At 49.2% G+C, this 70513-nt stretch overlaps 4 protein-coding genes and 2 long non-coding RNA genes across 7 annotated transcripts; 2 read left to right on the forward strand and 4 right to left on the reverse strand.

The window, feature by feature from the left end:
• Positions 1-7056: 7056 nt before the first annotated feature.
• On the reverse strand, positions 7057-9488 carry LOC120688647. The gene is made up of 3 exons (XM_039971044.1): positions 9443-9488; positions 7211-8107; positions 7057-7103 (listed from the first exon to the last, which is right to left on the reverse strand). Exons 1-3 carry the CDS (start codon positions 9486-9488, stop codon positions 7057-7059), a joined length of 990 nt encoding a protein of 329 aa, XP_039826978.1.
• A 614-nt stretch (positions 9489-10102) lies between these two features.
• On the forward strand, positions 10103-17850 carry LOC120689982 (transmembrane protein 147-like). The gene is made up of 7 exons (XM_039972487.1): positions 10103-10284; positions 11047-11116; positions 14186-14245; positions 14337-14451; positions 14835-14950; positions 15058-15182; positions 17448-17850. The coding sequence occupies exons 1-7, from the start codon at positions 10208-10210 to the stop codon at positions 17566-17568; spliced, it is 684 nt and encodes a 227-aa protein (XP_039828421.1). The 5' UTR covers positions 10103-10207; the 3' UTR covers positions 17569-17850.
• Positions 17851-18033: 183 nt separating this feature from the next.
• Positions 18034-18854, reverse strand: LOC120689983. The gene is made up of 2 exons (XM_039972488.1): positions 18696-18854; positions 18034-18607 (listed from the first exon to the last, which is right to left on the reverse strand). The coding sequence occupies exon 2, from the start codon at positions 18582-18584 to the stop codon at positions 18234-18236; it is 351 nt and encodes a 116-aa protein (XP_039828422.1). The 5' UTR covers positions 18585-18607; positions 18696-18854; the 3' UTR covers positions 18034-18233.
• Positions 18855-19986: 1132 nt separating this feature from the next.
• LOC120689984 lies at positions 19987-23113 on the forward strand. Of its 2 annotated transcripts, XR_005681534.1 has the most exons (3): positions 19998-21657; positions 21902-22707; positions 22825-23113. It is a non-coding gene; the product is annotated as an uncharacterized LOC120689984 (long non-coding RNA). The 2 variants fall into 2 exon arrangements; XR_005681533.1 differs by having other exon boundaries at positions 19987-21657; positions 21902-23065.
• Positions 23114-45164: 22051 nt separating this feature from the next.
• On the reverse strand, positions 45165-47431 carry LOC120689985. Its single transcript, XR_005681535.1, has 2 exons — positions 46931-47431; positions 45165-45407 (listed from the first exon to the last, which is right to left on the reverse strand). It is a non-coding gene; the product is annotated as an uncharacterized LOC120689985 (long non-coding RNA).
• Positions 47432-57771: 10340 nt separating this feature from the next.
• LOC120689986 lies at positions 57772-61279 on the reverse strand. Its single transcript, XM_039972489.1, has one exon. It carries the CDS (start codon positions 60973-60975, stop codon positions 58180-58182), a length of 2796 nt encoding a protein of 931 aa, XP_039828423.1. The 5' UTR covers positions 60976-61279; the 3' UTR covers positions 57772-58179.
• Between the last annotated feature and the right edge of the window lie 9234 nt (positions 61280-70513).

The raw sequence follows: 70513 nt of genomic DNA on the forward strand, positions 1-70513 counted from the left end.
CACTTACCTAATTATCCTTGATCGCACTTGAGCATCTGGGGCAAGTGGAATGCAGTATCGAGATTCGAGCGGAATGTTAGGGCCTAGAGAATGAAGTCACATGGGCATAGTCCTCTTGGATCGATTAAGGACCGAGTGGACGACGTCGGTTTTGAGCACCTTTCCGTGCTACCACATATCCAATATAATGGTATGGATGAGCCAATTACCTTCTTTGACTTGATCATTGATGTGCAATCCTAGATATGTGGCTAAGGGCTATGCAGAGAGGCTTAGAGGTGTCCCCGGGTGGACCTATGTGTAGGAAAGTTTAGAGATGTCCCCAGTGGAAACTAAGTCTCTACGCGTAAGCTAGGCGTGAAAATTTCAATGATCGAGTCTTGTTGGGAACGATTGACGCGAGTATCCCCTTATCCAACTTTAGCGGGTTGGGTGAGTCGCATGGTCCTTGCGTCGTGTGGGTAAAGTAGTACACCCTTGCAAGGTTATAATCAATTCGAATTGCCGCGCTATCGGTTATGAGCAAGCTCATTATCCCATGAACTCCTTGTAGAAATTCGGTTATGGTGGAAATGGTTCACGGCACCTCTGTGTCACTTTATATGTTGTACTCGTAACTAACTAAAATTTAATGGGCGTTTGGGCAATATTAATTAATTGTGATAGGTGATAGTGTAGAGAGCTAATGCTGATGCAATAATTACTTAACCTTAAAGTTTTTACTTGAGCCATTGCATGATCCTTATTTATTCAATCGCGTAAGTCTTGTGAGTACCTTTTGTACTCAGGTTGCTTTCTAAACCTAGTTGTAGGTGAGTCGGAAGTGGTGTTCGGCCACTTCTACCCCGCCGATCCAAATGCGGGGGAGGAGTAGGTCGTTGTGGCTGTGATGATGTCCTTGGGCAAGGCATCATTATCTTAGTATGTCTTTATCGTAATCGAGCTTCGTGAGAGCATGTAAATGCAATAAACTTTACGTTTCTGTTTAATATGACTTTCGTGAGCCCAACGTTTGTAATGAAAGTTAGTTGAACCCTCTTATATCGAACTTGTAATATTTAGTGTGTAAAATTGCTCTTTGTGGATCAGCGGCAATGTACGTGCTTGTATAACGGTACGTGTGCTTAATCCTGGGCATGTGGCAAACACGTACCGGGACTACCGGGTCTGCTCTCGTTCTAGATGAATTGTGTTGATTAAGTGCCTCTAAGGTGTGGATTAGCACGTGACGTGTTGAGAGACAGACACGTGCTAGCCCTCATCTTAAAGGATTAATCAATAGTTTCACCTAAACCGAGTGCAAATTGTTGGGCGGTTCTCACATGTGCTCTCATGTTGTCTCGAGAAATACGTTCGCACGTATGCTGCCACGTACTGCTATACCATACAGACCCTACGTGGCTACGTACGGGGACCTAGCTCATGCGTGCGAATGGGCATGCCCGGGGCAAACGGCATTATTCCGAGCAGTCAAAAGTCGGTACTGAAAAGCGCCACAGCCGACCGCGCGCGGGGCCGAGGCGCCTGACTCACTGGTGGCACCTCTTACATAAAGAGTAGTAAAACCTATGCACGCACGATGCATGTTCGTGGGACTCTAGTGCCATGCAATGCAAGTGTGCTGAGTTGGGTACTTGCAGTGCAAAAGTGCCCTTGGTATTGGTTCAAAAAAAAAGTGCCCTTGGTAGTGGGAGCACCAGAATCAGAGAGTGCCGCTCGTGTGCGACTCCACCGATCAATTCGATCGACACTCTGCCTCTGCGTACGCCCAGCCCACGAGAAACCTGCGTATATCTCAGGTTGCGAGCACCCTTCCAATGCAATGCAAGACTCCCAACGAAGTATCAACAACTTTTCTGCGTATTCGAGAAAAAAAACGAAGTATCAACACACGCCTTTCACTGCGTTATGTTGCGTTCGCCTCCCAGGTCCCAATTATTCGCGCCGCCTTCACGTACTCGATGGCGCGCGTGGACCTCGCCTAGGATTATAGGGGGTCTCGTCCCCCGGCCGTGTGGTCTCCGCCTTGCCTTGCATCGCCCTGCGAACTGTGAAGACCCCCCCTTCCTCCCTTTCTTTCTTCCAAAGCCGCAGTGGCCGCAGTGGTCGGTGCCGGGCAGTGGGCGCGTCGCGTACTGTACTGGCCGGTCGAGCGCGACGTGGTGGTGGTGGCCTGGCCTCCAAAAGCTGCCGCGCCGAGCCAGCCACGGCCGCGGTGGGAGCGCATGATTGACCGGCCCGGCGGCCCAGCTCGTCCGTCCGTCCGGCCGCGGTTCTCGGCGGAGCCAGCCACGGCCGTTTCGGTGGGAGGTCGCTGCCTTTCTCCCTGCGATCATTGCGAGCTCCGCTTAGCTTACGTTTTGCCGTCGGGGCCGGGCGGGGTGATTGAGGACGGACCACGGCCCGGAAATCCATGATGATTTCTCCGCTGCTGGTGGCTCCGTGGCTGGGGCTGGTACCCCGACGGGGTTCGAGGGGGCTGCATGCGCTAGCCGTACTCCGGCCCGGGCGGTGTCAGCTGATTGAAGCCAGGCAGCCGAGCAGAAGCAGCAGCGGGTTACGTGACAAGGCCACGGAGTTTTGTTGGGTTGGGGTCGGGGTTACGCGACGACAGCAGGCGCGCGTCCAAGGAGTAGCGGCCGAGCGCAGGACAGGACTACAGGAGCTGCGCGTCAGGTGTTTCACCGAGCCGCAGAGGACGCGCACGTCACGAACCGCGTTTCCTTGCAGACTGAGACACTGAGTCACTGAGCCCAAGCCAACCCAGGCTTTTGCTTCCCCGGGCCGATTTCCCAGTTCCGGTTTGGCCTACGGCCGGGAAGCATTTTCGGTCAGGGAAGCCACATGTTTCTAGAACTAATTACAGATTATGAAGATAGGTTTGTGTGTAACTGAATCGTCTGCAGTCCACTGCACAACGATATACTTGCATCTAGACTATCAGCTAATGTCCGTAAAAGCTTTGCAAAGTTATTCTATATAATTTTCTAACATATAATTAGCGCTTCTCCAACGAGCTCGATCGAAAATAAAAAGCGTGCCCAGTAGTTTTGCAAATTTAAACCTTCTCGAGAGTGTTAGGTTGTTTTCTTCTCTGTTTCTAGACTAGGATCACATCTAGTGTACGAATCGAGTACTGGGGTACAAGTTCTAGGTGTAATATCAAGTGATTCATTCTAGACCTAGTACAAGAGATAGACAGAGAAAGAGAGATAGGTGGATGAGAGACACAGACCATCCGCGGGAGTGGATGCAGAGGAGCCGTTGCCGGTGGGCGCCATCGCGTCAATGGAGCCGAGGATGGAGGCGAGGAAGTCCGGCTCTTCGAGGCGCTGATCCGGCGGCGGCAGTGGACGACGCAAGTCCCGACGTCCTTCAGGCCTCCACCGGCACTGGCCGATGACGGGGTTGGAGGCGGAGGACGTCGTGGTCGCGGTGGCGAAGCTTCCCGTCGGCCTCGCGCTAACCCTAGATCGGTAGGGACTGTGGGAGAGGGTTGTGACGGCGGTGAACTTAGGATTTTGTGCCCCGGGCCCTCTCCCTATTCTTTATAGCGCGGGCGACGGGGGCCCACCAGCCATGTTTGGCTGAATGCCCCCGATCAGGGCGCAAATCAAGGGATTGGCCAGATCTTTGGATCTGGCCGTTGGAGATCAATTCCAACATTCTCCCCCTTGATCTCTTAATGTTCTTATTCTTGTTCTGTATCTGAGTTTATCCATCCCATCGCAGATCAGTGTATAGGGCGTGCCTCGTCATGACAATTATTACTGTCAGATTAACAGCCACAATCACCTTTCCGGTCTGAAACAGATTCTTATTCTATGGCCCTCTTTGTCCAGGAATCATAGGCTTTCCCTTAAACCCATGCCGGCTAAGTGTTCTCTGAACACATTGGGTGGTAGGCCTTTTGTAAGCGGATCCGCTAACATCTTGTTCGTTCTGATATGTTCTAGACAAATAGTTTGATCCTGGACTTGCTCCTTAACAACATAAAACTTGATGTCGATGTGTTTGGCAGCACCACTCGACTTGTTGTTATGAGCATAGAATACTGCTGGCTCGTTGTCGCAGTATAATTTCAGTGGTTTTTCTATGCTGTCGACCACTTTCAATCCGGGTACGAATTTCTTTAGCCATGTGACCTGCCCCGAGGCCTCATAACATGCCACAAATTCAGCATACATCGTGGAGGATGCTGTAACTGTCTGTTTGGAGCTTTTCCACGATATTGCTCCTTTTGCAAGAGTGAAGATGTATCCAGATGTGGACTTTCTATCATCTGCATCTCCTGCAAAATCTGAATCTGAATACCCTTCTATTTCTAAAGTTTCTGATTTTCTATATGTTAGCATGAGGCCAGTTGTGCCCCTCACATAGCGCAAAGCTTTCTTTACCATTTTCCAGTGCTCTATGCCTGGATTACTCTGGTATCTGCCAAGTACCCCGGTAACGAAACTTAAGTCAGGGCGTGTGCATACTTGTGCATACTGTAAGCTTCCGACAGCCGAAGCATAAGGCACTGCCTTCATTTGCTCGAGCTCATACTGGTTCTTGGGACACTGATGTTTCCCGAAACTGTCGCCCTTGACTATTGGAGCAGGTGTGGGCTTGCTCGCATGCATACCATATTTCTTTAATATCTTTTCTAAGTATGCTTTCTGTGATAATCCTAAAACCCCTCTTCTTCTATCTCGGTGAATCTCAATTCCTAAGACGAACGAAGCTTCACCAAGATCTTTCATATCAAATTTTGAGGACAAGAATTTCTTTGTCTCCAGTAGTAGATTAACATCACTGCTAGCTAGCAAAATGTCATCCACATACAAGATGAGGAAAATAAATTTTCCGTTCTTGAATTTCGCATAAATACAATTGTCCTCTTCATTTTCTTTAAATCCAAACTTTCTAATTGTTTCATCAAATTTCAAGTACCACTGCCTCGAGGCTTGCTTCAAGCCATAAATCGATTTTCTCAAGCGGCATCCTAAATTTTCTTTGCCTTCCATGACAAAACCTTTGGGCTGTGCCATGTAGACATCTTCATACAGATCCCCATTTAGAAATGCCGTTTTCACATCCATCTGATGCAATTCTAAATCATAATGTGCCACTAAGGCCATTATTATTCTGAAAGAGTCTTTACATGAGACCGGAGAGAATGTCTCATTGTAATCTATTCCTTCTCTTTGCGTGAAACCTTTTGCCACGAGCCGCGCTTTATATCTTTCTATGTTCCCTTTGGAGTCACATTTCGTTTTGTAGACCCACTTGCAGCCTACTGTTTTGGCTCCTTTGGGAATTTCTTCTAAGTCCCAAACTTTATTGGTATTCATGGATCTCATTTCATCTTCCATGGCTGCAAACCATTTGGATGAATTGGCGCTTTTCATGGCTTCTTCAAAAGAGGTGGGATCACCCTCATTCTGTATTTCTTCACTATGATAGACTTCATAATCTTTAGAAATAGCTGGTTTTCTAGTTCTTTGGGACCTTCTCGGGGCCACTGCGATTGGTATTTCTTGCACAGGAGGCTGTTGTTGCTCCCCCTCATTCATGGCAACGGGTTCTATTTGGTCCTGAGGAACAGGGTCCTCATTTCCATTTAATGCCAAGCTAGGAAAATCAACAACAGGTGGTGGCACCACAGTTTCTTGCACTGCAACGTCAGGTAGACTGACAGCAGGTGTTGGCACTGCAGTTTCCTGCTCTATCGGTGCCACGACCACAGGTAACGAGAAATAAGGCTCTTGAATCATCGGAGTGGGAACGTATACCCGCTTCTCCTCAAGGTCGATTTTTCTGGCTACTATGCTCCCCCTGATCATATGATCTTCTAAGAAGGCAGCGTGTCTTGTTTCTACAAACTTCGTGTGTCTGTCGGGACAATAAAAGCGATATCCCTTAGACTTTTCTGGATAGCCAATAAAATGGCAACTAACTGTCTTGGGATCTAGCTTCCCAATGTTCGGATTAAACACTTTGGCCTCAGCTGGACAGCCCCATACGCGAAAATGATTAAGCGAGGGTTCTCTTCCTGTCCATAGTTCATACGGTGTTTTCGGCACCGATTTACTTGGCACCCGATTAAGAATGTAAATGGCGGTTTTTAACGCCTCCATCCACAAATTAATCGGTAACGTGGAGTAGCTCATCATACTTCTGACCATATCCATCAGGGTACGGTTTCTTCTTTCTGCCACTCCGTTCTGCTGAGGCTCGCCCGGTGTAGAATACTGGGCAACTATCCCATTTTCCATAAGGAACCTTGCAAAAGGTCCTGGAACTTGGCCATAGGGGGTGTGTCGACCGTAGTACTCTCCCCCACGGTCGGATCTGACTATCTTAATCTTTAAATCATGTTGGTTTTCTACTTCTGCTTTAAATATCTTGAATTTATCCAATGCTTCTGATCGTTCTTTGATTGGATAAATGTAGCCATAACGCGAGTAATCGTCTGTAAATGTTATGAAAGAAACATAATCATCTACAGTAGTGACAGGGAATGGTCCACATATATCTGTGTGAATTATTTCTAGAATTCCCGCACTTCGTTTGGCACCTTTCTTTATGTTCTTAACGAATTTTCCTTTAATGCAATCAATACATTGTTCTAAATCTGAAAATTCTAACGGTGGAAGAATTGATGCTGTCACTAAGCGCTCTATTCTCCCCCTCGAAATATGGCCTAAACGACAGTGCCATAATTTCGACGAAATTGCATCAATTCGTTTGCGTTTCTTAGTAACATTCTCATATGAGGAGGCATTTTTATTCTCAGAACATACTGCATTCACATTCTCAGATAATGAAAGCAAATATAATTTGTCTTGTCGGAAGGCAAGACCAACACATTCTGAATTAACTTGTATCTTACACTTGCCATCACAAAAATGACAAGCAATAGCGTCATCATCTAATTTAGACACACTTATTAAGTTTCGTTGCAAAGACGGTACATAAAGAACATCTCTCAAACAAAGTACAAAGCCACTATGTAATTCTAAATGAAATTCTGCAATGGCTTCGACTTCAGCTTCTACACCGTTTGCAACTTTAATTCTTCTTGCGCCTCTTGGCAGGGTCCTCCTCATACTTGATCCCTGTAAAGAATTAGCAACATGAGTAGTTGCACCAGAATCAATCCACCAAGTGGATTTGTCATAACTTAAATACAGAGATTCATCTACAAAAGTAATGGTGTCCTCACCATTTCTTAACAACTCTTTCAGAAATTCTGGGCAGTCCCTTTTGTAGTGCCCTCTCTTTTTGCACTTCAGGCACTGGTCTTGTTCAACTGGAAAATTTTCCCAGTCTTTCTGTGGAGGTGGTCTGGAAGAGCCACTCTCATGCTGATTCTTGGCTGGTGGGAAAGGTCTCTTGTTATGCTGGAAGTTCTTATTCTGAAAGTTCTTTTTCTTGTGCTGAACTTGAAAAGCAAGTTCACCACCATTGGAGTTCTTAAGGCGATCTTCTTCTTGAACACACATGCCAATCAGCTTGTCAATTCCCCAATCTTCTGGAAAAGCGTTATAGTTGACATGAAATGCCTCAAACGCCTTTGGTAGGGACTTGAAGACCAGCTGAACAATGAACTTTTCTGGCAAAGGCATGTCCATTGTCTTAAGCTTGTTGGCCATGTGGCTCATTTCTAAGATATGTTCTCTGATGCCACCGCCAGTGTATTTCTTGGTGATAAGCTGCTCAGCAAGAATGGCAGCATAAGCCTTGGAAGAACCAGTAAACTGACTCTTCACCTTTGCTAAATATTCTGAAGCGGTGTGACAATCTGGGATTGCCATCTTGATGGCATCTGAAGTGGAACCCTTCATGACCATAAGACACTTGCGGTTGGAATCATTCCAACGTGTCTTTTCAGCATCATATCTGGTCATAGCAGAGTCATAATTCTTCTCTCGGATAGCCCAAGCAGCTGCTTCTTCCTTCTGTGCCCTTACGGGTTTTTCTGGTTCTTGTGGAGCTGGCGTTGTGATGGCCAAATCTATATTGGCCATCGCCAGAGCTATCTCCAATTTCTGGTACCATTTCCCATAGTTGTTGCCATCCAGTTCAGGAATGGCATTCACATAAGTCATAGCATTGGAGCCTGAAATTTGAATTCAAAATTTGTGAGGACAACAATAAATGCATGTATCAATTTAACGTTGGTCAAAATTAAAACATGCAATAATCTGTACATTAAATCTAAATCACCGTTGGGCAGAAAAAGATATAATGTATACAAAATTCTGAACAAAATTATAATATTGCAATATCAACTTTGGTCAGAAATTACAACATTATAATATACTGAAAAATTCTGAGAAATTAATTCTATAAGCCTCTATATCAATTATCTCGTTGGTTCAAATTAACATAGAGACAAAATAAATTCTTTGCAGCGGAAACATGTAAAATTCTAAATATTCAGAAGCATAATTCTTGTAAATTTCTGATCTTAAAATAATACACGTTGGTGCATTTATTTACAGAGATCAAAATCTAAGCAAATTCATTCAAATTCATATTCAAAATGCTTCTGAAATAAAAGAAAAAACGAATTCTGGAACTGTTTATGCGGCCCGAGACGGAAAAACGGCCCACGGCCCATTTCAGCGCGGCCGCTCCCCCCGCCTGGGCCCGCGGCCCAGCAGCCGACGGCCGGGCCGCCGAAACGGCCCGCGCGGCGCGCCCTCTTGGGCTGCTTCTGGCCTGGTTGGCCGGCGGCCGCCCCCAGACCGTCGGATCAAATCCGACGGCCGGGCGCCAATCCCGGTCGAGCAAAACCAGCGGAGCGTCGCCCCAAACCCTAACCGGCCATTTCTTCTCCCCTTCCCCGTTTCTCTCGCCCGCGACTGAGGAGCAGCGGCCGCCATGGCCGGTCGGAGAGGAAACGGCGGCGCCGCCGCCGGCCCCCTCGCCGGCGAGCGCGCTCACCCGAGCGGGAGCGCGCCGCCGTCGAGCGGCCTGACGGCGGTGCTCGAGCCCGCGCACCCGATCCGCGACGGACCCAAGCGAGCAGCGGCCCGGGGTGGTTCTGTGCCGGCGGTGGCCGGAGCTCTGGTGCGCGGCGGTGGCCGGCGCGCGCAACAGGTAAGCCCGCCGCCTTTTTCTTCTTGGTTTCTTGGATTCTAGGGTTAGGGTTAGGGTTTCGGTGGGTGTTCTTTGTCGATCCGAGATCGATTTTTATTTCTGTCACCTCCTTCTACTTTCTGAGTGTAGATCTGAGTAAAAAGAACCCCAAAAACCACGATCTACAACTAGATCGGCGACTGATACCAATGTTAGGTTGTTTTCTTCTCTGTTTCTAGACTAGGATCACATCTAGTGTACGAATCGAGTACTGGGGTACAAGTTCTAGGTGTAATATCAAGTGATTCATTCTAGACCTAGTACAAGAGATAGACAGAGAAAGAGAGATAGGTGGATGAGAGACACAGACCATCCGCGGGAGTGGATGCAGAGGAGCCGTTGCCGGTGGGCGCCATCGCGTCAATGGAGCCGAGGATGGAGGCGAGGAAGTCCGGCTCTTCGAGGCGCTGATCCGGCGGCGGCAGTGGACGACGCAAGTCCCGACGTCCTTCAGGCCTCCACCGGCACTGGCCGATGACGGGGTTGGAGGCGGAGGACGTCGTGGTCGCGGTGGCGAAGCTTCCCGTCGGCCTCGCGCTAACCCTAGATCGGTAGGGACTGTGGGAGAGGGTTGTGACGGCGGTGAACTTAGGATTTTGTGCCCCGGGCCCTTTCCCTATTCTTTATAGCGCGGGCGACGGGGGCCCACCAGCCATGTTTGGCTGAATGCCCCCGATCAGGGCGCAAATCAAGGGATTGGCCAGATCTTTGGATCTGGCCGTTGGAGATCAATTCCAACAGAGAGGTCATGGCATCTTATGTACGAGTATGATTCAGTCATGTGCCATGCCAGTTGCCAACTGACCAGCTCAGCTTCATAGCCAAGCTGTGGTCCCGTATCTGGTGCCTTCTCTTACAAAAAAAGGCCGAGTGCTTCGCAAGTTTTAGGCCCATCAGCCCATCACAATTGCAATGAAGCCCACGTACGTAGCATTCATTCCCCGGCGCCATACTTCTTAGCTCGACTATGTCCACGCGGGCCCAATTACCCCCACTGCTCGTCGTCTCTCACCAATCTCGGGCGCCTCGGCCTCGCCGCTGCACAGACGCCGGAGACGACGGCGGCGGCGACGAGATGACGGTGTTCCACTTCCTCAACTGCGCCTTCCTCACCTTCGGCCCCCATGTCGTCTACTACTCCGCCACCCCCCTGTAAATCCCTTCCCCACTTCCTTGCTCTCCTCCTCTGTCTGACCGTCTCTGTGAGATCCGTTTCCTAAACACGCGAGATCTGCGTGTGTTGAGCGATCCGGGCGCTTTACTGCGTGATCTGCACCGAGGAGCACGAACGCATGATGGCGCATGTTCTCGCTGTGATTCGGCTTGTGTGATGTGGTTTTAGTCGGTGCAATTGCAGTGAATTTTGCTCAGTTGAGTTAGGTTGACATGAGAGTAGTTCCGAGTGTGCTGGCGAACTTATTAGACTCGTTGGGATTCACCGAGTCACGAGTGGATTGTGGTGTTCGATTCGAAGCTTTGTTAGCTGGTCATTTTTACTACCTGTACCTGTCAAGTAAGCTAACTTCATGCCTACAATATTTTTTATGGGTTGGGAGTTTTAGCAATATGAATGATGCTACTGGCTGTATGGAATGAGTATGAATATTGTGATTGTGAAGAACTTAATTCTATGGGGAAGTAAATACTAACTGGATCTATATTTCATTGCTCATCTAATGCGACAGTCACATCCAGTTCAGCTAAACCCGCGTATTCGTCAACTTTCACCCACTTGAGCATGAGAGCATCTACCCATGATCAATGGAACATTTAAAAAAGTTAGATGAATTCTTCGCCAAGTTTCGTCTGAATTTATACCCTAGTTGGCCTAGCTTATCTGAACATAGATGCAAACAGCGTTCTGTATCCATAGGTTCCTTGGACTGCACTTTCTTATGCATTCATTCATTGCAGGTCAGAGTATGATACAATCGGAACTTCTGTAAAAGCGGCTGCTGTTTATCTTGGAACTGCACTTGTAAAGGTCAGCAAACAGTCCAGGATTCTTATGTCTTGTGAAATTTAAAATGACAAGGGGTTACATTTATTACACAATCATAATTAGGCGCAATCATGGGAAAACATATCTCTTTATCTGGGCACCAAATAACATGAAGCATTCTAGAAGGAAATAAAAACTAGATGTGGATTGTGGATTATGGAGTTTTCAAGAACCTTCAACACTTTCAACTTCAAAATAAATATGTTAGATGAAACACAGCTAAGAAAAAAAGTAAGTTTACTGTGGACACTGGATAGTAACACCAACCCATTTTTCCTTTAATTTATCTTTGTGATGTATTCACATTCTAATTACTCTTAAGTCTTAATACAGAGTGGCAAAACTTGAAATTTCGTATGTATGTTATATATTTGAGGGGCTTTACCTAGTTTTCTTATATTTCTTTTGGTGTTAGTTTTATCTATGGACAATTGTTTTGTCATTAGTTCACCTACTAGTCGTGCTTTGAAATATATCTCCCAATGAGAAAATTGGAGTGCACCATGATTCTTAAGCCAAACCATTTACCATTCATGGATCTGTTCCCCATTTGATTTTTTTCTCTAGTTGAATGTTCTATGAACTCCGGGAGAAACGTGCCAAGATTGCGAGAACAAAGTGGTGGAAGCTTAGAGGGGAAGCGGCACAAGCGTTTAAGGAAAGGATGCTAGGCGAGGGGCCTTGGGAAGAAGGAGAAGACGCAGATGACATGTGGCTAAAGATGGCAACATGTGTTCAGAAGGTGGCCTCAGAGGTGTTTGGCGTGAGTAGGGGAGGCAAACAGGAGGGGAAAGACACCTGGTGGTGGAACGACGAGGTGCAAAGGGCTATTAAGGAGAAGAAGGAGTGTTTCAAGCGCCTCCATCTTGACAAGAGTGCAGCCAACATCGAGGGCTATAAATTAGCGAAGAGGGTTGCAAAGCGAGCTGTGAGTGTAGCAAAGGGTAAGGCGTATGATGTCCTGTATCAGCGGCTAGGCACGAAAGAAGGGGAGAAGGACATTTATAGGATGGCTAGGATCCGCGAGCGGAAGACAAGGGACATCAACCAAATCAAATGCATTAAGGATGGGACAGATCGACTGCTAGTGAAGGATGATGAGATCATGGATAGATGGAGAGAGTACTTCGACAAGTTGTTTAATGGGAAGAGTGAGGGCCCTACCCTTGAGTTAGATGACTCTTTTGACGATACCAACAGACGTTTTGTGAGGAGAATTCAGGAGGTAGAGATCGGGGAGACTTTGAAGAGGATGAAAGGTGGTAAAGCGATGGGCCCTGATGGTATCTCTATTGAGGTGTGGAGATGCCTAAGAGATAGAGCAATAGTATGGTTAACTAAGCTTTTTAATCTCATTTTTCGGTCAAACAAGATGCCGGAAGAATGGAGGAGAAGTATATTAGTACCTATCTTAAAAAACAAGGGCGATGTTCAAAGTTGTACTAACTACTGTGGGATTAAGCTGATGAGCCATACGATGAAGCTTTGGGAGAGGGTTATCGAGCATCGCCTAAGAAGAGTGACAAGTGTGACCCAAAACCAATTTGGGTTCATGCCTAGAAGGTCAACCATGGAGGCGATTTTCTTAATACGACAATTGATGGAGAGATATAGGGAGCAGAAGAAGGACTTGCACATGGTCTTCATTGACCTTGAGAAGGCATATGACAAAGTACCGAGAAATGTCATGTGGTGGGCCTTGGAGAAGCACAAAGTCCCAACTAAGTACATTACCCTCATTAAGGATATGTACAAGGATGCGACGACGTTTGTCCGGACATGTGATGGCAACACCACTGACTTTCCTATTAACATAGGCCTACACCAGGGGTCAGCATTGAGCCTTTATTTATTTGCTTTAGTGATGGATGAGGTCACAAGGGATATACAAGGTGAGATCCCTTGGTGTATGCTCTTTGCTGATGATGTGGTGCTAATTGACGAGAGTAGGGCAGGGGTTAATAGGAAGTTAGAGCTGCGGAGGCGCACGTTAGAGTCGAAAGGGTTCAGACTTAGTAGGACCAAGACCGAGTACATGATGTGCGATTTCAGCGCGATTAGGCATGAGGGGGGAGACGTTAGTCTAGATGGGCAAGTGGTGGTCCAGAAGGATACTTTTCGGTATTAGGATCAGTGCTACAAAAGGATGACGATATTGATGAAGATGTTAGACATAGAATTTCAGCTGGCTGGTTGAAATGGGTCCGGAACGAAGTTATTCGGGATAGGGTCGGGGTGGCACCAATTGAGGAGAAACTTACCCAGCATCGGTTGAGATGGTTTGGACATGTCCAACGAAGGCCTCCTGAGGCGCCGGTGCGTAATGGGGTTCTTGAGAGGTCGATAATGTAAAGATGGGTAGAGGTAGACCTAAACTGACGTGGGATGAGTCGGTTAAGAGAGACCTTAAGGATTGAAATATTTCTAAAGAGAGAGCTTTGGATAGGAGCGCTTGGAGACTAGCTATCAATGTGCCTGAACCTTGTACTTATTTCTTTCGGGTTTCATCTCTAACCTACCCCAACTTGCTTGGGAAAAAAGGCTACGTTGTTGTTGTTGAATGTTCTATGTCTTGTTCTTTTGGCCTCTTAGTATCTACTTTTCTGATTCATATTTTCTCTGACACTCTTTTCAGTAGTTTTCCTTAGTAATAAGTTTAACGCAATTCTGCAACATATATCCTTTTGGCTTTTAGGGACAAGCTTTTGCCTTGAGGGTTAACATGATGCATAACAGACATTTTTTCTGCGACTGCTTTTGAAGAAGTCATTGAGTATTTCTTGAGTTCAATTCTATGTAGTTTATTCTGTGTGGTATAAGTTGGTTTTGCTCCCTGTCACACAGTTTTCTTGTACTATTATTCCATAGAGAAAAGCGGGCAAGTTCAAACTTCTAATGTTGTGATGTTTCCAAGTTAATTGCTTGAAGTTTTTGTTCATAACTTGCAGTGGATGATTGCTACACTATTCTATTTCTATGCCTACTATCATAATCTATTCAGTGATTGAAGGTAGTTAATTGGTTGCTAATGTTGCTGTATCCTATTGGCAGCTTGTCTGCTTAGCAACATTGCTCAAAGTACCTGAGAATGATAGCTTTGATCCCTATCAGGTATATTTGCTGCACTTCCTTGGCACACAAAATATACTTTGGTACCGTGTTCTTAATGCCCTCTAATATATCCTGTTATTTCTTTTTGCAGGAGCTAATGAAAGTTTTTATCGGGTTCATAGATGTAGCTGGACTATATTTTGCTTTAACACAGTTGACTCACATAAACATCTCTCAGAATCATAAGTTCCAGGCTGTTGGTCTTGGTAAGTACAGAGTTCTCGCTGAAATTTGAATTGTATCAAATTTCCGAATTGTGATCATGGGGACATTTATTCTTTCATCTAGTTTTTGCATCTCCATTCTGTGACTTTCCTATTTTCCCTTGCATATTATGTGCTAAAAAAATCTGCTTATCCTTTTCTACATGTGCTATCTTGAGTTGTGAAGTTAGTTTTCCATGAGATGGCCTTGGTTTGGATACAAAGCTCACTTAGACATATTGGTTGCTGACAGTGGTTAGCAGAAATTTTACATCATCTCCTTTCGTTTGGTGCTCTGCGTAATTGTGGAAAAATGCAAGGTTTTAGCCTTTTCCTAGCTACGATAATTTTGCTGTCACTAATCATCGATGTTTTGGGGTTTTCAGGTTGGGCTTTTGCTGATTCAGTTCTGCACCGACTGGCACCTCTCTGGATTGGGGCAAGAGGGCTTGAATTTACATGGGAGTACATATTTCAAGGAATCGAAGCAAATGCTAATCTTGTATGCTAGATTCCTTGTTTTGAAGAGAATTACTTCCTAGTGCTACGACTCATGATGTTTATTTAACATAGTTTGTGACTAGACTGCTGATTTGTGTTTTCCTACAGGTGATGACCCTCTCCCTTGCTGCATTAGGATCATTGATGTGGCTTAGGAAGAACAAGCCTAGGACATTGGTTCCAATAATTTATGCTTGTGCTTTGCTCTTGGCAACAATGCCATCTATCACCAGGTAAAGCATCCCTATCATGCTCCACTTTATTTATGCTCTTATTTTCCTTTTCTCTGAAATAAAATGCTTCATTACGAGAAATAATGAACTTTAGGTGTGTATGTTTTACCTTTGTTGTTATCTATATATGTAGATTATTCTAGTGTGGTTTGTGTTAACTTGAGATTAGAAGGATCTGTTGCTGCTGCTGTCGATTTGTATGAACTCGGGAAGAGTATCTGAGCTCTTAATCCCTTTAACACCATGCTTTACACCTGATCAATGAGATATCATTCTTATATATTCCTTTTCCAGATTTTTCCGTAACCCTCTGCACTTCATAATTTAGAAGTCTTGATTTTCATGTCCGTTGGATGCATCATCATTATGTGCAAGGTCCCATGAATACCTTGAACCTTTTTCTTACATGTAAAATGCACTGGGGGTCCTTAAACTAGTGCGGGTGTGTCAAGTAGGTCCACGAATTCCGAAAATGCAGATTCGCCCCCCTAATCTAATTAAGTGTCACTGGAGGTCAAAAACCCCTTTGACCGGGTCTGACCGCCTACGTGGCCAACCACGTCGGTCCTACCTGGACACAACAGTTGACGCGCGCGGCCCCTGCTCGCCTCCTCCGCCCCTGCTCCGTCACACGTGGGGGCGACGGCGTTGCGGACTCCGCCTCGCCATGGCACCCCGCGGCTCTTGCCCCACACGCGTGGTGGACGCGCTGCACCGAGCTCGACCAGGCGGGAACCCCGGCGCAGGGGGCAGGGCCACGCCGCGCCGCGTGTTGGTGCCCCGGTGAGCTCCGCTGGCGAGCTGCGGGAGGCGTGCGCGCGGCTCCACCTCCGCGTCCGCCGTAGGATCCGGCCGCCACGCGGGGCTCCGCCGCCGCGTCGCCATGGCCACGGCCCACGGCGGGCGGAGCTCGGGGAGGCCCGCCATGGGGGCGAGCGGAGCTCGGGGAAGCCCGCGTTGGTGCGTTGGTGGGGATGGCACCCGCGTCGAGGTAGGGAGGGAGGAGGGGCACGCGCGCGGCCTTGCCTCCGGCCGCCGCTCTTTGCCCGGCGCAGGGGAGGGAGGTGCGACGAGGCTGGCGGCACGGACGGGACCCGGCGGGATCCAGCGCTCCTACCTCCTTGGCGGCGGCCTTGGCGGTGACTGGCGATGGTGCTCCGCGACGGCGGCGCGCGGGAGGCCCGGCAGTAGCTCCGGCCTGCCTCCTCCCTCCTCGGCGGGTCTGGCCTGCGCGGTGCAGCGGACTGCTCGGCGGGGCCGGCCGGCGCGGCAGGGTGGCCTGCTGAACGCGACGGAGGTGGGGCGGGTCGGCATGCGCGGCAGGGTGGCCTGCTGGACGCGACGAAGGTGGGGCGGGCCGGCCGGCGCGGCAGGGTGACCTGCTGGATGCGACGGCGGCGGTGCTCCGAGCTCCGGTGCCGACGGGGCCCGCCGAAATCCGCCCCTCCTCTCTCTCTTTGGTCCGGCGGCCATGCACCTTCCTACGCGCAGCCATGCACCTCGGGTGAGGGAGGGGGAGGGAGCCCCGCGGGGCGCGCACGAGCGCCATGGCCCCAGGCTCAAGCTCGGAGCGCCGCCGCCATGGCCCCGCGCCCCGCCGGCGAGGGAGGGGGAGGGAGCCCCGCGGGGCGCGCACGGGCGCCATGGCCACGGGCCCGAGCTCGGAGCGCCGCCGTCGCCGCCGGACCTGCGCGGATCCGGCCGCCGGCGCCGTCGTGGCCGGGAGGGGGAGAGAGAGACCGCCGCCGGGCCGAGCTCCGCCCTCGCCAACTGGTCCAAGTAGGACCGACGTGGCAGACCACGTAGGCGGTCAGACCCGGTCAAAGGGGTTTTGGACCTCTAGTGACACTTAATTAGATTAGGGGGCCGAATCTGCATTTTCGGAGTTCGTGGACCTACTTGACACACCCTCACTAGTTTAAGGACCCCCAGTGCATTTTACTCTTTTTCTTACTATGCTTGTGAATCAAACTGAGTTGAGCTCAGCAAAAGGTGTCTGAATTAAGTATCCAGACGAAAGCTGTGTTTTGAGTTTTCTGTAGAACTACGATATATGAGTGTAGAACTGTAGATTTAGTAATTGAACTTCGCCCCCCACAGCATTATGGTGGACTACACGTATACTCATCAGTGATTGAAAGATATGATTCTTTTACTCCTCACCTTTTGGTTGGATTGCTTATTTTCTTTGCTGGGACTTGCACATTCTGTGCTTGTTATTTTGCTTATTGTTCACTGGACTAAACATGCTCACAAATATTACAGTTACTTGAGAAGATCATTGGAGTGGCAGACACCGAAGGTGGTTGGTTTTGAGCTATTCTCCTCACTAGTGATGGCTTTCATCAGCTGGCAGCTTTTCGCAGCTTGTCAGAGACCGACATGATGAGTCAACGATTGCACTGCCCAACTGCACCAATGATTCGACGCTCTTGAAGATACCTCCTGAGTCTCCTGACATACGTCAGAAGTAGGATGATCCTTTGAGTTGAGCCCTTCCGATACAACTTTTCTTGGTCTTCGATTATAGAACATTTTACTTAGAATCATCTGTCGTGAGCTGTAGAGCAGAAACCCATGCCTCAAATGAGTGATTCTGTAACAGATTCTAGGCATTTGAGATGAAACATTTTTTTTTAAAAAAATCCTGCTGTGCATTTCAAGTCCTCTGTTTAGTTGCACCATCTAGCGTATAGATCATATAATTCAGATATCTCATCAGAATGCAAAGAATAAAAACTTTGGTGGCCTCTCTCCCTCCTACGAATTTGTTCACGATTTCATTTGCAAGACGTGGATGTTTTTGCATTGTGATCTCAGAGTCACAAAAATGAATGAAGCCCACTTAATATGATGAACATCTGAAGAGCCATTGCATACCTCGACTCCGAAAACACGTTTGCACGGTATTCATCAATTGTCATGGATACATACTTGAAGTAAATTCAATAAAAAACACACATTACGTTTTATATATCACGGCTTATATGAGGCAAGAGGCAGCAGCAGAGTGGCTGCTATCAGGGCGGGCGGGCGGGCGCGCGTCCATCCCTACTCGGACTCCTCGACGGCGGCCTCCACCCGGAGCAGCACGAACCCGACGGCGACGCCGACGAGCACGAGGCCGTTCATGATGGCGGCGATCCTGAAGATCTCCGCCGCGGCGTTCATCTGAGCCCCGAACGCGCTGCCGCGCCGCGTCTTGCCGGCGGGGCTGAGCGACGCCACGATCTTGGCGAAGGAGTAGTCGGCGGTCTTGCGCAGCTCGAGCATGGTGACCTTGTTGAGCCCCTTGAGGCCGCTGTAGGCGTTCATGCCCTCGACGTAGGTGACGCCGCCGGACCTCTTCCTGGCCGCCGGGGCCGCCAGCGACGGGACCGTTGCCACGGCGAACGACGCCATTCCTGCGCTCGGTGGGCTAGAGCCTGCGCCTCGACGGCAACGGAGAAGAAGGTGGGAATCGCGATGATGCAGAGGGATGGGAAGAATGCGGCATGGACGAACGACGCTTACCGTGAGCAAGAAGAGTGTGGCGGCGGGGCGGCGGCTATGGTGGTGGATAGCTTGAGCGGGCGGGCGGGAGCGTGAGGGAGCCCGCTTTTGTACGGGATCAGGGGAGGATAAGGCGGGACGGGGAATGGACGGTTGCCCAGGGGGAGTTTATCCTCGGTGGTGGCATGGAGGAGGTCCATTTGGTGGGCAGAGGGATCCTGATTGGCCAGGGATGGTCCACATGCCAATGTTTTCATCTTCCATTTCCCGGAGGCGTCCGTGGGATGCACACGCCACACGCTGGCTGCTCCCTGCAGGCTAACGCCACACAGCCTACGTTGTGGCCGTCGTCCACTGGCGGTTTTGCGCATTGTACAATTCTTCTAGGACGAAGTTGGTACGGAGTTGAGAGCATCCTCTAATCCTCGGCTCTAAATGGATCGTGCGTGTAAACCATTACTGTTTAGCATACACGACGCCAGGCGACCATATTTGTGTGCTACTTACATGGCCCTCCGTTCCAAATTATAAGCCATTTCAAGAATTTTGGAGAGTCAAAATTTTTCAAATTTGACGAAATTTATATAACATGATAATAACATTTATGATACTAATTAAGTATCATTAAATTCTTTGTTAGCTATATTTTTATAGTATACTTATTTAATGTCATAAATTTTTGTGTTTCTCTCAATAATTTTGGTCAAACTTTGAGATGGTTTGACTCTCTAAGATTCTTAGAATGACTTATAATTTGGAACGGATGGAGTAATTGATACTCCTTCCATTCCCAATTATTAGTCATTTTAGCTTTTATAGATATGATATATATATCTAGATGTATAGCGAAAAATATGCATCTAGAAAAATCAAAATAATTAATAATTTGAAACCGAGAGGGTAAAGAATTTGGCAATTTGCATAACATTTGTACGAGCGTTAGCTGTACGACGTACTGCACTGCATGAGCAAGCTCTCGACAATTGACATCCCTCTCCGCATTACTTTTTTTTTCCTCTTGTCCGTCCTCTCGGCAGTCTAGGGTTGAAAACGGGACGGAAAAATCCCGTACCGACCGGCACCGTTTACCGTCTAAACCGACCGTAAACCGTTCCCGTTGAAATAACAGGAAAATAGGAAAAAAACAGAAAAACGGGCGGGAACCGGAACCAATTCCGTTGGGGTGTTTTCACGACCGTATTCATAGTTCCCGTTTTCATCTAGGATAATTCCCGCAGCAAATTTCTGAATTTGTGTAAATGAATCAACAATTCAGCCCACGGCCCATTATCCTATGTTCCTCCTCCGGAGAGTGGAGACCCCCACGCCGTGCCTCTCCCATTCCCGATCCGATCCCTACCCACCCGGCCACCCCTAGCCGCCGCCGCCGCCGCCGCACCCCGCCCTTGTTGCCGTCGGCCTCGTCGGCGTCGTCCGCCGGTCCGGCGCCGTCCGTCGGCCTCGGACCTCCCGCCATCCGCCACCGTCGGCCTCGTCGCTCGTCGGCGCGTCCCCAACTCCCAGTTCGCAGCCGCCAGGCGCCAGGCGGCCAGGTGCCAGCGCACCGGACTTCCACCCTGCGCGGCCACGCCACCTCCCTCCAAATCTCAAATCTGCTATAGTGCTATCTGCCTCACGGCCTCACCCACCCAGAATCTACGTTGCTGCCCGTTGGCGCCGCCCGTCGCCCGCCGACCGGCGAGGGCCCAGCCTTTTTTCGTTTTGAGTTTCCAATTCATGTTCCGATCGAACTATTCCATTTTCAATATTTTGTAATACCGATTTTGTTTTTCTATCCGACTTTCCGCTTCCGTTCCCGATTAAAAAATGTGATTGTGAGAATGATTAAGATATTTTCCCAACCGTTACCGACCGTTTCACAGTGTTGTTCTGATGGGATGGGTCGGCGCCTCAGCGGGACTCCAACAATTCCCCGGCTCAGGTTTTCTCTACTACTAAAAAGAATGTAAGGAATCGTCGACAGGTGTGACCATGGCCTCGCTCGCAGGGTGCACCCCTCCCGCCCACTCCCCGCCTCCCTCTGCTCCCCTCCCGGTCTCTCCCCGCACGCCTGTCAGCCCCGGTCCCCCTCCCCCATGCTCGCCGCGGTCCCGGGAACCCGCGCCTCCTCCATCTCCGCCTGCGCCGGAGCTCGAGCAGCCCCTGCTCTTCTCCGCCGGCGCGACGGTGCCCCTGCTCCTTCGCCGACGCGTCGCTGCATCGGCCGAGCCCCGCGTGAAGCCGGACGCACCCCTACGCCGCGCGGGCCTCCGTCGCGGAGAGGGAGGGAGGGAGGACGGCCGCGGAGGAGCCGCCGCCGCCGCCACCGGAGCGGCGCAGGTGGTGGCCGGCGCGGAGGGAGAGAGGGGACGGAGCGCGGCGGTGGAGTGCGGCGGCGCAGTGAGAGAGGGAAAGGGGGATGGAGGGAGGCGGCTGGCGCGCTCGAGGAGCTCGCTGGAGCCGCCGTCCCGCCATTGCCGCCGGCCAAGAAGGGGGAGGAAGGAGGCGGAGGAGGAGGGGCGCCAAATCCGGCCGCGACGGAGCTCGAGGAGGGCGCCTGGGAGTGATGGGGCTAGGCATCCGCCTCCGCGCCGCGCCGTGCGCCTCCTCTCCATGCTCCCCCCGACGCGGTGCGCGCAGTAGTAGGAGGTCGTGCGCGAGGTGCTCCTCTCCATGCTCCCCCCGACGCGCCGGAGCAGTTCCGGAAGCTCTTCGCCCTGATGCACTGGGTGTGCGAGTTCAATACGCCGCGCTCACCGTCCCCTTCTTCCACTGGCTCGTCGGCCCCTCGGAGGTTTGGACTTCTTCACCAATGAGTTTGGACTCCCCCTCACCATGAATCCAAGTAATAAGCTCTCCCTTGGTGACACTAATTCATATTCATTCAGTTTTCAGTTCACTAGCTGTCTGAACGTGCAGAAATGGCTTTGTTCATATAACTGGACCTGTACTTGACATCCATATCAGTTCATGTTGTGTTACGGTGCGCAGGGGCGGAGCCAGGAAGTGATTTTTTCATTATTAGGAGGGGCCAACCATATAAATTTATATAAAAATTTATTCAAAATTTAAATTTCTAATATAAATTTGGGGACCATGGGGCCAGGCCCCTGTCCGCCCCCCTATCTCCGCCCCTGGCCAGGCGAATCGTTGGGCTTTCTTTTTCCTTCCAGAATCATCATTCTAACTGACCATAGATCGCACATTATTGACCGACCATATCTCAGGAGATTTTGAAGACATGAGTTGCAAGATGATCTACAGTCAGGTGCCACCTCCCTTGCTATCCGGACCTCTGTGAGTGCTTCCAAAACCACCAACATGACAACCCAACACTGAAGGGCTGCACTTGCAAAACAGTTGTACTTATACATGTTGCTCCTGTTTCTTCGGGTTCCATGTATTACATCATTGGCTTGAGTTCGAGAAAATTTGCACATGAACATTGTTGTTTATTGGTGCGGCAGTAACATTAATTTCTATACATAATGTACATAGTGTAGCTTATAACTACAGTTACAGAGTTGTTCTGATTCTAAACCAATACAGAGCAGATTATATATACATGTACGTAATTATAGTTGAAGGGTTGTTCTGTGCATTGGTGTGACTGTGAACCAAAATGAACAGGATGATGCTTTTATCATGCAATAGCATTTTTTGTAGCCAGAATAACAAAGAAAAAGAATTGCTGCATATCCTGAATACTCTAGCAAAATGAAGTCCAAAAAAAAAAACCGTTTTGCCAGTTTGGAGTACGGTGGAAACAGTAATACAATGCTTTCAGGGTAAATTGTTCTTAATGGTGCACATAATCATTTTAATTGTTCTTGCCAACTATGTCTCTTGAGAGCATGATCAGTTGGAAAGTTAGACTGACATATATGGGTACATCTATGCATATATGTTGGGTACAGGAGAAGATTATAAGCATGCACGTCACCAGATTTTTCAAGATGCTGCTAAAGAGACCTTGAATGCAACTTATCAACATGATTCAAAAGTTGTGCTATTTTAGTTGATTACACATGAGGTTGAGTATTGAATTTCCTTTGTTGATGCTAGTTTTTATTGCTTTTCTACTTAAAATTAGAATGGATAATCTTTATTTCTTATTTGTTCAATATTTGACCCATACCATTCGTTGTAGAACAATTTTTGAGCTGTGTGAGGCTGATGACCACATGCTGCAAGATTATACTCTAAAGATCTTCAGGCACATTGTTAGTGCCTGGCTTCAGGCGTAGGAACTTCATCCGTAGACTTCTGGCACAAAATGGTGTCGGCTTCAGACATATTAACCTTTTTCTTTCCTTTTTTTCAAATTGGCCCAACAATCAAATAATGTGAACTAGCAAACAAAATACTACATGATACTTGTGGGGTGACTACGTATGAATCTTTCTATTCTTTATATCAACATGCAGGTTCAATATGTCCTTGTTTCCATCAGGTTCAGTCCATATTTTTGCCGGCTTGCTTATTGCAGAACAGTTGAAGTTATTATTTGGCTCGTAGCAACGCACGGACATGAACTAGTCCTCTTAAAAAAAAATGGTCCAGCCCAAGTATTCCCTACCGCGCGTAATTGAAAAAGGCTAGCTAGCCCAACAATCCGCAGCGGGGAACGACCCTAACCAACTGACATGTCAGGAAGCCCGATAAGAGGCCCACAGGCTGCCACCAACACAACCGAGAGAAAAATGGCCGTGCGCGCGCACGAGATCCGGCCCAGCCATGCTGTAGCCGCGCGCAGACGCGACCGCGTTCACGCGACGCCCGCCAGCCGTGAGTGCCACACACTGACACGACCGTTGCGTTCGCCTGCCGCCGCCCACCGTGGGGTCAAGCCCTTCGTTCTCTATCAGGTAGATGGGCGATTCAGGATTTGCGAAGGGCACAGGACCATGTACGAGTAGGACGCACCGCCACGATAGACCAGTCGTGTCCACACTCCCCCACGACGGGCGCGGCCCCGGCCGGCGTCGCCTCCCCGGCCAAGCTCGCTCCTCCCCTCCGCGCGGGGGTAGGGCCTGGCCGCAGCGTATTTATGAGCGCCGGAACGGACGCGGTGGACCTGGCGGCGCCATGAGTACGAAACGCCGGGATATTTGGATCGGCCTATACGATAGCATCGTGACCACGTAGTCGCGTTCGCGCGTATGATATTCTGAGAGCAAGCACTCGGTGACACGGGTGCTTTTTACGAAAGGAGTCGCGGAGATGTGTTACTAGCCCAGGTACCCATCAGTTGGGCCTCGTCGGTCTTCTCGGCCCAGAGAGCCAAGCGTGCATGTGTGCGCGTTGTCTGTTGCTTGAGTACAAGTAGACGGCGACGAGGGGTTCAACTTGTCAAACAAGAACATGAACACTCGGATGAATGGATGAACCTATCCTCCGAACTCCTCCTCCGTTCTCCCTCCGATCCCTTCCTCTCCCAGATCCGTGAGGGTTGCTAACATTCTGGTATCAGATTCCCTCGTTCCTCGGCATCCCGCTGTTCTGTTCGTCTTCTTCCGCTCGCCCGAATCGACCTAGTCCGCGCCGCCGTGCATCGTTCCGATCTCGGCATCCAAGCCTCGCCTACCGACTCCCAGTCGGCGGCGACCCTGCATATCGCCGGTTAGCTCTTCCTGCGCCGGCAACCACCCGAATTCGCGCCGCTTAGGATAGTAGATCGGGTTCGAGCACTGGATTCCCTACCGGCCCACGAGCACTTCACTCGCCTTCAGCGTCACCAGGGCGCCATGGATCCTGCTGTCAAGACCATCCTCGACGAGATGCAGCAGCGGTTCTCCGACGAGCTCCGCAAGGGCTTCTCCGAGCACGACGAGAGGTGGGACCGCCGGTTCCTCGACCTCGAGCACTCTCAGGGCACCCGGCTTGACCGTTTGGAGGACGCGGCTCAGGTGTTCGATGAATGGCGTCCCCGCATCGAGGCCACCGTCGACGATGTGAAGCTCGAGCTCGGCAAGGTCACCCGCTTCTGGGACCGCTCCCTCCGCGAGCGCGTGGTCCAGGAGCCTCCCATCTTCCCATCTCCGCAGTCGGCGACGGAGCGTCCATCTGCTCCTCATGGCGCCGACGGCCCTGTTGGGCACCGCGTTGCTCCGACTACACGGGATGATGGGTTCGGGTCGGTACTAATCCATACCCACATCCCGGCCAAGGGTGCGTGCTCTCGATCTACCCCTCCTCCCACCTCATCTGGTTTTTCCCGCGATAATCCCTCACTCGGTAAACTTCCCAAGTTGCATTTCCACCGCTTTGATGGCGATAATCCCAAACTTTGGATCTCTAGATGTGAGGACTACTTCGAGATGTACTCGGTAGATTCCAATTTCTGGGTCCGATTGGCGCTAAACCAATTGGATGGTCCTGCGGCACGTTGGTCCCAATCAGTGTCCAAGCGTCTGAAACAATCGGGTTGGTCTGAGTTCTGTTCTCTGCTCTTAGAGCGCTTTGGCCGTGATCAACAAGAGTCCTTGATCCGCCAACTTTACCACATCAAACAAACCACTACCGTTGCCGATTACGTTGATAGTTTCTCTGAATTGGTCGATCAACTCATAGCATATGAACACACTACTGATCCCATGTACTACACAATTCGCTTCATAGATGGTTTACGCCCTGATATCCGCGCTACTGTACTTGTTCGGCGTCCTTCTACACTCAATACTGCTTGTTCCCTTGCCTTGTTACAGGAAGAGGTGGCTTCCCCTGCACGGCCGCGCGACCCTCGTCGTCCCGAGGCCGGATTTCAGTGGAAACCGCCGCCTCCTCGGACGCCTCTACCTCTCCCGGCTACGCCCCGCGTCGACAAGCAGCCGTCGTCAGCTCTCGCTGCGCCGGAGGCCGGCAGTCCAATCGACTCGGACAAACCAGCGGCTGACAAATTCGCGGCGCTTAAGGCATACCGCCGCGCCCGCGGTCTCTGCGATCGGTGTGCTGAGCATTGGCGGCCCGGCCACAAGTGTGCCCCGTCCGTTCAGCTCCACGTGGTGCAGGAACTCATCGACTTGCTCCAGGTATCAAATCTTGACGCTGACCTCTCCTCGCCACATACAGAGGCTGTTTCAGATCATGGGGGTTCTCTGGCCGAGGGGCAGTTGTTCGTTGCTTTATCTACAGAAGCTTTGGCCGGTTCTGATGGTCCCCGCACAATGCGTTTTGAGGGCACTATTCTGGATATTCCTTTGCTGATTTTAGTGGATTCGGGCAGTTCACATTCCTTTCTCAGTTCTGCTGTCGCTGCTCAGTTGCCGGGGGTTCAAAAGTTATCTGATGCAATTTCAGTACAAGTGGCCAATGTCAATGTTATGCTCTGCTCTACTCATTTACCTGCTGCTGTTTGGAAGATTCAGAACTACCACTTTTCTTCAGACCTGCGGATCCTCCCGCTCCAGCACTTCGATTTGATTTTGGGGATGGATTGGCTAGAATCTTTTAGCCCGATGAAGGTACATTGGAAATTGAAATGGTTATCTATTCCATATCAGAATTCTACCATCCTGCTGCAGGGCATTCTCCATCAGGTTCCCCCTCTCACATTGGTGCAAATCTTCACCGTATCAGTGGCTGATCAGTTGGCAAACATGTCCTCTTCCATTCAGCCTGAGATATTCGAGGTTCTGTCTGAATTTGCTTCTGTGTTTGCTCCAGTTGATGGCCTTCCTCCCCAGCGAGCTTGTGATCATGCTATTCCTTTGGTTGCGGGCGCCAAGCCGGTTTATACACGCCCCTATCGTTATCCTCCGGCTCTCAAGGATGAAATCGAGTGTCAGGTGCAAGATATGCTGGACAAAGGACTCATCCAACCGAGCAGCAGTCTGTTTTCCTCTCCACTCTTGTTGGTTAAGAAGAAGGACGGTTCCTGGCGCCCTTGTGTTGACTACCGGCACCTTAACGCCCTGACCATCCGTGGCAAGTTTCCTATACCCATTTTTGACGAACTGGTGGACGAACTTGCTGGCGCTTCTTGGTTTTCCACACTCGACCTTAACTCCGGTTTCCATCAGATTCGCATGAAGGCCGGTGAAGAGTTCAAGACGGCCTTTCAGACACACTTTGGCCATTTCGAGTTCAGGGTCATGTCATTCGGTTTATGTGGAGCTCCTGCATCCTTCCAAGGGGCTATGAACTGTACCCTCAAGCCATTGCTTCGTAAATGTGTCTTGGTTTTCTTCGATGATATTCTAGTTTACAGTCACTCATTTGCCCAACATCTGGTCCATCTCAGGGAGGTCATTCAGCTGCTCTCTCAGGATCATTGGTGTGTCAAGTTATCTAAGTGCTCTTTTGCCCAGCGTCAGATATCCTACCTGGGCCATATTATCAGCGCAGAGGGCATTTCCACAGATTCTAGGAAGGTGCAGGACATGGTTTCCTGTCCCCCCAACCAATGTCAAGGACCTTCGCAGCTTTCTGGGCCTGGCCGGTTACTACCGGAAGTTCGTTCGCCATTTTGCTGTTATTGCCCGTCCCCTCATGGACTTACTCAAGAAACATGTGTTGTATGTTTGGACCCTTGCTCACCAAGCAGCTTTTGATGCTCTGAAAGCCGCCTTGAGTTCAGCTCCGGTCTTGGCCGCTCCAGATTTCAATAAACCCTTTGCCCTGGAGACTGATGCTTGTGGCAATGGAGTGGGTGCAGTTCTGTTACAAGCTAGCCACCCCATTGCTTACATTAGCAAACCTCTCGGCCCCAAGTCTGCTGGCCTCTCCACCTACGAAAAGGAATACCTGGCAATTTTACTCGCGGTGGAGCAGTGGCGATCCTTCCTACAACACGCAGAGTTCACCATCTATACCGACCAGCGCAACTTGACTCATCTATCTGATCAGCGACTGAACACTCCGTGGCAGCAGCGGGTTTTCACTAAATTACTGGGCCTCCAATACAAGATTGTGTACAAGCGGGGCTCTAATAATCGTGCAGCCGACGCCCTGTCCCGGCGGCCACATGTTTCTGCCCAGGTCTACCTAGCCGCTTCCTCTGCTATTCCTTCATGGACTTCTGCAATTGTTCAAGGTTATGACCTGGATTCAGCGTCACAAACCTTACTGTCCAAGCTGACAGTGGATCCGGTTTCCGTTCCCCATTTTTCTCTACAAGATGGTCTCCTCCGCTATAAAAAGAGAATTTGGCTGGGCAATAAGAAGGAGTTACAGCTTCAGATCCTGTCTGCCTTGCACGCCTCACCAGCTGGCGGCCATTCCGGGATCCCCGTGACTTATCGAAGAATCAAACAGCTATTTGCATGGCCTGCAATGAAGTCTGCGGTCAAGTCATTTGTGGCTCAGTGTTCCATCTGCCAACAGGCAAAACCCGATCGTGCTAAGTACCCGGGCATTCTCCAACCCTTACCAGTCCCTTCTCAGGCATGGCAAATCATATCACTCGATTTCATCGAAGGGCTCCCCAAGTCTCAGGGCCACTCTTGTGTCCTTGTAGTCGTCGACAAGTTCACAAAGTATAGCCACTTCATCGCTCTTTCTCATCCCTTTACAGCTGCCAGCATTGCTAGGATCTTTTTTGATCACATATACAAGCTGCACGGCCTGCCTGAGTCTATTGTCTCTGATCGCGATCGGGTTTTCACCAGCGCTTTTTGGCAAGAGCTTTTCAGGTTGACCCGGGTCTCTCTGTGCATGAGCACAAGTTACCACCCCCAGACCGACGGCCAGACCGAATGGGTCAACCAATGTCTTGAGACCTTCCTTCGTTGTTTTGTTCACTCTTGCCCATCCAATACCTCTGCTCACTCCACCATTGGTTGCTCTCCTTTTGAGGCCCTATGTGGCAGAACCACCTGAATTATCCCGGCTCAAGTGCGCAGGGCATCACCATAAAGGCAACACTAGCTCAAACGCACTTCAAACGGAACAATTCTTGGTCTGTCGGGTAACGTCCCGATACAACCACCGGTTCTCGGATCGAACAAGCATACCCCGCACGAAGGCGAGTCCAGAGATGTTACAACCACAAATTTTACAACACAGGCATAATAATGATTACAAACTAGTTCAAACCATTATTACAAAACCAACTTTGGTAAAACAGTTATACAAACCATAACTTTAACTTCAGAGTTTGAAAAGCAGCTGAAAGAGACAACGACGGCTACAACACGTCGCAAAGGTATACCAAGCTAGCCCAAGCAAGGTATCACTCGTCATGGTCATTGCCGGCCGAAGACGAATCCCACTCGACGGACCAGCCAGGAGGCAAAGAGCAGGGCCAAGGCAAACTAGCGACCTGGTCCTCAAAACTCATTCCTGAAAAAGAGTTTCAACAGCAAGGCTGAGTATTCTAATACTCAGCAAGACTTAACCGTCAACGGGTATAATTAGCCCACCTTAGCTAGACTATGCAAGGTTTTGTGAGGCTCTGGTTTTCCTTTTGCTGAAAAGCAATAAAGAGTAGGTCCTTACTTTCAAGTTTTAGCTTTCAAGATTCTAGTTGATTAACCATTCTATGTAAGCAACTACTATCCAATCATGGTAGAAAACTAAGCAAACATCAAGATTGATAAATAATATTGTTGCTCTTATTACTCTATGTGGCAAAGGGATTAAGTAGTCCCAAACTGTGAGAAGCAGACGATTCGAATCGAATTTCTTAATCTAGCCAGGCAAACCTAACACACACGTCTGGAACACCGTCGGGTCGTTCCCAAACCACCGTTGACCTTTCTTTCCGGCTTGTGGATAGAGCCACTCTCCCCGACTACAGGGCTCCAAGGCCGAACCTTGTCCCTCGAAGTCGTAGTGTTGCGCAACATAAAAATAAAACCTATCCCTAAGAGAGAGTGGGAGGTATATCCACTCCCCAGTCCAATTGGCTACTAGGCTTGCCGCGTACCATATTTACGGCATGTGGCTAGTACTTTCAAAAACTTAACCACTGCTACCACACACCGCGACCTTAGCAAGTTCATCAACACAGACGGGGTCTCACATAAGGTCATGATATCGAACACAACCCCGCCCGTCGTCCTTATATTGATAACAGAAAGTAAACAAGCAGTTCCTATAAAGCTCGCGAGTGACAGGCAATCACTCGACTTTTACCGGTCCTATAAGCTTAGCAAGTAGTCGAACTCAAGTCTAGTGTTAAGTACATAGGTTCCTAGGATCATGCATCTAGGGTTTTAATTCAAATTCTAAGAACTGTAAATGCATAAGCAAGTAATAACAGTAAATGATATTGATTTGAAATATAGGTTATGTCCGGGGCTTGCCTTCTCGGTAGTCGCTAACTATTTCAGCTCTAGGCTCTTCCAAACTTTGGTTTGGGGCTTTAGTTAGTTCAGCGGCGTTCACCTGGACTTCTGGATCACCTCCGTCAGACTCCGGGGTCAGCTCGTACGTCCCGTCCGATAAGGCAGTCGTATCTATATGTAATGTAAGAACAGAATTATCAACACACATGGGCAATCATTTATAGAGTAGTTAAATAACAATACTAACTACACAAGGCATCATGATCAACAGCACAAGAAATCTATACTAACTTCATAAACAAATGAGAGTTGTTTCCTAAAGCAAATAAACTATGGTTTGCTAATAAATAAACAACTCAGAGCACAAATAGCAATAAATTTAGAAAAAATTACCCTAAACAGAAAATGAACATATTAGGCGACCCTGTAAAATTCATGCCAAAACATGGAATAATTTATTCATAACAAATCAATCATTAAGATCACACCTAGAACAAGATTGAATTACACAGATTAAGATAGAGAAAAAAAGAGGCTCAAAATTTAACAGAAGTCCTACACAGGGATGATTTAGCTACTTTGAATTTTTCATGATTTTACCTACAAATAAATAATTATGAGAAAATAAACAAAACAGAACAATAGATTACCAAGATTCATTTTTAGCTCCTATTTTAGTCATGAACTGATGCTCAAACTTCGTTTACAATCTAAGATACTCCAAAATAACACTCAGGAATATTTTCATTATTTATCATCAGTATAAACTATTTATCATAATTAAAGTCTACTAAACAAGGATTAAAACAAATAAATAGGTACACAAGAGAACTGACCACGAAATTTTTATAGCAATACTAGAGTTACGAGAATAAACTACCATAAAAATGTCACTACAAAACATGGCTTCAAACATTAGTTAAGAAAAAGATAAAAGATCTAGTCTTTATGTACCCAGTGACACAAAACAATTTGTACAGCAAAAACTTGCAACAAACATACACCATATTTTGATTCTACTACAAAGAGCTACTCTCAAGGATTCCAGAACATCAAGATTTGCTATTTTACGAATTTCCTACGAATTTCTACTGAATTTCAAAGTTCACTGCTAGAAATTACAAAGAAGTCCTTAGAGTACTATTCAACTGAGTCTATGGCTATTCAAATAACACCCTGGAGTTTCTGGAATTCTAAACCCGAGGTCCCTGGGTCGGGTCAGAGGGGGAGGCGGGGTTTGACCGGCCGTTTCCCGGCGAGGGGCTCATCGGCGGCGAGGGTGGAGGGGTGTGGGAGCTTCACGGGTTCAAGGCGCACCACAGGGTGGTCTTGGGGTGCGGGGAGAGGCTCGGAGGCGGCGGCTCGACGGAGCAGGTGGGTCGGCGGTGGAGTTCGACGGCGGCTAGGGTTCTCCGGTGGGGGTTGGGCGAGGGGAGGTAGTCGAGGAGCTGCGCGGGGTCACGGCGGAGCTCGCTAGGGTGTCAGCGCGAGCGGAGGATGGCTGCAGTGGCGGGTCGACGGCGGCGTGGAGCTCACCGGCGTTTTGGGTGGAGCGGCGGCGCGTTCTGTGGCGTGGGATTGCGGAGCAAGCCAAAGGGCGAGTGGAATAGAGTGCTGGGGTTCTTGTAGTGCCCGTGCGCGCGCTAGGGGAGGGCGGCGGCCTCTGCAGCGGGCTCGCCACTGCGGCGGTGAGGTGGCAGCCGCGCGAGCGGCTCTAGGCTCGGCGGGGGCGCGTGGCACGGCAAGGAGGGGCACATCGCGATGGCAAAGGGCGGTGGAGAACTCAGGCGCGACGTGTGGGCTAGCAGGCAGGAGGTGGCGCGGGGAGGCAGCTCTCCACGGCGGGCAGGCGGCGCTCTGCACAGCGGCGGCGGGGAAAAACAGAGGAAGGAGTTGGAGGAAGGGGATAAGGGCTAGTTTGCAATTTCCAAAAATTCCAAGGACCAATCTGTAAAACAAGGATAACTTTTAATCTAAGGTTCAAATGAAAAAATGCTCAACATGAAAATTGTTCAACTTTTCAAGATCTACAATCTTGATGTTATGCAAAAATTTATTTGATCAAAGGATAGAGAGCTAATTTTGAAAACAAAGAAAGGAATTTGAATTCAAAGGAAACTTGTCTTTTTCAATGAAATTTCACTTCAAACTTGCGCTGATTTGAAAAGTTTCCTGCCAAGCAATAAATGCATTGAATTTTGCAAAAGCAACCTCCACAAAAGCTATAATTGCACACCCAATTCAAATATAACTGTAGAAAGGACCTTGCATAAAATTATAATTACACATATAACCTTTCATAATTACAAAAAGATCTTTTTCAAGCAATTCAAGCACATGATGCATACAATGAATGCAATTTGATTGTGCAGACACCTAGGGTGTCACACCCTATATGGATACACTCCCCGGAGCTTGGGCTTGACCATTCCTGGTCAGCCCACATCACCAGATGTTGCAGATTGGGTTCAGCATCGGCAGCTCATGAACCGTCTCATCCAGCAACACTTGTTCCGTGCGCAGAACCGCATGAAGATGCAGGCGGATAAGAAAAGTTCTGAACGTTCTTTTGCCGTGGGTGATTCTGTGTACCTCAAGCTACAGCCGTACGTGCAGTCCTCGTTGGCCCCTCGTGCTAACCAGAAGCTGGCCTTCAAGTACTTCGGCCCTTTCTCCATCATCGGTAAAGTTGGTCCTGTGGCCTATCGTTTACTACTGCCCCAGTCAGCTGCTATCCACAACGTGTTCCACGTTTCCCAGCTCAAGAAGGCGCTCTCTGCCGACACCTAGGTTTCCCCTTCTCTACCTGACCCAGATGTTGCTTTACAGTTCCCTGAACAGATACTCTCCAAGCGTCTCCTCACCAAGGGCGTTCACCAAGTTCAGCAAGCCTTGATCAAATGGTCTGGGTGGCCTCCACCGCTGGCTACATGGGAGGACTTGGAAGCTCTGCGCCAGCGTTTCCCAGTAGCACCCGCTTGGGGACAAGCGGTTCCTCATCAGGGGGGATGTTACTACCCCAGGTACCCCATCAGTTGGGCCTCGTCAGTCTTCTCGGCCCAGAGAGCCAAGCGTGCATGTGTCGGGCTCGGAGTGGAGCCGGCCCATGTAAGCGGCGTGTGTGCGTGCGTTGTCTGTTGCTTGAGTACAAGTAGACAGCGACGAGGGGTTCAAACTTGTCAAACAAGAACATGAACACTCGGATGAATGGATGAACCTATCCTCCGAACTCCTCCTCCGTTCTCCCTCCGATCCCTTCCTCTCCCAGATCCGTGAGGGTTGCTAACAAGATGGGATGGGATTCACGGTGGGTGAGTGAAGCGTCCCCTCATAAGAGAAGACTTAAATGTGATACAAAACACCAGTCCCAGGAGGCTGATGCCACATTTATTACATCAGATGGTTCAAAACCGTACAAACCTTGGAGGACACTCGATACAGATAATGATAATAATTAACCAAGCTACGACATAGCACCAGACTGCAAACCACATGGGGTCTAGCACGGGCTCAGAGTGCCGCGACAGCGGAGGCATCTCGACAAGGCCGGTTCCACAGGCAAGGTTGGGTGTAGAACGATAACCCTACTCAGCGTCGTCTGGCACGAAGTCAGGGTCTTCTTCTGTAAAAAATAAGAGTGGGGTGAGTACAAACGTACTCAGCAAGTTCAACCACACACACGGAGGGGTTTATATCAGAATAATATGCATAGGTAAATCAAGGATAAGGTTACGGTTTAATTTACAGGAAAAACTATACTTTATGCAGGGGTTCATTTATCAGGAACCCTTTTTAGAAAAATCAGTTTTTGTAGTAATACGGAGTTCAAGTTTTTAAACTGCTACCGGACTCCCCGTCCGTCGTAGCACACGGCACAACTGTCGGACACAATTCCAAAACAACTCACACCAGCCCATCCCAATGAAACACTAGTTATGTGACCACACCGTAACTCACCCAATACCGTGGGCACGGACTATTCGGATAGATTTGTAACTCTGCAGAGGTGTGCAACTTTACCCACAAGTAGGATACCACAACTCGAACACCGTCGTGTCGGTGTAGATCCCAACATAGCCATTACCCACCATAGCTAAGCCTGACTAGCCATCACGGGATGCACCAAGGGGTCATCGACCGTTCACTTAGGTATAACCGGGCATAAGTCACTCGGGGCTTATCCCTTTTCCTTAGTCACCCGCTGCTCTCAGCTCTCCTGATGGCTATCACACCAACTAGTGGGATTTATGCTATGCCGTTGCCCATTCAACGGTCGAGTGGTTTGCACGATAGTGGAGTTAGGTGAGATGACACACCAACTCGGTCCTTAGACACGACAAGATGGATATCTCCCTTCTTTGCTCTGCCACATTGGCACGAGCACACCAAATGGCAAATCCGCAGAAGTGCCATCCATCCCGTCTGAATTTTCTTTACAAAAACACCACATTTATCCCATCCCACACGCACATATTTTCTTTATAAAATAAATCGTATTATGAGTAAAGTCCTAAGCATTCTAATATCGATTAACGTCCAAGCAAAAGCAGACATTAATCTAGGTGGTCAAGGAATGGTCATCACAAATCAAGGGGTGGCTATCCAACTGTGTTTTCATGCAAGCAAAACATATGCAATTTTATAAAGCAGGCCATTGGGTTGTGTTTATAAAAACTAGGACAGAAACATGCATCAAAGGATGGGATTGAACTTGCCGTCTTCGTAGCCTTCGGGAAAGTCCTGTCCTTCGGGCTCGGGGTCGCGGAACTGGTCCTCGTTCTCCTACTCACAGTACTGCTCGTTGACGGGCTCTCCTTCGTTCACTCCGTGGTCTACAGCACACACAAACAAGCATCCAATCAACACATAGATCTATCGTTGAGCTTGAATCGGAAACACATAAAATATGGAGATAGAAGTAACATCTTTGAGTGGTTTCCTAATGGCATGGCCAAGACTTAGTTATGAGAGGCGTGGTAAAGTTTTGGGTTGATCAGAGGTCGTTTGTTACATGAAATGATAGGTTTTATAAGGGTTTGTGGGTCGGTTAAGGGGTCAGGGGCCTATTTGTAATTAACCCGGAGGAGGAAGGGGCTTGGTTGTAATTTTTGAAAACACCTGGACTATTCTGGAAGGTATAGGGGTATACTTAGAATTATGTTTTTACGTGGAAGGGTTTACTTGAAATTAGAGCAAAGGGTAGGGTTCTTTTTGGATATAAGCCAATAGGTGAGGGGGGGTCTCTATGGAATAGAAGAAGGTGAGGGGGGTTTTGGCATAATTGCCATCTCCTTCCTCTCCCCACGCGGAACAGAGGAGGGGAGGGGGCGGCGCTCGGCGCCGGCGATTCGGCGGCGTGGGGGCTCGGCGGCGGCTCTGGGTAGGGGGAAAAGGGGCAGTGGGATGTGGGGGATTGATTCCCCCACTCACCTTGGCCCGGGGCGAAGCGAGGTGTAACACCTCCGGTGTTTAGCACTATATTAAACAAGCAATTAACATGCAATGACACGGTTAACCCTAGTCGGTTAATTACTTAAAAGCCGGGTTCCTTTTAAATACACCAAAAAGCCAACTCTCGCATCCTTGATCAAACGAACTTTTGCCCAACACGAAAGTTGTAGAGCTTGACAAGATAAACAACTTTTGTGTTCAAAGTTTTTCAAGTTCTAACATGAAAAATTTGAGAAAAACCCCGAAAAACAAGCGGGATCATTAAACTTGAATTCAAAATTCAAACTTCCAAACCAACGCTCAAATGAATTTTTGCCTAAAAGGAAAGTTGTAGGAAATTTAATTTTGAACAACTTTCGTGTTCAAAATTTTTCGAGTTTCAATTGAAAATCTTAAGTTTGAACCAAGTCAAATTGCTGACTTTTTCTTTCATCTCTCCACTCTCTTTCTCTCTCCTCTCTCTCTCTCCCCCGCTGACTCCCCTCTCTGCTCTGCGCGCGCGCGTAGGCAATCGAGCGCGCCGCATGTGCCTCGCTGCGCCGCTGCCGCGCTCGCTGCCCTGCTGCTGCCCCGCACTGCCTCGCCGCGCCGCTGACCCCCGCCCCACTCGAGTGCACACGCTCCCGGACGCCGCTCGCTGCCGCGCCCTGCCCGTTGACGCGCGCGCCGCGCCAAGCGCTCGGCGACGCGCCGCCCTCGCCGCCAGGGCGCCCAAACGGGCCGGCCGTGCGCTACCTGAGCCGCTGACCGCGGCCGGCCATCAATGCCGCGCGCGCACACGCCACCGCTCGCCTCAGCGACCGCCCCGCGCTGCTGCCACGGTCCTGCTCGCGCACGCCATGCGGCCGTCCGCCTCTGCCGTTGCCGCACGACCACGCGCACGGTCGTCGGCGTCTCTTCTCCCTGCGCCCGCCCCTGCTGCTCTCCCCATCCCATTTCACAGGCGCACCCATCCCTGCCCCCTCCCCTTCCTCCCACGCTACCCCAAGCCGTGCCCAGAGCTTAGCGCTCCCCTGCGCCCTGCCCAGGAACCGGCCGCGGCTGCCCTTGCCGCCGCAAACACCTCACCGTGGAGCCCCTGCTCCCGGCCCTCCTCCACCCGCGCACACGCTCTAGCTAGCTTCCACACCTTCCCCGGCAGCTCAACGAACCCCCCATTGCTGCCCGGCGCCCCTCCTCGGCACAGAACGCGGCCGTCGCCGCTCGACGCGCCATGGCCGCCGCCCCTCCGCGGAGGCCTATGCTCCGGCCGCTCCCTCCCCAATAGAAAGGCTCCAACCGCGTCCACATGTCCCAGTGAACCTCCCCGACCGGACCTCGCCGCCCCAGCGCACACCGAGACCACCTACGTGTTCATCTTGAACCCCTGATTCTATTCCCCCACTTCCCCTTCGCCGCCGGCGAGTGACCTCGCCGGATTTCAGCCCCCAAGGTCCGCCCCTCCCCTGTTAACTCCGGCAGGGACCTATTTGCAATTCCCCAAAACCTCCCAGGGGCATATATGCGAGAGTCGGTTTTGGTTTTCTTTTGTTTTCAAAACAGCGAACTTGCAAAATCTATATAAATTCGTAGAAAAATCGGAAAAATGTAAACTCAACTGTTCTGAGTTCCTTGTGTCTAGATCTACAACTTTTGTTACATGCACTTTTTCATTTTCTCAATAGTTTTTATTTCATTTAAAATACAAAGAAAATGTACTTTATATTAGATCTCAAGTTACAAGCATGAGTTGTTAGCCATTTTTGGTCAGTGGGTTACATGTTAGATGTATAAGCTTGTGTAAAAATTTCGTGGACAGTTTACATGCCTAGCTATCATTTTGTTTTAACTCCTGTTATATGCCTAGGAGGGATAGTTTTATTTATCCAAGTTGTTATGTTATGTTTCATGGGTTCAAACTTTTAAAGTACTTGTATTTTAGTTCCAAGAGTCTACAGAAAAAGTTTGAGAATTTTTAGTTAAGTCAATCTGGACCAAATGATTTTTGGTGAGGATAGCTACATTAAATCATTAAAAATAGTTTCTGTGCATGAAAAATTCTAATAATTCTTCTAGGAGTTAACCTTGAGTATATAGCCGTGATGGTAAAAGATTAGGCTCTGTAACTTGCTATAATAGTCTGTAGAAATTAGTTTTGATCCATGCAGCTATACTTTGCTCTATTTTTTCATGCCCTGTACAATGCTGGTTTAATTGTGAAAAATTTATGGCAGGCTCATCTTTAGGTAGACAAACCTCAGTTAAAATTTCATTTCTAGTACTTGCATAGTTTGAACTGTAAAATTCATTTTTGTTTCTAGCAGTAGCTGTTTGATTTATTTTTCATGGTTAATAGGCTGCATGAAATGGGCTGAAAATTTCACAGTAGGCCAGTTATTTAGACATGTATCATACATAAAAATTTCAAACCCAGAATCTCTGTGTAACTTTATTTATGATAAGGACATGCTTGACCTAGCAAGAAATAAGAAAAATCTTTCTTTTGCTGCATAGGGATAAAAGAGAAAACCCATCCTAGTTACTTTGTGAAGTCAGTATAATAATTATTACTCTATAAATGGTTGCCCAAATAATGTAACAGAATATTTTTATAAATCATCTTGAGTTGCGTTGAATTACGACTCTTTAGTGAAGAATTGATTAAATCGTATCACTAAAATAACTCACGCTTATGCATTTCATATAGATTCGACTACTCTCCCTGACGGTACGTACGAGTTGGTGCCGGAGTCCGAGAGTGAGGAGCGTGAAGCTCAAGTGAATCTAACTGAAGCTACTGAAGACCCGAACCCAGTTTCGGAAGAGCCCACAGCTAGTTACGCTCAGGAAGGCAAGCCCCGGAGCATGTCCTACCTATTCTAAATTTATGCAACTATTTATATGCCTATTTATTTGTGCATTTAAGTTGCAGGAATTGTTTTGGAACCTTAGTTGCATAAACCTAGGTACCTATGCTTGAACACTAGTATGTGTAGGTCGCTAGTTGGCTATGCTAATGGTTCGATAGAAGTCGAGTGATTTCCTGTCACTCGCGAGCTCGTAGGAGTTGAATGCTTACTACACACTGCAATATAAGGTTTACGGGCGGGGTTGTTGTACTTATGATACCCCGTCTGTTTAGTCAAAATGGATAAGGCCGCGGTGTGTGGTAGTGGTGGTTAAGCGTTTGAACGTACTAACCACATGCCGAGAATATGGTAATCGGTAAGCTTAAGTACCTGATGGAACCGGCCGTGGAACATACTCCCCACTGTCTGGTCTATGGTCACGCACGGGTGCAGGGCACCCTAGGACGGTGGGCCTGTTTCATGCCCGGGGAAAAAGGGGAAAAGTCGCGTGGGTGATTGCTTTCCCCATGCGTGTGTTTAGGTCTGCCTGGCCAGGTTAACAAATTCGATTCGAATCGTCCGTCTCATAGAGTAAGAAGTGGAACATTGATGATGAGAAATATGGTTGAATGATGAAAAATAATGGTTTTTCCACCATGTATGCTTTAGGATAGATGCTAATGTGGAATGGTTAATCATAATAGAACTTGAAAGCTAAAATCGGAAAATAAGGACTCACTGCTTTTCGGCAAAGACAAACCCCTCAAGCCAAAAGCCTTGCATGTCTAGTTAGAGGGTTAGTTATATCCTAGTCGGGTAAGCCTTGCGGAGTATTAGTATACTCAGCCTTGCTTGTGGCTAAATTTTGTTTCAGGTAATACTTTTGAAGATCAGATAGCTAGTTTGACTTGGCCGTGTGTTTTACCTCCTGGTTGGTCGGTGGAGTGGGATACGACTCCGGCCAACAATGACAATGCCGAGTGATGTCATGTACAGGCTTCATCATGACATCCTGTATCGTCGTTTAGAACTCGTTTTTTTTCCGCTGCAGTGAACTCTGAACTACTTCAATTTGAACTTCAAGTACCTTTCGGAGATTTCGAACGTGGTTTGTAATAATTAAGTTAAGACTCTGTAATGTAATATATCTGTGAAATGTTGTACTCTCTGGACTCACCATCGTGTGAGTTGCATGTAAGCTTTGGGTTTCGAATGCAGCTCAGGTGGTTTTATCGGGACTTTACCCGACTGGACTGCCGGATTACTCCGTTTGAAGTGCGTGTTAGCCGGGATTCTCTTTAAGATGATGATTAGCGCACTTGAGCCGGATTAATTAGGGCGGTACTGCCACACGAGGAGGCGGGGCGACGCGGGCCGGCGGCGGCGGCGCTATTGGAGCGGGGCGGCGGCGCTGGCGCTGAGGAGGGGAGGCGGTGGTGGCCGGGGAGGCTTGGGTGTGGAGGAGCGGCGCCGGTGGGGGCCTTTTATAGGCGTGAAGAGGCGGTGGCGCGGCCGGGGGTGGGTGACGGCCGGCGAGCCGCGCGGAGCGCCATCAATGGCGTCTTGGCTCCTTGCGAGCGTCGCGGAGCGAGGCACGGGCGGCGAGGCGGCCTCAGTTGACGGGACGCGAGCGGCAGCGGCGTGTACAGGGCGGCGCTGTGCGGCCCAGGGCGGTGGCGCTAGCAGCGAGGCCGCGGCGAGCACAGGGCGGCGCAGCGACGGGCGGCGCGCGGCGCGCACATGGGCAGGGCAGGGTGTGCGCGCGTGCGTGCGCGGCGGGGCAGGGGCCAGCGGCGTGCGCGGGGCCGGGGCAGCGCCAGCGGCGGCCTCGGTGCAGCGGGACCCGACGGCGCGAGCAGCGAGGGCGTGCGGCGCGTGCGCGGGCCGGCGAGCGTCGCGGCGTGGCTCTGCACGCGGAGCGTCGGGCGGTGCGGCGGTGATGGCGGGGCGCAGCGAGCGCGCGGGGCGAGCATGTGGGGCCGCAGGCCCGTGGAGTCGGCCGGGCGCGAGCAGGCGGCTTGGTGCGGCGAGGCCGTCGCGGCTCGGCGCGGCGGGCGCTGCGTGCGCGTGCACGGGCGCACGGGCAAGCCTGGGCGACGCGTGGGGGAGCGTGAGCCGTAGGCCGGGCGGAGCAGGAGGCGGCTGGTGTCGCGCGCTCGTGGAGGATGGCGCGCTGCGGGCATGCTGGCCGGTGCTGGTAGGTGGGCGTCGCGGCTTGGGCGCGCGATCAGGGGAGGTGAGTAAGGAGAGAAAGAAGGGAGGAAAAGAAAGAAAGGATGAAAAAAGTGGGAAAAAGGGAAAAAGAAAAAGAAAAAAGAAATAAAGGAAAAGAAAATGGGAGGGAGGGAAAGGAAAAAGGATAGGGGGGCGTTGCGCGCCAGCGGCGACCGCGGCTGCGGTCGGCCACGCGTGGCATGCGGGTCGCGGGAGGTGGGTTCACGCGGTCGGAGGAGAAAGGGAAAAAGAGGGGGCGGGATTCGCGGCGGCCGGTCACGACGCGTCGCGCTGGATAGGAAAGAGATGGGACGTGGATTGAATTCGGGTGTCGGGTTGTTCGGGAGAGGCTCTGGGGATTAGGGTTCAGGGTTTGAGTCGAGCTCAACGATAAAAACAACTTTAGCGCATGATTTATTTTTGGTGAGTTTTCGGGATGTTACAAACCTACCCCACTTAAAATGAATCTCGTCCTCGAGATTCGGCTAGTTTCTAAACAGGTGGGGAAACTCCTTCTTTAGAGCATCTTCGCGTTCCCAGGTAGCTTCTTCCACTCCGTGTCTGCTCCACTTAACTCTACATATCCGAACTTCGGAGTTTCTGGTCCTTCTGGTGACAGTGTCGAGAATCTTGACCGGTACTTCTTGGTATCGTAGGTCTGGTTGTAAATCTATCATTTCTACTGGCACATGCTCTGCCTCGGGTACCCTCAAACATCTTCTTAGCTGCGAGACGTGGAATACTGGATGTATATCTGACATTTCTTCTGGTAGTTCCAAACGGTATGCTACTGCTCCAACTTTCTTCAGAACTCGGTATGGTCCAATGTACCGAGGGGCTAATTTTCCTTGTACCTGAAATCTTCGGGTTCCTCGAATGGGTGATACCTTGAGATACACAAAATCCCCTGGACTGAAACTTATTTCCCGTCTTTTCTTGTCAGCGTAACTCTTCTGTCGGGACTGGGCTGCTTTCAGTTTCTCTCTAATCTCGGCAACTCTTTCTTCTGCTTCCTTTATGAGGGCGGGCCCGACTAGAGCACGTTCTCCCACTTCTGACCACATCAGAGGGGTCCTGCATTTTCTTCCGTAAAGGGCTTCGAACGGCGACATACCCAAGCTTGCTTGATACCCATTATTGTAGGAGAACTCGGCATAGGGTAAACTCTGTTCCCAATCTTTGCCGTAGGTGAGAACACATGCTCTCAACATATCTTCCATAATCTGATTCACCCTTTTTGTCTGACCATCTGTCTGTGGGTGATAAGCGGAGCTAAAGTCTAGCTTGGTGCCCATGGCTTTATGCAAACTCTTCCAAAATCTAGAGGTGAACTGGGTCCCTCTGTCTGAAACAATTCGACTAGGCACGCCATGCAACTTCACTATATTTTCCACATAGAGCTTGACTAGCTTCTCTCCACCGTAGTTGGTTCGTACGGGTATGAAGTGAGCCGCTTTAGTGAGTCGGTCCACTATTACCCATATGGAATCGTGTCCTTTCTGGGTTCTGGGCAAGCCTACCACAAAATCCATCCCTATTTCATCCCATTTCCAAACCGGAATTGGTAGGGGCTGCAACAATCCTGCTGGCTTTTGGTGTTCAGCTTTGATTCTCTGGCAAGTATCGCAATGGGCGACGAATCGTGCAATATCTGCCTTCATCCCATTCCACCAATATTTCTGTTTTAAGTCCATATACATTTTGGTGGATCCCGGGTGAATGGAGTAGGCCGAGTTGTGGGCTTCATCCATGATTATTTGCCTGAAATCTCCCTTCTGGGGCACACAAATTCTATCTTTATACCACAATGTTCCCCTATTATCCACTCTAAAGTCTGGTGCCTTATTTTCTTCGGTCTGTCTCCGGATTTCCATCAGTCCCTTGTCTGATCTTTGGGCTTTCCTGATTCTTTCTTCTAGAGTGGATTGAACATTCAGCACTTGGCTGGAGCCTCGAGGGACAATGTGCACATTTAATCGTGCCATTTCCTCTCGTAAATGGTCATTCTTGGGCCCGTGGGATTTCCGACTAAGGGTGTCGGCCACTACGTTTGCCTTTCCCGGGTGGTAATGAATTTCCAAATTATAATCCTTGACTAATTCTAGCCATCTTCTCTGCCTCAGGTTTAGGTCTGGTTGGGTGAAGATATACTTCAGACTTTTATGATCGGTAAAGATTTCGCACTTATTTCCAATCAAATAATGCCTCCAAATCTTAAGTGCGTGCACTACGGCTGCAAGTTCCAAATCATGAGTTGGGTAGTTTTGCTCATGGGTCCTGAGCTGACGGGAAGCATATGCAATGACTTTCCCATCTTGCATCAGCACACAACCCAATCCTTGTCGGGACGCATCACAATAGATGACAAAATCCCGATGAATATCCGGCAGGGTTAGCACTGGGGCTGTCGTCAATCTTCGCTTCAACTCCTGGAAGCTTCTTTCACACGACTCCGTCCAGGTGAACTTCTTCTCTTTCTTGAGCAGCTCTGTCATGGGCCGGGCTATCTTAGAAAATCCCTCAATGAATCTCCGATAATACCCAGCTAATCCGAGGAAACTTCTGATCTCACTGACATTAGTTGGTTGCTGCCAATTGGAGACTGCTTCGACCTTCTTGGGATCCACTGCTACTCCTTCCGCGGTCAAGATATGACCAAGGAAAGCTACTTTCTCCAGCCAGAACTCACACTTGCTGAATTTGGCGTATAGCCTATGCATTCTCAGCTTCTCTAGAACTACCCTCAGGTGTTGCTCGTGCTCCTGAATACTCTTTGAGTAAATAAGTATGTCGTCAATGAAGACTACGACAAACTTATCTAGCTCGTCCATAAACACTTTGTTCATGAGGTTCATGAAATAGGCAGGTGCATTTGTCAGTCCAAAAGACATCACTGTAAACTCAAACTGACCATACCGGGTGACAAAAGCTGTTTTCGGGATGTCGCCCTCCCTGATCTTGAGCTGAAAATAACCGGACCTCAGGTCAATCTTGGAAAAGTACCTGGCTCCTTTTAACTGGTCAAAAAGATCATCGATCCTGGGGAGAGGGTACTTGTTCTTAATAGTGACCTCGTTTAGTGCCCGGTAATCTACACATAGCCTCATACTTCCGTCCTTCTTCTTGACGAATAGAACCGGGGCTCCCCAAGGCGACAAACTTGGCCTGATGAAGCCAATCCGTTGCAACTCCTCTAGTTGTTTCTTTAACTCCGCCAACTCGGAGGCTGCCATCCTATAAGGTCTCTTGGCTATAGGGGCAGTTCCAGGGACAAGGTCAATAACAAACTCTACATCCCTATCTGGTGGCATACCAGGAAGTTCTTCCGGGAAGACATCTGGATACTCGTTCACTACTGGGACTTCTTCCAAGGACTTGGCTTCCATGCTGAATACCATCGGGTTTGCTCCACTTTCCCGGGTATGACAGGTCACTCGGACTCCCTCTGGGTTTGTTAGATGGACTACTGTGACAGAACCGCCCAAATTAAACCGGCTTAAGTGCGCTAACTATCATCTTAATGATTAATCAAGTTACTGTGTACTTAAAACGGTGTAATTCGGACGTCTGTCGGTTTAAGGATCGAAAAACACTGGAAGCCTCGCACGAAGACGAGCACAGATGATTACAAGCAGACAAAGTTCTCAAGGTTAATTTACAAAGTGGAGTTTTACACACAAGTTTACGTAAAATATCAGAGTTCAAAATGCAGCGGAAACTAATTAGAAGTTGAGTTTAGAAAAACAGCGATTACTACGATGACGTGAGGACGTCACATCGAGCCCACCGATGTGAATCCTGGTTAGCTCCAGCCAGCAGCAGTTACCTGAAAATAGGGTGACAACAAACCCTGAGTATACTAATACTCAGCAAGGCTTACCCGACTTTGGGTATACTTAGCCCATTATCTAGACATGCCAAGCTTTTTGGCTCTGGAGTTCTTTTGCTGAAATGCTGCTAGGAGTGAATCCTTACTTTCAATATTTTATCTCCATTTAGTACAGCGAGTATTAACTAAATTCGCCTAAACATCTAGAGCACACATGGTGGAGCAGATTATTCTTCAGTAACTCACAAACCAATCTTTTCCATTCCTCTTTCATTCCACTTTCTTACTACGATGTGACAAAGAGATCAAGGCTCTCATAACCGCGAGTCACGGCGAATCGATCCGATTTAACCTTGCAAGGTGGACCTAACTCACACGACACATTCAAGCCCCGTCGGGCCACGCGCGTCAACTGTTTCCACATTACCACGGCATCTGAACTACGCCTGCTAAAACCCAGGTGATGGGCCCCTCGTGGTGAACTCCCGGAGAACCCGGAGGCGGCATCCTATCCAACACCCGCCAACTCCCACGCCCAGCGTAGCATGACGGAATTCAAATCACCGCTGTAAAGTGGTACACAGCTTACCGGTTTCGACTACCTCCTACTTCCGGTATGTGGTTAGTACTGTTCAATCCTCGATCAACACTGCCAACAACGGAACGGTCCTCAATCGACACAGGCGGAGATTTCTTTTCATCAATTCTATACCATTAATCCAACTCATTTCCGCCCGGCCTCCATTTCTCTTTACTCAACAATTCATTTCAAAGCCAAAGCTAAGTGATCAAGATCCTAAACTCGCGAGTGACAGTAATCACTCGACTTCTACCGAAATCCTATTTAGCAGAGCATTTCTATCGACACCTGCATACTAGTATAGGCCCACGGTACCTAGGGAAAACATGCATACTATGGTTCCATTCAACTCCTAGAACATAAATACACAAATGCTTAAATAAACATTGAATAATTTAAATTATGGTTATGCTCCGGGGCTTGCCTGGGTTTGACACAAAGTCAGTCAGTTAGCTTGTAGTCTTGCACCGGCTTGACATCATCCCAGTCCAAGCATGCACTCCAGTCGGTCCTTCCGTCTTCTGGATTGGTCCACCCGTGCACCATCTTCGGGCTCGGCTTCAATATTGCCCTCCGGTTCCACGTGTCGCACATTTAGCGTACCTAGATGATATGCAACGATGCAAAAGCAATGCAATTAAAGGAAAGACATGACTGGGCAATCATTTATCGAGTAAGCACTACAAACAAGCTCAAAGGCAAAATGAGTTGGTGCTACGGACGAGAGTTTATTCAAGTATTTTAGCCTGAAGTGTTTCCTACAAAAAGCATTATTAAACTTATCTAGGACAAGCCAAGCAAAACATAAAGTAAGGAGTAATTAGGAAGATTTATTTAACTAACAAGCAACTTAAGCAAGTTAAATAAAAGCAACCTATAAACTGGTTCTAAGCGAGATTAACATGATTTACACAGGAACAAGAATCAAATTGCTGAATGTGAGCATGCAAAAGAGCATTTATTAGCAACAATAATAAAAGGAAACCTATAGCTAGGAACCAAACAAATGCAAAAACATAACTTGCATGTATAAACGGGTAACCAAATTTTACCAACATGATAAGATATGGATAAGGCATGTAATAAATAATTATCAACATTTATTGACGACATGAGCTATTTTATTTAGCCTTAGCAAGATAAACTAACCAAGTAAAGATCTACAACATGCACACCTCTTCTGGTCATGAAACTTTTACAGCGAAATATAAATGCAAAGACTAGGCTAGTGTATAAATATTGCATGCTCAGAATTTATAAATTAATTAGCACCAACACAACAAGTTTTAATTAAAATTAAGCATGTGAGAGCAAGATAAATGTATAGATCACTATATTCTGTAGATACATAGCCAAATTAAGTGTTTGAAAGACATCACAACATCATACAAGAGCAGTGGAAGCACATTTTCCATTTTAGCATTTATATATTATTTATAAACTATTTACTTAGCATTCTACAAGTTAAATCAATAACTCAGTCATACTGCACTCAATGAACTTGAAGTTTTTACCACAGCACACACATCACAAGAATAGCCTACCATAAAAATTTCATATCATTTAGAGCATTATAACTGCAGTTATGAAAAAGACAAGCAACACTAGCATTAAAACCTTAACAAGCACAAATCTATTTTTACAGCAAATATTTTCAACTAACATCCATCATATTATGATTCCACTGCATAGATCTACTCACAAGGATTCCAAAACATCTTAATTTGCTATTTTACGATTTTCTACTATTTACTATGCAATTTCAAAGTTTCAAGCGATTTGGTCCCTGAAACACTATTTCTATGAGTCTACGACAGTGCAGAAACCCCCTGCATTTGTCTGAATTGCTGCACGATGCCCTCCACGTGAAGTTGGAACAGAGGAGGTGCTAACGAGCTCGGTTTGGCAAGGGGAGGCCATGGCGGCTGCAGTGGGGTGGTGGGAAAGCAAAAGGGGCTCGCCTAGGGCCGATTTGAAGCAAGAGCCGGGGTCGGAGGTGGTCTGTAGGGGGGGCAGCGGCGGAGCAGCAGCTCGAGCTGCGAGGGCGAGTTCATTCCGGTGAGGGGGCAGCTGATGTAGGTTGGGGAAGGGGCCAGGGAGGATGAGGGCGTCGAGAGGGAGCTCACCACGGCCTTGATTCGGGCGGAGGAGAACTGGAGGAAGGGCTCGACGTGCAGGGCAAACGACGGCCATGGCGAGCGACGTTCTTGCCAGCGGCGAGGCCGGTCGACGGCGCAGCGAAGCGGCGCGGAGATGAGCCTGGCCAAGGGCGTCCGTGGCGCGCAGTGGCTCGCAGAGGCGCGGCACATGGGCTTGGGGTGGCCGGCGACGGCGACAACGGCAGAGCAGGGGAGCGGCGGCTTGGCGCTCGGCTCGTGGCCGTAGCAGCCATGGCGCGGCGCCGGGCCGATTCAGCCGGGGAGAGGCTCGGTCGGGCTCGTGGAGAGGCTGCGGAGCTTCGGGGCGAGGCGAATCAGCGCTGGGGAGTGGAAACGGGGCGGGAAAGTGAGGGTGGTCGGCGCGACGTCGACGGCGCTCCGCTCGGCTCTGCTCGTCTCGAGCTCGAGGAAGGAGAATAGGAAAGACGAAAGGGCAACGTGGCCTCGGGGAGAGGATAAGGACGCGCTCGAGCGGAGGCCGAGGATCGCCGACGCGTGGAGTCGTCGCTAGCATGGGCGTGCGGCATGGGCGCCGGAAGCTGTGAACAGAGGGAGAAAATGGTTCAACGAAACCTAGTTTGATTTTGACCGTCCAAAACTCAAAATTTCATATAGAAACTCGAAAAATTCCAAGAATGAAAGTTGTTCAAAATTTGATTTCCTCCAACTTTTGTTTTAGGCAAAACTTCATTAGAAGATTAAATCATGGTTTAAAATTTGAAATGTTAAAACCAAAGCATTAATGTCCTATTCAAAGCAAAATTAAAAATTTTCTTCACTTTTTGCATAGCAACATCAAAATCCACCAATATGAAAGTTGTTCACAGTATAAAACTCTAAACCTTTGTTTTTAGGCAAAGGTTTATTTGAGCAAAAATTTAAAAGTTATTTTTAAAACATGTTTTATTGGATTTGAAAAATAGTCATCATTTCATGTGTTAACAAGCTAGCAAAATGTAATTAAATTTTTTTTTTGCATGCACGATTAGTGTTAATGACGATGTTAAACACATGATTACTCCTAATTACTAGGAATTAACACATGAGGTGTTACAACTACCTTGTCCGTACAACCTATGAGGCCATTGTGTTTGCTCAGCCAATCCATTTCAAGGATCACATCTATCCCTTCTGGCTTAAGTACTACTAGATCTGCTAGAAACTCTACCCCACTTAAATTAATCCTCACCCGTAGACAACCCAGTTGACACCTGATGTCTCCTCCGGGCGTCCGGGTTAATAGGGGTGTCTTTAGTAGTACTGTAGGTATTTTATGTTTCTCCACAAAACTCGAGGATATAAATGAGTGTGATGCTCCGGAATCAAACAGTACTGTTGCAAGAGTTGAGCTGACTAGGTACTCACCGAGCACTACGCCCTGAGCTCCTTGAGCTTCCTGCGCGTCGATGTGGTTGACGCGGGTCCGTCCGAAAGACTGCTGGGGTTGCCTCTGCTGGTTGCTGTTGTTGTTGCTATTGCCACGGAGGGGCACTCGGTTGGCACCGGTCCGAACTGGCTTGGGTCCGTTCACTGTGTTGGAGAAGGCTGAAGTAGCTGGCTTGTTCTTGGCATAAGGACAGTCAGCGATGAAATGCCCCATCTCTCGGCAGTTGAAGCCGGCCCTCACATTGCTGTTGTTGTTGGTGACCTGGCTTGCATTATTCTGAGGGGCCCTCATGGTGTTCTGGCTCCTGAGCTGTGTGTTAGGGGCCTGTGGTCTTGTCACTTGAGACTGAGTTCTGTACTACATTGGGGCTTGGGACCTTGGTGCGTTATAGCTGAAGCTTCTGGGCTTCTGGAAACGATCCTGCTGGCGTGCCTTGCTTTCCAAGAACTTGCGCTTGTTATCCTTTCTTTCATCGATCTTGGCCCTCTCTGTGAGGATTGCCTTGTTCATCAAGGTGTTGAAATCAGGATAGATCTGAGGGGTGAGCAGGGTCCTGAGTTCTGGGTTTAGTCCCTTTTTGAACATATCCTGCTTTTTCTCATCGTTGTTCACTTCTTCTGGTGCATAGCGAGCCAACTCCATAAACTGGTGGGTGTACTCCTCCACCGACATACTCCCCTACTGAAGTGCGCGGAATTCATCTGCCTTGCGCTTCATGGTGGCCGCGGGGATGTGATAACGGCAGAACTCCCTCACGAATTCATTCCAGGTGATGGTGGTGGCATCTCTGGCAGCAGCGCAGTAATTTTCCCACCAGGCTAAGGCAGTCCCGGTGAGCTGATGTGTTGCCAGAAGGACTTTATCTCGATCCTGGCACCCAAACGGCTCGAGCTTCCTCTGGATCACGTGGAGCCAATCATCTGCATCCAAGGGGTTGCTGGATCCGGCAAAAGTAGGTGGCTTGGCCCTCAGAAAAGCTGTCAGCTTGTCATTGAAGGTCTGCTCTCGTGGCTGCCTGTTCACTAGAGCATTGGCCAGTGTCTCCAGTATGAGAGTCTGGTTATGGATTATTTGTGCCAGGTCCACGAAGGGTGGTGGTGGTGGTGGTGGTAGCTGTGCATCCTGATTTTCTCCTCTGCCCTGACTTACTTCTTGTTCCTCCTGAGGATGGTTTTGTCCGTTAGGATGCATTCCTGCATCAACAGCTGCAGGGTCCCTGACACGGGAGGCCCTCGTGACGCTTCGAGAAACCATCTGCAGATTGGGTAGGGTTTTTGTGAGATTGAGATTAGGTGATGTTTAAGTTGTTTAATTCGTATTTTTGAAAAGGCAGAATTAACCTTCTGCCGAAAGGCACACACACAACAAGCACACAACAAGGCAAACAAGCAACCTTCACTAAAGCGAGGCAGGGTACAACACGGGGACACCACTAGAACGCGTACTACACGTCCGGGTACAGGTTCAAACTAGGGATACAACTTAAACCGAAAGGGCTAGAAGGGTACAACAACAGGGTAGGGATGGACATTCTACTCGCGTGGCGAGTCTTCTTCTGGGGCGGTACGTGCTTCCGGGGAAGCAAACGGCTCGCCGTCCTCCGGGTTCCCGTTCTCTTGGGGCTGAGCAGCAACTTCTCTTTCTCTGACAGCAGTAGACCCTTCGGGGTTCTTGGGTGGGGCTCGAGGGCTTCCAAAGAGCGTTCCCCATCCTATGACGGGTGTCCCAAGTAGAACATGGTCTTCTCCGATGGCCGGAACTGGGGTCCCACTTCTGGTCCATTCTTGCATGCGCCGGTCTCGGGCTTGTCTGAGGCTCTCCTGTGCAACCGCTTCACTGCTGATCGCGGCTGCGGCTCTTGCCTCGGCTTGGGCTGCTCGGACTTGTTGGAGCCTCACCGCGAGTTCAGCTTGCTCAGCGCGATGGGTCTGCTCCCTCAGCAGGTGGGCTTGTTCATCGAAGAGCTGATCCAAAGCGGCTAGGTAGTTAGCCACTTGGTACAGAGGGTCCTCTTCATGGCAGCGGCATTCCAGACTCCTCATGCGAGCTTCCCAAACAGGGGTTCTGATGGCCGGCGGGAAGAACCTCATTGGTGTGGGTGCTAGGTGTTCTTCGAAAATCCGGCACAGGTAGCGGAGTGTCTTTCTGATAGCCAAGGGGTAGGTGTCATGGTGCCTAAATCCCGTAGCGGTCACTCGCCAGGACTGGATGTCGGGGTAGCGATCACTTCTGGCGATGACTAGGATCACCCTGCAGCGGAGAGTGCCATGATGTTCGTACTCTCTGCTGTAGTACCTTGGGCGTTCCGTGACGCCAAGGCTCTCCAGGGCGTTGATCAACAGGCTGGGGAAGCCAGGCGTAGCTTGGCAGTCGCCCTGGGTCCATCCTTTCTCAGCCATCTGAAAACAAAGATAGGGTGAAGATCTTGCACGAATATTTGAGGTACACAAAAGGGGTAGATGATTTTTATTTATGGCATCATGGTGGGGTACAACTTCATGGGTACATGATTATTAGAGCAAAGGTTCTAGCTTAGAGACTACTCCTATCATGGGGATTCTTCCTCAATCCTAAGGGAGCGCTTCTTCAGTGGGAGATACTGATCCGTCATGTCATCCTCGGTTTGAGTTCCTTTATCCCAGTGAGTTCCTTTGGGTTCTTATTCCTCGGTCTGAGTACCAACATCCCAATGGGTTTCCATGGGTTCTTCTTCCTCAGTCTGAATGCCTACATCCCATTGAGCCTCTTCGGGTTCTTCTTCTTCGTCTTCCTCTGTCCATCCACCTATTCCCCAACGAGCCTCGTACCTCCGCATCCGAGCTTGGAGAGCGGCTAGTGAGTCCTCGGCGCGTGTGGCTCTTGCCTTTTGCTCTTCCAGTTCTGCCTCTTTTTCATCCATTTGGACTTGGAGGGCAGCCAGGGAATATTCGGCGTGTACGGTTCTCGTCCGTTGTTCTTCCAGCTCCTGGGTTGCCTTTTCTGCTCTGCGGACTTGTTGCTTTAGTTGTGCTGCTTGCTCGCGATAGAGCTCATCCAGACCGGTGAGATAGATGGATAGGTGGGATACTGTGTCTTCCAGATCTTCTTCTTCCCTTCCGAGTCCTCTCATCCGGGCGATCCAGGTGCGTCCTCTTCCCTCAGTTGGCGGAAAGAACCCCATGGGAGTCCGCTGAAGGTGATGTTTGTAGATCACTCGGAGCCGTCGCAGGGCCTTACGGGCGGCTTTCCGATAGGTATCCGGGAAACGGAATCCAGTGGTGGAGATGAACCAAGGGTCCACATCAGGGTAGCGGGTGCTCCTTGCTATGAAGATCATCAGGTCACACCGGAGAGTGCCCTTGGAGTTGTACTCTCGATAGAGAAACTCTGGTGGGTCCACAACTCCAATGCGTTCCAGGCTGAGTATCAACAACTTAGGAAGGCCGGGCTCTGCGAAACAGATTCCGCCGATCCATCCATTGTCAGCCATCTGGAACAGGGCAAGAACCAAAGGTAAGTGTTTGCGTGAGGAAAGGATTAAAGATAGAAAAGTCCTAAGGTAAAGGGTCTAAAAACGGGTTTCGCTCCTAGGGTCACGTCCTACGACCAACCTACGGCTCTGATACCACCTGAAGCGTCCCCTGATAAGAGAAGACTTAAATGTGATACAAAACACTAGTCCCAGGAGGCTGATGCCACATTTATTACATCAGATGGTTCAAAACCGTACAAACCTTGGAGGACACTCGATACAGATAATGATAATAATTAACCAAGCTACGACATAGCACCAGACTGCAAACCACATGGGGTCTAGCACGGGCTCAGAGTACTGCGACAGCGGAGGCATCTCGACAAGGCCGGTTCCACAGGCAAGGTTGGGTGTAGAACAATAACCCTACTCAGCGTCGTCTGGCACGAAGTCAGGGTCTTCTTCTGTAAAAAGTAAGAGTGGGGTGAGTACAAACGTACTCAGCAAGTTCAACCACACCCACGGAGGGGGTTATATCAGAATAATATGCATAGGTAAATCAAGGATAAGGTTACGGTTTAATTTACAGGAAAAACTATACTTTATGCAGGGGTTCATTTATCAGGAACCCTTTTTAGAAAAATCAGTTTTTGTAGTAATACGGAGTTCAAGTTTTTAAACTGCTACCAGACTCCCCGTCCGTCGTAGCACACGGCACAACTGCCGGACACAATTCCAAAACAACTCACACCAGCCCATCCCAATGAAACACTAGTTATGTGACCACACCGTAACTCACCCAATACCGTGGCACGGACTATTCGAATAGATTCGTAACTCTGCAGAGGTGTGCAACTTTACCCACAAGTAGGATACCACAACTCGAACACCGTCGTGTCGGTGTAGATCCCAACATAGCCATTACCCACCATAGCTAAGCCTGACTAGCCATCACGGGATGCACCAAGGGGTCATCGACCGTTCACTTAGGTATAACCGGGCATAAGTCACTCGGGGCTTATCCCTTTTCCTTAGTCACCCGCTGCTCTCAGCTCTCCTGATGGCTATCACACCAACTAGTGGGATTTATGCTACGCCGTTGCCCATTCAACGGTCGAGTGGTTTGCACGATAGTGGAGTTAGGTGAGATGACACACCAACTCGGTCCTTAGACACGACAAGATGGATATCTCCCTTCTTTGCTCTGCCACATTGGCACGAGCACACCAAATGGCAAATCCGCAGAAGTGACATCCATCCCGTCTGAATTTTCTTTACCAAAACACCACATTTATCCCATCCCACACGCACACATTTTCTTTATAAAATAAATCGTATTATGAGTAAAGTCCTAAGCATTCTAATATCGATTAACGTCCAAGCAAAAGCAGACATTAATCTAGGTGGTCAAGGAATGGTCATCACAAATCAAGGGGTGGCTATCCAACTGTGTTTTCATGCAAGCAAAACATATGCAATTTTATAAAGCAGGCCATTGGGTTGTGTTTATAAAAACTAGGACAGAAACATGCATCAAAGGATGGGATTGAACTTGCCGTCTTCGTAGCCTTCGGGAAAGTCCTATCCTTCGGGCTCGGGGTCGCGGAACTGGTCCTCGTTCTCCTGGTCACAGTACTGCTCGTTGACGGGCTCTCCTTCGTTCACTCCGTGGTCTACAGCACACACAAACAAGCATCCAATCAACACAAAGATCTATCGTTGAGCTCGAATCGGAAACACATAAAATATGGAGATAGAAGTAACATCTTTGAGTGGTTTCCTAATGGCATGGCCAAGACTTAGTTATGAGAGGCGTGGTAAAGTTTCGGGTTGATCAGAGGTTGTTTGTTACATGAAATGATAGGTTTTATAAGGGTTTGTGGGTCGGTTAAGGGGTCAGGGGCCTATTTGTAATTAACCCGGAGGAGGAAGGGGCTTGGTTGTAATTTTTGAAAACACCTGGACTATTCTGGAAGGTATAGGGGTATACTTAGAATTATGTTTTTACGTGGAAGGGTTTACTTGAAATTAGAGCAAAGGGTAGGGTTCTTTTTGGATATAAGCCAATAGGTGAGGGGGGGTCTCTATGGAATAGAAGAAGGTGAGGGGGGTTTTGGCATAATTGCCATCTCCTTCCTCTCCCCACGCGGAACAGAGGAGGGGAGGGGGCGGCGCTCGGCGCCGGCGATTCGGCGGCGTGGGGGCTCGGCGGCGGCTCTGGGTAGGGGGAAAAGGGGCAGTGGGATGTGGGGGATTGATTCCCCCACTCACCTCGGCCCGGGGCGAAGCGAGGAGGCGGGGCGACGCGGGCCGGCGGCGGCGGCGCTATTGGAGCGGGGCGGCGGAGCTGGCGCTGAGGAGGGGAGGCGGTGGTGGCCGGGGAGGCTTGGGTGTGGAGGAGCGGCGCCGGTGGGGGCCTTTTATAGGCGTGAAGAGGCGGTGGCGCGGCCGGGGGTGGGTGACGGCCGGCGAGCCGCGCGGAGCGCCATCAATGGCGTCTTGGCTCCTTGCGAGCGTCGCGGAGCGAGGCACGGGCGGCGAGGCGGCCTCAGTTGACGGGACGCGAGTGGCAGCGGCGTGTACAGGGCGGCGCTGTGCGGCCCAGGGCGGTGGCGCTAGCGGCGAGGCCGCGGCGAGCACAGGGCGGCGCAGCGACGGGCGGCGCGCGGCACGCACGTGGGCAGGGCAGGGTGTGCGCGCGTGCGTGCGCGGCGGGGCAGGGGCCAGCGGCGTGCGCGGGGCCGGGGCAGCGCCAGCGGCGGCCTCGGTGCAGCGCGACCCCAAGGCGCGAGCAGCGAGGGCGTGCGGCGCGTGCACGGGCCGGCGAGCGTCGCGGCGTGGCTCTGCACGCGGAGCGTCGGGCGGCGCAGCGGTGATGGCGGGGCGCAGCGAGCGCGCGGGGCGAGCATGTGGGCCGCAGGCCCGTGGAGTCGGCCGGGCGCGAGCAGGCGGCTTGGTGCGGCGAGGCCGTCGCGGCTCGGCGCGCCGGGCGCTGCGTGCGCGTGCACGGGCGCACGGGCAAGCCTGGGCGACGCGTGGGTGAGCATGAGCCGTAGGCCGGGTGGAGCAGGAGGCGGCCGGTGTCGCGCGCGCGGGGAGGATGGGCGCGCGCGGGCAGGCGGGCCGGTGCTGGGAGGCGGGCGGCGCGGCTGGGCACGCGACAGGGGAGGGAGGAAGGAGAGAAAGAAGGGAGGAAAAGAAAGAAAGGAGGAAAAAGGAGAAAAGGGAAAAAGAAAAAGAAAAAAGAAATAAAGGAAAAGAAAATGGGAGGGAGGGAAAGGAAAAAGGAGAGGGGGGCGGTGCGCGCCAGCGGCGACTGCGGCTGCGGTCGGCCACGCGTGGCATGCAGGTCGCGGGTGGTGGGGCACACGGTCGGAGGAGAAAGGGAAAAAGAGGGGGCGGGATTCGCGGCGGCCGGTCACGACGCGTCGCGCTGGATAGGAAAGAGATGGGACGTGGATTGAATTCGGATGTCGGGTTGTTCGGGAGAGGCTCTGGGGATTAGGGTTCAGGGTTTGAGTCGAGCTCAACGATAAAAACAACTTTAGCGCATGATTTATTTTTGGTGAGTTTTCGGAATATTACAGTGAGGCTGGCCCGGGCACGGGGGCGATCGAGACTGCCGTCGGAATCGAATGGTTATCGGCACGGCATGATGGTCTTCCACTGGAATCTGGACCTTTCCCTTTGTATTCTTACTGTTTGTGCTCGGTCTTCTTGGTGACGAACGAGCAACTTTTTTTCTAAAAAAAATCCTGACACGACGTTAGGTTTGTACCGTCGCCAGGTGCTGCAATCCAATCGCCCGTTTGACTTAGCTCTGGTTGTTTAGATGGGAAGTTGTAAAATATCGTAGCATTTTCGTTTGTATTTAATAGTTATTGTCCGGTCATAGATTAATTAAGTTTAAAAAATTTATCTCGTAAATTACAGATAATTTGTATAATTAGTTATTTTATTTAGCTACATTTAATATTTTATACATGCGTTCAAAAATTTAATGTGACGTGAAATCTTGTAAAGTTTTGGAATTTTGAAGCTAACAAGGGGTTGGATTGCATTGTCGAACAAACGCTGTGGTATTCTGAGACTTCGCGTCGCGTGGGATTTGACATTTTTTTTCTTTCGAAAGAGGACATTTCTGTTGTGGAAAACGGAGTCAAAATTCTGGACGAAGTTGGGCCTGCAGCCAATGCTCGAGTCACTCCACACAAGTGGAGTAAAGCGCAAGAGACAATTTGACACAGTCACGCGTTCACTAGGCCTGAACGATCGTCGGCTGCTTGGTTGGACAGGCAAAAGAAACTCCTGTTACGGTTAGTATCCCGCTGCCTGAAGATCTCAACCGGCGTTGCCAGATTCACCATGGTTGACTAGTAGTAAAGTAGGTGGTTTTCCCAGAAACTCCCTCCCTGTTTTCGTACCACCACACACATGGCCACGTGTGCTCGGAAGTACCTAGTCACATGGTCAAATCCATACTCTTTTCTGAAGAAAACAAATCCATCCTCTTGCTGGAGTGGACGATGTACTTGGAGAGTTGGAGCAACAATGCATCAACGCGTGCTACAGCGTCTGGATCTTGCTGGAAGAAAGGGGATCGGAGAATGCTGTTCTTGCCGCCTGCGAGAGTGCCGTCTCACTCTCCCGGTCTCCCCGGCCGTCGCTCTCGCGAAATCGCGAGCCGCCCCTCCACCACCGTCCGCGCCCCTGATTGCTCAGGAAGGGGAAAAAGGCGCGACGGCCCAAAAGCGGCTCGCTTTTCCGCTGCCGGGTGCGTGCGCGATTTCCACCGGCGGGGGGCAAGCGTCGGGTTGGCTGGCACCAACCAACCGGCACCGGTTGACGGGCACCAGCGCGACGGGACGGGACGGGCGGACGTCGGAGTCGCCGAACGGAATCAGTGCGCGCGCGAAAGGCGGCTGGGGCGGGCCGCCTTGGCTGGTTGGTGACCGCCAGACCGCGCGACCGTGCCGACGCTGGGCTGCTAGCGATTCTGGTCTGGACACAGCGGCATGCATGCTAAAATCTTTGACTTGATTTTACCAGTTCCTGCTAAAACCTTTGACTTGATTTCCAAAATTCCACATGAGGAAGCGACTGTGGCCCTGTTTAGTTCTCAAAAATTTTCAAAATTCCCCGTCACATCGAATTTTTGGACACATACATAGAGTATTAAATGTAGTTTAAAAAATAACCAATTGCATAGTTTAGCGGTAAATGATGAGATAATCTTTTGAGGCTAATTAGTCCAAAATTGAACACTAATTACTAAATAAAAACAAAATGCTACAGTAGCCAAACCCAAAATTTTTCACGCCTAAACACGCCTAAACACACCCTGTAGAATTTGAGGAACACAGGGTGGTGAAGTAGGATGGTATGCCTTCCATTTTCTTATGGTTTGCGTGCAGGCGATTCTGAATATTCAGAACAGCAGGGCAACTCAAAAGGACAGCCACGCCACCTGCTGCCTCATAACTAATCCAACTCTACTCCCGCAAGGCAACAACAGCGCTTCGAGGTTAAGCAAAAAGACAACTCCAGCAGATAGAACAATTAACTTTGCAGATACAGCACTGCCAGATGCACCAAGAAACTACCAGCTCAACAACCCTGTCGTCGATAAGCTTTACAAGTGATCGCCACAATACAAAATTTGCAACTAACAGCAGCGCCAAGCAAAAAAAGTCAGCATATGTTAGGAAGCAGGCAACTTCAGTCACAGCAGAATTCGCTTTTTTAACCAGTTGTCACATGATTAACAGGCAACTTTGCTGCTTAGTGCTAGGAGCACAGCTAAAAGCGGCAAAAGAATATCGTCTGGAATGAAAGCTCAAAGAAAACAGCAGCTAGTAGACCATTGTTCTCAATGTCATCAGAAACCGGCACGATTGAGATTACCATGTGCTTAAATCGGTGAATTCATGACAACACCACAGCAGACACTAGAATAATGGCAGTAGAAAATTCAACAGCAAAACTAAAACCGGTGGGAATCATCTATCATCATGCTATCCATGTTGCAAGAATCATACAAGCGAGCTGAGTGTACTTCATGGCCAATGGAGCCAATTTACAAACAAGTACATGGAAAGGATGCTCCTCAAAATAATTAGATGGTACATATAGATCTCCAACAATCTACAGACGAAAAGTCGCATGCCTAGAAAAGGGGAAAAAGAAGAATGAAGAAATATATCAGCCAAACCACCAAGTATTGCCCCTTGATGCCAAGCGGAGATATTTGGTTGCAAAAGCAATACGCAGAAGCACCTTAACATCCCTTCTTCTACCCTCCTCTCAATTACACTCTCGCCTCCTTCCCTCTATATTTATGAAGTAGCTGCAACAGCCATAAACTGGAATCCTCTAATACTACCTTTCTGCATCCTCAGGAATAGATGATAGCCTCTCTTGCTCAAGAAATGACGAATCCAGAAATTTTGCAACAAACGCCCATAACCTGTAGACATCCTCAAAATTTGTAAGGAACCCAAGAGAAGCAGTGACCACTTCAGTCCCAATAATAGCATCTTTGTTATGTTTCTTTTCACGGCGACCGTTTGCTGCTGGTGAGGAAGAGCTAAGCCCCACATCAACTGCACCATGTTTCTGGTGGTCCGTAAGGCGTATATGACTTAGAAACCCAACACCCAATGAGAGCCCTTCTTTTTCTGCTAGTTTCAGTACAATTTCGGGATTGATCAGTGAGGTTCCAGTGTTGCAGTCCTTTATGTTGAATGCAACTGCTGCTCCTCGATCATATTTGATCTTCGGACCATATATATAGACAAGGGGTACCCCCTCACCACCCCCTGAATCAGGTAACCGGAGCTGCAGTAGTGAGGTCACCAACCAATTAATCAGGTATCGCAACCTAAGTGTGGTCTTACTAAGTCCAAGCATGTTCACATGATCAAGATGCTTGCAGATAATTTCAGGCTCTTTCCTGCCATCCTGAGGTTCATCATAGTCACTGTATGCGTCGTCGTCGTCATCTGCCATTGCATACCCAGATGTTTCTCCAGCATCCGAATTACGGTAGAGCCTACTATCATCCGTAGTGAATGATACCTTACGCCCCATACTAGACACTCGTTCCGATTCTTCTGCTCCAAAGAATCTTCCACCATTGAATCTGCCATTGTGTACTTGCCTCCTTCCCAGCAGACGGAAGTCACCTTCAGTTTCCCTTCTGATAGCACTCTCTTTAGTTTCAGCCTGACTTTCTGAGCAAATCTCTAAAGTGGAGCCATTCTCACGGGCGGTACAACTCCCAAAAACAGAGGTTGCACTGCCTTCAGCGGGACCATTGGCGCAAGAAAACTTTACGAACCTCTTGTTTCCTTTAGCATCCTTATCTTCTTCAATCTCACTAACAGGAATGACATTCTTTATGTTATTATGTGAATGATCTTCATCTGGAACCACCTTCACAGGCCCTGACTCTTGTGATACTGACCTCAGAGCTGCATCGAAAGACATAACATGGTTGTCATGAAAAGGGCTCGTTGCCAGTTTTGATGGCACCTTTGGCGAGGCCTTCTTCACATTCTTCCTACCAGAAAACCAGGATGCTGGCAATGGAGATCCCAATTTCCCCTTGCTTGAATGCTCTGAATGATCTGAACCAAGTGGACTCTGGCCTAAATCAACCCAGAAGGAGTTCTCGGATGACTCATCCTCACTGAACACAGGGCTCTTCATCACCTCCCCAACAGAAACACTCTCGCTCTCTTCATATATTGTGCTGGCACCATCCCTATCTGAACTGTCCTGGTCCATTTCACTCTCAATGACCTCTCTCACCTGAGCTGATGAATATGCGCCCGAGAATGCAGGCAACTGGGATGCATGGTGACTGTTCGACACTGACCCCTCGTCAATTGGAATGATAGTATCATCCTCCAACCCATCCAGGACACCGTCAAGCCCATCAACTGAATCACTAAGGTACTGCGGAAAGACTGGCACAATCCGTACCATTCCCGCACCTGTCCCGCCACTCGGGCTCTGCAGGCACGCCATTACCGACTTCTTGATCAGTAAGCAACCAAAACCGGTTGGATCAGCTCCAAAAACCCTATAAAATGATGTGATGATGAAGTCTGGCCGGAACAGCGATAACCCCAGCGAGTCCATGTCCTTAGGCCCCAGAGCCCCAGCATCGAGCAGGACATGCCAGTGATTCTGCTGAGCCAATGCCATCCACTGATAAGAGTATTTTGCCCCTGTGACCCTTGATTGCACAGGGAACACGAACAGGCCAGTGGCGGAGTCCTTGCGCCGCCGCTTCTTGGTGGAGATCAGCTTCCGGAGCTCGGTGGTGCAGATCTTGAGCGTGGGCCACTTAAACCAGGCGGAGTAAGCCTTGGCTCCCTTGTCGCGCGCAGCCTGCGCCATCCAATTCACTGACTGGGACTCATGGTCGAACATGGTGAGCAACCGCTTGTTGGTGCCGAAGGGGTAGCACTCCGCGAGCAGCCGGAACGCCGAGCCACGGCTGACCGTGAAGACGAGGCAGTACTCGGACTCGGGGATGTTAAGGTAATCCATGATGCGGGTCTTGATGTCGTGCTCGGAGGTGCCCTTCTCGGCGGCGCCGTAGAGCGCATGGTTGCTCAGGTTGGCGGTGATCTCCGAGAGAGTGAACGCCGCCGACGAGTCGGCAGGGTTGCAGCTCTGGAGGTAGGAGAAGAGACCGAAGCCGCAGTAGTCAAGGCATACCTTGTCAAGGTGCGGGTACTCGTCGGCGCGGAGGCGGTCCACGTCCGCGGCGGATGCGTACTTGGGGTACATGGCGAGGAACGTGGCGAGAGCCTCCTCCAGCACGGGGAGCGCGTCCGGCGACTGGAACGCGCGCTCCGCGGCCACCGCCGTCGCGCGCAGGAACTCCCGCTGCGCGTGGAGCCTCGCCAGCGACCGCGACCGCCCCACCGACCCCTCCTCCGCACCGTCCCCTCCATCGAAGAGCGACTCGTCGCGGGACTTGGCGAGGCACCCGTCCTCCGAGGCCTCCTCCAGCGCCTCCCGTAGCTTGCTCTCCTGCAGGCGCCGCCCACCGCCGGACCCCGCGCCGGCCCCACCCGGCGGCGGCCGCGGCGGGCGGTTCTTCTTGTCCAGGAGCAACGCGGCGCAGTGGGAGAGCGGCTTCCACAGCGACAGATGCATGGCCGCCCGCCCACAAAGCCGAGACCTTTCTTCCGCCCTCCCTCCCTCCTACACCATCCGAATCCCCGACGCCGGCGTCCCCCCGCGAATTCTCGGGATCAAATCAACCCGCGACCGAATTCGACGCGGAGCAGGGTTCCCCCTAGGGCTTGGGGGATCAACGGAGACGGGCGATCGGGCCGGGGGCCCTCGCCGCTGCGGAATCTGGATCAAGGAACGGAGCAGAGCAAGGGGGACGACGGAGGAGTGAGGGAGGAAGGAAGAAGGGGCGAGGACGGCGGAGGCGGAGGCGGAGGGGAGTAAATTGTAGCACACCAACTCACCTGCACGGAATTAAAAGCAGGTGGGCCCAGCCCAACCCAGCATTTAATGGCGACCTCCATATATTTTTGCTGTATTTTGCCCGTCTGTACAGATATCCCAGATTTGCATTCCACTGGATGGGAAGAAATCTGTACTGCATGTCTGGATCCAAGCGATCTTCCAAGATAAATGAGGCTGGGGCTGTGTTTAGTTCTACTAACTTTTCGGAATTTTCCAAACTTTGCATCACATCGAAATCATATCGAAACATTAAATACAGTAAATAATTCATGCATGAAGTACTAAATGAAGTTAAATAAAAAAACTAATTACATAGTTTTGATGTACGTTGCGAGACGAGTCTTTTAAGCCTAGTTAATCTATGGTAGAATAATATTTATCATATACAAACAAAACGTGCTACAATGCTTTTCGCAAATACTCTTCGCTTTCTTTTTACATCTAAACACGGCCTGGATGCAGTTGCTGGTGAGCTCATTAATTTACTGCTACCACTACACACCCTGCTGGTCCTACCGTCCTAGTGATCCTGTATTTGTCTTTGTTTCACATGGACCATGGCATTTTCTATTATTTTCCTCAAGCAAAAAAAGAGGGTCAAAAGCATTCGATTTTCCATATTTCTCACGCAGATGTTTACTCTTGGGGTTGAATATTCCCATTATGCTGAAAGGTTCGGTTTGAGGGATCGTGTTCATTGACTTTGTCCAAAAGATATTCTCCTTGGGGTGGTTGATTTCACTACAACCCTCGAGAATTACTGAATTTCCATTGTTCGGTCAATTTGCCACGGAGATTAGAAAAAGTCCACCTCAGCAAAAGCTTCTTCCCCAGTGCATCTTGCATGGGACCCGGCCTGATTATGATGGTTCTATAGGAACTGCATGTCCTAATCCCCACATGTTTATTTTCAACCTAATGATACCCTGATTTCTTTTCTCCCACGGTACCGTACAACCTATGGATGCCCATACATGTTTGCAAGTGGCATGTGTTTGCCACCGTTTGTCCCAGGAATCCTTGTCAATGGCAAAATTAGCACACTAACCAAGCCAAAATATTTCTTGCATCCAGCAGAAAATTCTTGGGATGCCAACTAAAAAAAAGCCCAATAATGCAGTAGTACAACAGAAGCTTATTACCAGCCACAAACTGAAACATGATCGCCACTGCCAACTGGTCAGAAGGTGAAAGGAAGGTCAAGGGATCTGGTTTCCGATCGATCGAGACGGTGATCTCTCGGTTTCACCACCAAGAAATGCAAGCTCTTTTGACCGGTAGATTCAGCTTCCAGCTTGCACGAGACCACTGTAGGAAAAAAAACACGTTTGCCAAACGATCAAGCAAGCATCACGCTCCTGACAGTTGGCGGACGGCGTTGGGGATCAAATGCCTAGCTGACGACGAGCAATTGCGATTCACGCCAGTGGTAGAAACAGGTTAGCAGATGTCCTGTAGCAACGTACATGGCAGGAACAGGTTAGGAGAGTTGAACGTAGTTCAGATCATGCCGTTCAATTTCTTGCGGGGGCAACAAATGAGCAGCTGAAGAAACGCCTCCTGAGTTGTTTGGGGTGCAAGGGACATGTGTGGCCGTCAGCTTTATGTGCAAGCATCCAAACGACACTTTTGGCGATGCGTAGTGAGTGCAGATTATTATAGGTATGGTGAGTAGCCAGCCGTACTATTAGGGTAGTTTTCGTCCAAGCTTGTGGAATGTCAGCAGACTCTTTGGGGAATTTCAGCACAGTTCTCAACAAGAACTCTGATACCAGCATGACCGGGAACTGTGCTGATCTCGTAGGACGCACGAAGACAGGGACCGATACGAATACGATCGCGTCCGGCCCGGCCGTTGCCCTGCCTGAATTGTTCAGATGAGGCCGTTTCCCCGTTCGACGCCATCCGAAATCGGGCCGATCCGTGTGGAATTCGCAGTAGCCTTCGCGTAGGGCTCCAACCAAGCTTCTTTGTCAGTACTCAGCGACTGACTCCGTGTCCGTGGCCGCCGGTTGCCATCCATCGCCTCGCCGCAGCCATGCAAAAACGACGCTACCTACGCGTACGTGCAGGCACAGGGGACTTTCTTCCCGGCGCGGGCTCGGATCAGCACGGGGGCATGACATCTCTGTCAGCTAGCTAGCCCGGTCGCCTCGGCCGTGGACCCAAGCCGCCAACCGGCCGGCAGGCTGGCCTTGCGTAAGCACGATTAGTTTTGTGCAGATGGTTTTTCAACCGGCCCGGCCGATGTCAACCTGAAACTCCGGCTGCAAGCCGCCATCAGTCGTGCATAAACAAGAACAGAAAAAGGGGCGATGGATGACCTTGCTGGAGCACTGCCTTCTCATGGAACTGTGTGGCGGCCCTTGGTTCCAATTCCGATCCCTCTGCGGCCATGGAGGGCTTGCAACTTGCGTGCTGTGCAGCATGATCCTCCATGTTCAGACAATCAGACATCACCTGCATAGATTCAGCTTCAGAGAAAGAAACGCAACCTATTTACATCTGATGATTTCTGTCCCGTTTGATGCAGGATGCGAAGGGAAACTCCTTGATCTACTCATCAGTCGTCACCACGACCTTACCTGCTCGTCCACGAATCTCGTCGAGATCGGGGGGATGTTTTAATATGCACGGCGTCAACGTTGGTGACCATGGCGGCTCCATCTCCAAACACTATTAGATTACTCCGTCGATGTAGATGCATCAGGGGGTCATCCTCAGCCTTCCAAAGCGTAGCGGTTTGTCAACAGGATAGACAGACATGTGGGCCATGCCGTAGAGGTAGAGCCGGCAAAGTTTTAGGCCTCCGATATGATGTCCAGGATCATGCCTCTTTGGATTGGAACATGTACTATTTGGGCCACTGTAGAAACCCTTCTGATTACGTCTCATGTACTTCATTAATCGGCTACCTTTCCATGCGGTTATTTATTTAGTTTTAGTGAGATTTCGAAATGCGAAAAAATATTTACGGATGAATTATCTGTAGTTCTTTTACTTTTTACCCTTTTGGATACTGTCTCAAGGATTGTTGATTTTTTTAGGTAGCTTTTGTAGGAAACTTTCTTATGTCAATATTAGCCTTTGTGGGAAATTCCTTATGCCAATATTTTTTTTCAGCATTATATGACACACTATGATATACTTACTGATAGGCGTGGTGATAACAATTTCTGTGTTTTTTAATCGCCTATTAATCTTTGGTTCAGGGCGTGCGGAGCCCCCGATGTATCTTAGGTTTCTATGATTTTAGTTTTTTCACAAGTAGTGTTTCTCTACGTTTTATGTAATCAGAACTTTTTAAGCTTTGAACCTTCTCTCCTTCTAATATGACTTCGCAGTGCTCTTGCCTTTTTTTCAAAGAAAATCCCCTATTATCTTGATTCTATTTTTCTCCATTTGAGATGGCCAGAATACCGGAATAATACTTCTTCTTTTGCCTACATACAGCAGATGCTGTGTCAAATTGACTGCCGGAAAGAAATATATGCATACTACTACAAGACATTCGTGAGTGCTCGGACTTTATTAAACCCAATCATAGCGCGATGACTCGGTTGATGCACAAGATAGCAACATTATTGGACGACCAAAGGCCACCAATCTGACCTTATCCTTAAAAAACCAAAGGATTACCGACTAAGATAAACAAAGGCAGAGGACAAATCAAACTAATTTAGGTCAATGCCCATGGATGGCAATCTTTCCCTTATTTTTTTCTTTCTCCATGTGGAGCATCCATGACCCTAGTTTAAAGGCTGGCATGAGCATAGGAAACACATAGCTTTCTTTCTTTTTCTAGAAGAAGAAGATGGGGTTTAGACTGCTTCCTCTTTATAGCACAGGTTCACAGCTCAATTATAGATGTTGTTCAGTCTATTAATTAGAATTCAAGGCAGGGACTTATCTGCAGGGGAGCTTTGACAGTTGATGAAAGAGATTAGGAAGAACCATCTGATTTTCCATCTCTCTCTCTCTCTCTCTCTCTCTCTCTCTCTCTCTCTCCTCTCTCTCTCTCTGAGTGGCAAAGTGTTGGAGAAAAAGGAGGAAGGGTCAAAAGCCAAATCTATCTCACAACTGGCCCATGCCATAATGCTGTTTTCCTCTTGAAGCCCCTTTGCCACAGCTCAAAGAAAGCTTTTTTCGCCAAAGGCCAAAGCATGTACACCTAACCATAGCTTTTCAAGCCCTTTGATATACAGCCAGGACCAGCTCCAAATGGGGATAAGATTGTGCTAGTATTCATACAGGTACTGAGGTACAGCTGCAATTGCGTAGCTTTGTAAAATAATTGCAGGAATATTGCCACTTCTATGATTTACCTATCCATTATTCCACTATGGTGGATGGTAGCTTGGACCTGCCAGCCTTCCCTGGTTCCAATTGGAGTAGCAGGTCAGGCTATCTTGTGTTTAGGCAAAGCTTCCCTGTGTTTGTCTCCTTTCACCTTTGATTCAGAATAATTAAAGGCTGACACTTTTTCAGTAAGCACATCTGGATACTGTTTGTTGCAGGCTGCACTGCACAGATGGAGCCCATATGTCCAAATATATACGCCATGTCGCTACGATGCTCCATAATTAACTGAGAAAATATTTGTACTGGACTAGCAGTACATGCTACTGTATTGTACGAACGGTGTAGAGATTTGGCTGCCGCCTGCCGGTGTTGTACAAAATACACCTGAACCCGTCACTTTGTACTTGTACCTGCCAGGTATATAGTGCAGATGCACGGAGGAAAGTTGGTTTGACAATTAAATAAGTCCGTGCCTTCATCCTTTTTATTCCTCCATCCCCCCTAGAAGACTCTGGATGAGTTATTCATGCTCAGGTTGAAAGATGGCTTGATCGATGACTTCCATCGCACTTTGGCTGCCTCTGCAGATATGAATCAATCATTCTTCTCATTTGCTAATCATATACCAAGAAATGTCATTACCATGTCAAACAGATTGACTAGCCAAGGACGATCCCACCAAACATCTAGTCAAATGTAGGCCCAAGGATTACCCAGAACACACACACACACACACACACACACAGAGAGAGAGAGAGAGAGAGGTGTGCCTAATCCCTGGGCAGCCAGTAGGTCAAGGCCAGCACAGCATGCTGTAGAACTAGCAAATTGCAGTAGAGTATTGGTGCCAATGCTTTGGGTGAGGACAGGGCAGTTGGACCTCCATTTTTTTCTTTTGAGAACCCAAGTTTTGCATGGCTAAGGGGGTGTTTAGAAACAGGGACTTCAAAAAAGTCCCAGGGACTTTTTAGTATTTAGAAGTATTAAATAAATATTAATTATAAAACTAACTGCAGAACCCTGGGGCTAAACTGCGAGACGAATCTAATGAGGTATCTTAATCTATGATTAGCGAATGGTTACTGTAGCATCACTGTAGCAAATTATGAATTAATTAGGCTCATTAGATTCGTCTCGCGAAAAAGCACTCAGCTGTCAAAAAACATTTATAAACAGATTTTATTTAATAATATAAAATAGTAAGATTCCTTTTGATGTGATAGGGATTTTTGAAAAAAGTCCTGGAGCCAAACAGGCCCTAAATCCGATTTGTTCCCCAGGCCATGGTGCAAATGCAGCAAAACGTCATCGCCAAGACCCACCCGGCACGCGGCCCACCGACGCAAACCCACCCGCGGCTCACTTATCCCACTGGGCCAAGACATACAAGGAGCCTAGATAGAGCCCATGCCTCTTTTCGGCTGGAAAAACCCCCAACTAATTTCGACTGATTCAATAGAATTCTGAATAAATTGTATCAAACAGAAATAAATCGAAAATAGACAAGCCAAAATAAGTGATGATATATCCCTTTTTGACATTAGCAGATCCCACAATTTGTCGGTACATTTTGACATTAGCAGACCTCACAATTTGTCGATACATGAAGGAAGATTTGATTAAAGTTGGCTAATTTTAAGATAAATCTGACACAATATGTAAAAAATGAAGGGAGTATTTTTTTTATTTTTATGTGAGATCCACATTGCTTTGCCTGTTTGCTAATGCCACCCACCCACTTCAGGCCTTCAGCATGTATGCATGGGACGGGGCACGGCCACGCACAAGCGACGGGGCACATGTTATTCCTTAATGCCAATGATCCTTTTTTTTTTTGAAGAAACGCTAATGATACATTGCACAACAGCTATTAGAGCAGTACGCCAAGTAGAAAATGCTAAAAGTTTTGGCCCTGCAAGCCTCAAAATCGCACCTCATACATTACAATTTGTCCAAAGTCTAAAACAAAAGTATCCAAACAATAGTACAATCTCATTCCGCAAATCCCTACCAAGATTGAATCTCACGCTGCCTGATGAAGCCATGACAGTGGCCCTGTTTGGTTCACGCTAGGAAGTTCATACTAGGCACTTTGACCACTAATTAGAGATATTAAATAAAGTCAGTTTGCAAAACCAACTCCAGAACTCTTGCGTTAGGAACTCTGAAGAATCTAATGAGTCCTTTGAGCGCATGATTAGAGGATGATTACTGTAGCATCACTGTAGCCAATCATCGATTAATTATCGTAATTAGATTCGTCGCGAAAAATTACATCTATTCTTGAAATGATTTTGCAAATAGACTTCATTTAGTACTTCATGCACACGAGATTTTTTTTCCCCAAAAAACATGCGCGCTAGGATCCTAGCGCTATCCAAACAAAGCCAGTGCCTGACGATTGCTCGATGGACTGCAATCTGCATAATTGAAGGATTTAAGCATTCCAGTCTCAAAGATACTGCAACTCCTGTTGCCTTGCAATTCTGATCCCAAATATTGAGAACAAGAACCGGATCCAGACACATTCAGATTGAACCAAAGATTGGGTTGGGAAGAGGAAGCATCGTGAGCAAAGAAACGAAGAAACAGTATGTGGCATGGCCGCTAGGGTCGCCGCGATGCTGGTCTCGCCCGCCCCTAGCCAAGGATGGCAGCGCCTTGGGCTCCTCCGCAGCCAGGGGCATTGGGCTCCCGCCGGCAGCTTCGCCCAGCGCGGCACCTCGCCGCCCTCCGTTGGCACCCCCCGGCCTGGCGCCCTCGCCGTCCGTAGGCTGTAGGCGGCTCTCCTAACAGTGCCGCCTTGCTACCCATTGGCAGCTCCCCTGGCGCGCCTCCTTGCCGTTTGCTCCCCCAACGTGGCGCGTCGCCTCCCGCCGACTGCTCCCCCGACCGCACCGCCCGTCAGTTGTTTGACTGCTAAAGGAAAAATAAAGGGTTATTTAGATCCATGCCATTACAACTTTAACAATTAGAATAAATGCCATTACAATTCATGAAATAAGAAATCTGCCATTACAACTCTTGGGTTAGCTGAAACTTGCCATTTTGTACGCCATCCGCGACATGTGGCCCACTTGCAGGTGAGTTAAGGGATACGTATTTGCGTATCGGACCAAAATGCCCCTGCATCATTCGGATAAGGCACCTGCCGAGCGGATGGGGAATCGACCTGAGGAGGCGACGAACCCTAACAGCGACGGCACGACAACGACGGCCACGGCGGGGACGGTGACGGCGACGGCGTGCGACGGTCAAGGCAGCGGCGAAGGGGTGGAGGCTGCTATCGATGGAGGCCAAGTGATGCAGACGGAGGCGTCCACAATGGAAGGCGGCGAGAACAGGTACGAGGCCAAATCCTCCTCATCTCTGACTTCACGGTAGGATTGATTGGATCGATTTGATGGGGTTTGGCGGCATGACTGTGTTCGGCAGGATAGTGTTGTGGAAAATGGCGGCTTGACTGTGTGCGGTAGGGTAGATTTGGGGGATTTGCGGCATGACTGTGTTCGGTAGGGTAGATTTGGCGGCATGAATGTGTTCGGTAGGGGATCTGCGACATGAATGTGTTCGGTAGAATTGATTTGCGGCTTGATTGTGTTCGGTACGATCCTTTCGAGCATAATATTTGACTTGATTTGTTTGTTAGGCTTGGTTTCTTCTCGCTAGAGATTAAGGTTGAAGTTTCCCCACAACAGACTCTTTGGGTAGGAAATCGTACTCAAAGAGGACGGTGATTAAGTGGGATGTGGAGATAGGGTCTTTCTTCTCTTGATTTGTTGCTGGAGAGTTTAAGTAAGGAGGTGAAATGGGCACCAAATCAGGTTCCCACTGTTTGGTTTCATGACAAAAAATGTGGCGAGGATGTCAGACTTGTTGATGAAAGGCAAATGGCTGATTTGTTTGAAATGTTCAAGTCTGAGATGTCCTGCCGAGCGATTGTATCAATCTTTGACAAAGATGTTGTTGGTGAACACGAGTATGATACACTAGTTCCTCTTTGTGTGCTGCCACCCGATGATGTTAGTTTGGATATAGTTCACATTCATACACAGTATGTATATGCACCTGTCGATGACAATGAAACCCATGAACCTATAGTCACCCAAGGTGGGGGAGTGTCTGCATCCAAGGAAGCAGATTCTAAAGGGCCTGCAGATATGGACGCAGATGCTTCTGTGCCTAACCATGAGCCTGAGCCTGACCATGAGCCTGACCATGAGCCTGACTTGTTTGACAATGACGAAGAGTACGTCGGTGTCAATGATGAACACATATATTTGCCAGAAGCACATGCACAGGCACATGCGCAGCCACATACACACCCCTATGAGAATGCACAGGCACATGAGAATGCACAGCCAAATGAGAATGCACAGCCATCTGATAATGTTGCTGCTGAAGGAGGTATTCCTCTTGATGCAGAGGTGAATGATGCAGATCCCCAAGAGGTTAATGTGATTCATGATCCTGAAAATCCAAAAATTGAGAGGGGCTCTAAGTTTCCAGACATTATAGCATTCAGAAAAGCTATAAGACATTATGTTGTGAAGGAAGGCTTCGAGTTTGCTGGGCTGAAAACAGACCCTACCAGATTTATTGCCCATTGTGCTGCAGAGGGATGCCCATGGCGCATTCATGCTTCAAGGGTATATGGTGAGAGGACAATAGAGGTAATTCATTGTGTTACCAAGCATTTTCATATTTTGGATGTTTTCATGGCATCACAATAACTAAGATGTTTTTGCAGATTTAAAGTGCTCCCTGCAAATCACACATGTCCAACTACCAAGCTGAGGATTGGCAAAATGGCATCACAAGGCTGGTGTGCTGACAGGTTGGCTGATTGGCTCAAGAAATATCCAAAGAATGGTGCCAAGGAAGCCAAGGAGAAATTAGAAGGAGATTTTGG

This window comes from Panicum virgatum, chromosome 9N (genome assembly GCF_016808335.1).
Source record: "Panicum virgatum strain AP13 chromosome 9N, P.virgatum_v5, whole genome shotgun sequence".
Classification (NCBI taxonomy): domain Eukaryota; kingdom Viridiplantae; phylum Streptophyta; class Magnoliopsida; order Poales; family Poaceae; genus Panicum; species Panicum virgatum.

Excerpts from the sequence above, each read along its gene's own strand:
- LOC120688647 (XM_039971044.1), bottom strand. The coding sequence starts at position 9,488 with ATGGCGCCCACCGGCAACGGCTCCTCTGCATCCACTCCCGCGGATG. Across the intron at positions 8,108-9,442 it reads TGCATCCACTCCCGCGGATG|GCTCCAATGCTATGACTTAT; the intron begins GTCTGTGTCTCT and ends TTCAAATTTCAG. Across the intron at positions 7,104-7,210 it reads GAAAGAGTTGTTAAGAAATG|GGATCAAGTATGAGGAGGAC; the intron begins GTGAGGACACCA and ends AATTCTTTACAG.
- LOC120689982 (XM_039972487.1), top strand. The coding sequence starts at position 10,208 with ATGACGGTGTTCCACTTCCTCAACTGCGCCTTCCTCACCTTCGGCCCC. Across the intron at positions 11,117-14,185 it reads TTGGAACTGCACTTGTAAAG|CTTGTCTGCTTAGCAACATT; the intron begins GTCAGCAAACAG and ends TCCTATTGGCAG. Across the intron at positions 14,452-14,834 it reads GTTCCAGGCTGTTGGTCTTG|GTTGGGCTTTTGCTGATTCA; the intron begins GTAAGTACAGAG and ends TGGGGTTTTCAG.
- LOC120689983 (XM_039972488.1), bottom strand. The coding sequence starts at position 18,584 with ATGGCGTCGTTCGCCGTGGCAACGGTCCCGTCGCTGGCGGCCCCGGCG.
- LOC120689986 (XM_039972489.1), bottom strand. The coding sequence starts at position 60,975 with ATGCATCTGTCGCTGTGGAAGCCGCTCTCCCACTGCGCCGCGTTGCTC.